The sequence below is a fragment of the Rhinolophus hipposideros genome, assembly GCF_964194185.1.
Source record: "Rhinolophus hipposideros genome assembly, chromosome: 9".
NCBI classification, from domain to species: Eukaryota; Metazoa; Chordata; class Mammalia; order Chiroptera; family Rhinolophidae; genus Rhinolophus; species Rhinolophus hipposideros.
In genome coordinates, this window is record NC_138055.1 from 57,554,718 (window position 1) to 57,626,806 (window position 72,089).

Sequence of the window (72,089 nt, forward strand, 5' to 3'; positions counted from 1 at the left end):
GAATTAGAAAGCTGTAAGATACACCTAACCATACCCATCATTTTATAATTTTGTTGCTGAATTTCAAAGTATATCATTACCAAGCTGTCAAGAGAATTGGACTTGGGGAACAATAACCTGCCCATAGCCAGTAACAAACCTGATTCAGAGACTTCATAATGTCTTTAATTTTTGAAAGATATTTTTTATCTTGTTCTCTTTTCATTAACGTGATATGGAACCCTATGGCCAAAATGCAGAAGGAGGCTGCACTGTCCCAAGTGACTCATCTAATCTCAAATATTCTGAAAAACTGAAGTTTTGGTTTTCTTTTTACCTGATGTGAAAGTGAGCTCAGAGGGCAGGCCCTTGGGTGAAGGCAGAAACCGCAGTATGATGGGACCAGGAAGTTGTTCCGGCCCCAGCATTCTCTCCTGTCACCTCTCCTGGTATTCCATTTGCATTTCTGTTGAGCCTTATTTTTTTTCCAGGCTTTCAGAGTCTTCTGTTAAAAGTACCCTATTAAAGGATCATTAGCTAGTCTGACAACAAGGCCCTAAGGGTATAGAACAGGAATAGGAAGAAAGGAGAATCTGAGGAAAATGATTGGGGAAGATAATGAACCCTACTCAACATCGTATTATGTCTTAGGCATCTTTCCTGGAACTTTTTCAAACATTTTCTTATACAAATCTTCCAACAACCCTGTAACTCAGGTACAGATGACGGAACTGGAGCTCAGAGATGTCCAGCGGTTTGCCCAAAGTCACACAGAGAGTTAATAGCAGGTAGAGAGACCAAAGACAAGCATAACCAAGCTATCTTCCCTGTGCACAGAGTAGAACTAAGGCCTATTTATATAATGAAAGATCCCCACATCCTCGCAATAAAAGGTAACAGCAATAGTTGCCCCCAAAGTCTTGGAGCATAAGGGGCATTTGAATGTTTGTTGAATTAGATAGTAATGATCTCATTTGAGTTTCTGTTAAAAAAAACAATGAAAATTCTGCTTGAATGGGACATAACATTATAGATTAAATACCTCCAGAAAGATGCAAAGCAATATTCTTCAAGTATAATAAATCTAAGCATAATTTACAAATTTAGCACTAGAAATGACTGCATCAAAACCTATGAATTAGCAACATGGGTTAGATATAGCAAGAAAATGACACTTAGGAGAAAGAAATCAATTTCCATTAGTCAAATTTCATAGATAAAAAGAATGAGTACACTAGATAACAAGTAAAAGTTAATGGAATTTTGAAGCAATTCAATAACTATTTAAAAACACTCAAGTTACACAGTGGCAAAATAATCATCATACGGTTTTTTTGGGAAAATAATCAAAAGCATAGTTTTTAGAATCTAGTGTTGATATCATGGAATTAAGCATAAATCAAACAATGAAAAATATTTAGTGAGCTCTAATTAAATACTCAACATTCCAGTTCTCTTTGACAACCACCCCCTCCTCCAAAAAGTATCAAGAGACATAAGCAGGCAATGCACAGGATGGCTGGGTGTTGTGAAGGACCCTTTTAAGAGTTCACAACTGGTGTGGAATAGATACATACACTTATGTCTCTAATTTCTAGTAGAGTGTAGTAAATGTTTTGAGAGTTTTAGACCTTGTGATATGGCAGGCTTGCGATGGGAGCGATTAATACAGAGGGTGCCAAAAAATTGTATACACATTTTAAGAAAGAAAAAACTGTATTAAAATTGTAATACAATGAATGACGCTAGCATTCTTTTGATTAACACCATCTTTTGAACGAATGTCATATTGCACATTGCTACCGTAATTCAATTCAACTTCGAAAAGTAATGCATAGAAAACATCTCTTAAAATGTGTACATTTCTTTGGCACCCCCAGTAATCACTGGTGCTGTTAGTTGTGTTATTTGAAGGAGAGAAGAGAGCCGAGGATATGACTCCATGTTCCTTCATGTCCCAACATCGTGGTTGGGACAAGGCTAACACACTTATCTACATTTAATAATGTAGATTTTTATTCAGTCAGACTTGTTCAGCCTGTGGGGAGACAGCCTCGAATCAAAAGCAAAACAACTCATTCTATGCTTTTCCCCATTTCTTCTCTTTGTGGCTTATTGAGGTTCTCCCAACATTATAGTATCTATTTCAATGTTTGTTTGTTTTTTACACAGTAGGCTTTTTTTTTTAAAAGAAAACTTATTTATTCAATACATATTTTTTTCAGACATTAGGTAAATACAAAAATGATAAATAATTTTTTCTCATCATATTGGCAAAAAGGATGCAAAGAAACAATTCTCTCATTCAATTTTAATGGAAACAATTTGATATAAAGATTTTAGAATTGCAATTTTTAAAATTTTAAAAACTTTAAAAATTATTGTTGACTATATTCCCTATGCTGTACTTTACATTCCTGGCACTATTTTGTAACTACCAATTTGTATTTCTTTATCCTTTCACCTTCTTTACCCAAACCCCCACCTCTTTTCCCACCTGTTCTCTCAGTCTGTTTCTGTTTTGTTTGTTCATTTATTTTGTTCTTTAAATGCCACACATAAGGAAAATCATATTGTATTTGTCTTTTGTTTGACTTACTTCATTTAGCATAATACCTTCTAGGTCCATCTATGTTGTCACGAATGGTAAGACTTCATGCTTTTCATGACTGAGTAATATTTCATTATATATATGTACCACCTCTTCTTTGTCCAAACGTCTATTGATGGGCACTTGGGTTGCTTGCATATCTTGGCTATTGTAAATAGTGCTGCAGTGAACACAGGGGTGCATATATCCTTTTGAATTGGTGTGTTGGATTTCTTTAGATAAATACCCAGAATTGGAATTGCTGGGTCATACGTAAGGTAGTTCTATTTTTAATTTTTTGAGGAACCTCCAAACTGTTTTCCATAGGACTGTGCCAATTTGCAATCCCAACAACAGTGCATGAAGGGTACCTTGTCTCTATATCCTCATCAACACTTTTGTTTGTTGATTTATTGATCAAAGTCATTCTGACAGGTGTGAGGTGTTGATTTATTGATCAAAGTCATTCTGACAGGTGTGAGGTGATATCTCACTGTGGTTTTAATTTGCATTTCTCTGATGATTAGTGATGTTGAGCATTTTTTCATGTGTCTATTGGCCATTTGTATGTCCTCTTTGGAAAAATGTCAATTCATGTCCTCTACCTATTTTTAATTGTATTGTTTGTTTCTTTGATGTTGAGTTATATGAGTTTTTAATAAATTTTGGATGTTAATCCCTTATTGGATGTATCATTGGTGAATATCTTCTTCTATTCATTGTCCTTTCATTTTGTTGATGGTTTCCTTTGCTGTGCAAAAACATTTTACTGGATCATAGGGTAGTTCTATCTTCAGATTCCTGAGATACCTCCATACTGTTTTCCATAGTGGCTGCACTAATCTGCAATCCCACCAACAGTGCACTAGCGTTCCCTTTTCTCCACATCCCCGCCAGCATTTGTTGTTTGTTGATTTATTGATGATAGCCATTTTGACTGGGGTGAGGTGGTATCTCATTGTGGTTTTTATTTGCATTTCTCTGATGGTTAGTGAGGTTGAACATTTCTTCATATGTCTTCTTGCCTTCTGTATGTCCTTTTTAGAAAAATGTCTCCTCAAGTCCTCTGCCCATTTTTTAATTGGGTTGTTTGTTTTTTTGGAGTTGAGTTGAGTAAGTTTTTTATAGATTTGTGATATTAATCCCTTATCAGATATATCATTGGCAAATATCTTTTCCCATTCAGTAGGATCCCTTTTTGTTTTATTGATGGTTTCCTTTGCTGTGAAAAAACAATCCCACATGTTTATTTTTTCTCTTACTTCCCTCGCGTGAGGGGATATATCAGTGAAAATCTTACTCCGGGTAATGTCCATGAAGTTTCTTCCTATATTTTCTTCAAGATATTTTATGGTTTCAGATCTTACATTTAAGTCTTTAAGCCATTTTGAATTTATTTTTGTATATGGTGTGAGGAGGTGGTCCAGCTTCATTTTCTTGCATGTGTCTCTCCAGGTTTCCCAACAGCACTTATTGAACAGACTGTCTTTACCCCATCATACATTCTTGCTTCCATTGTCGTAGATTAGATGGGCATATAGGCATGGATTTACTTCTGGACTCTCTATTCTGTTCCATTGATCTATGTGTCTATTTTTATGCCAGTACCATGCTGTTTTGATTACTGTAGCCTTGTAGCATAGTTTGAAATCAGGTATCGTTATACCTCCCACTTTGTTCTTATTTCTCAAGATTGCTGAGGCTATCCGGGGTCTTTTATGGTCCCATATAAATTTCAGGATTATATGTTCTATTTCTGTGAAAAACGTCGTTGGTAGTTTGATAGGAATTGCATTGAATATGTATATTGCCTTAGGCAGTATGGACATTTTAACTATTAATTCTTCCTATCCATGAACATGGAATGTGTTTCCATCTATTTATGTCTTCTTTCATTTCTTTCTTCAGTGTCGTATAATTTTCTGAGTACAGATCTTTTACATCTTTGGTTAGATTTATTCCCAGATATTTTATAGTCTTTGGAGCAATTGTAAATGGAATTGTTTTTTTAATTTCTCCTTCTGATATTTTATCATTGGTATATACAAATGCAACTGATTTCCGAATATTAATTTTATATCCTGCTACTTTACTAAATTCATCTATCAGTTCTAATAGTTTCTTGGTGGAGTCTTTAGGGTTCTCTCTATATAGTATCATATCATCTGCATATAGTGATAATTTTACTTCCTCCTTACCAATTTGGATGCCTTTTATTTCTTTCTCTTGTCTGATTGCTGTGGCTAGAACTTCCAGCACTATGTTGAATAGAAGTGGAGAAAGTGGTCAACCTTGTCTTGTTCCTGATCTTAGGGGGAATGGTTTTAGCTTTTCGCCATTGAGTATGATGTTAGATGTGGGTTTGTCATATATGGCCTTTATTATGTTAAGATATGATCCCTCTATTCCCACTTTCTTAAGGGTTTTTATCATAAAAGGTTGCTGTATTTTATCAAATGCTTTTTCTGCATCTATTGATATGATCATGTGATTTTTATTTTTCATTTTGTTAATGTGGTGTATCACATTAATTGATTTGCGGATGTTGAACCACCCCTGCATACCAGGGATGAATCCAAAACTCCAATTCAAAAATCTGTATGCACTCCTATGTTTATTGCAGCACTTTACACAATAGCCAAGATATGGAAACAACCGAAATGCCCATCGGTCGATGACTGGATTAAGAAGCTGTGGTACATTTATACAATGAAGTACTACGCAGCCATAAAGAAAAAAGAAATCTTATCATTTGCAACAACATGGATGGATCTAGAGAACATTATGTTAAGTGAAATAAGTCAGAAAGAGAAAGACAAGTACCATATGATCTCACTTATATGCGGAATCTAAAGAAAAGAATATGTGTATGAACTAATCAGAAACAGTTTTGGGGACACAAAAAACCGAGAGTTGTTAGATGGGTGGGGGGGAGGGGATGGGGATGGGGGGAAGGGTGAAGGGATTGGGGGGCGGCTGGTGACCACAGGATGACCTCAGGGTTTTTTGAGAATTACTTTGGGGAACTTATTCAATAGTGTTTGGGGATTTTGTTGGGTGTCCGATGGACATGTGTCCTGTTTGGGAGACCACCTCAGGGATGCTGTGGATGCCTGGTCATGGCATTGTACACCAGAGGCTGGACATTAATGAATGCCAACTATAATTTTATGTGTATAATGTGATGGCTCGGTGTGAGGTCGGGGTGGTGGTGGATGGGGGGAGGGGGGTTCACGGTGTGAGGGATGTAAAAATAAAATAAAATAAAATAAAACTAAAAAAAAAGAATTAGTTTGATGTAGTCCCGTTTGTTTATTTTTCTTTTGTTTCCCTTGCCTGAAGAGATATATCAGAAAAAAATATTACTAAGAGCAATGTCAGAGAGTTTCCTGCCTGTGTTTTCTTCCAGAAGTTATATGGTTTCAGGTCTTACATTTAAGTCTTTAATCCATTTTGAATTTATTCTTGTATATGGTGTAAGAAGGTAGCCTAGTTTCATTTTTTTTGTTGTTTTTTTACATGTATCTGTCCAGTTTCCCCAATACCATTTATTGAATCAAATGTCTTTACCCCATTGTATATTCCTGCCTCCTTTGTCATAGATTAATTGACAAATAGGTGTGGATTTCCGGCTCTCTGTTCTGTTCCATTGATATGTGTGTCTGTTTTTATGCCAGTGCCATGCTGTTTTGATTCCTATAGCCTTGTAATATAGTTTGATATCTGGTAGTATGATACATCCAACTAACTCTTCTTTCTTAGGATTTCTGTGGGTATTCTGGGTCTTTGGTGGTTCCATGTAAATTTTAGAATTATTTGTTCTAATTCTGTGAAAATGCCTTTGGTGTTTTGGTAGGGATTGCATTGAATCTATAGATTGCTTTGGGTAGTGTGGATATTTTTAACAATGTTAATTCTTCCTATCCATGAACACAGTATATACTTCCATTTATTTGTATTTTCTTCATTTTCTTTCTTCAGTGTCTTATAATTTTCTGAGTACAGGTCTTCTACTTCCTTGGTTAGATTTATTCCTAGGTATTTTACTTTATATTGATGCATTTGTAAATGGCATGTTTTTTTAAAAAAAAACTTCTCTCTCTGATAGTTCCTTATTTGTGTATAATAGTACAGCCAATTTCTGATAATTTTGTATCAGTTCTAATAAGTGATCGGTTCTGAATTCATTTATCAGTTCTAATAATTTTTTATGTGGAATCTTTAGGGCCCTCTCTTTATTGTATCATGTCATCAACAAATAATGACAGTTTTACTTCTTTTCCAATTTGGGTGCCTTTTCTTTTTCTTGTATGGTTGCTGTGGCTAGGAATTCCAATACTATGTTGAATAAAAGTGGTGAAAGTAGACATCTTTGTCTTTTTCCTAATTTTAAGGAAAACACTTTGAGATTTTCACCATTGAGTATGATGCCAGCTGTGGGTTTGTCATACATGGCCTTTATTATGTTGAGGTATGTTCCTTGTATTCCCACTTTGCTGACAGTTTTTATCATAAATAGATGCTGGATTTTGTCAAATGCTTTTTCTGCATCTATTGATATTGTCATATGATTTTTATCCTTCATTTTGTTTATGTATCACATTAATTGGTTTGGAGATATTGAATCAATCAGCCTTGCATCCCACGAATACATTTCACTTGATCATGGTGTATGATCTTTTTAATGTATTGCAGAATTTACTTTGCTAATATTTTGTTGAGAAGTTTTACATCGATATTCATTAGGAATATTGGGCTATAGTTTTCTTCTTTCTTCTTTTTTTTTTTTTTTGTAATGTCTTTGTCTTGTTTTGGAATCAAAGTAATGGTATCCTGATAAAGTGAGATTTTCTCTTCTTCAGTTTTTTGGAATAATTTGAGAAAGATAGGTGTTAATTCTTTGGTAAAATTCACCTGTGAAACCATCTGGTCTGGGACTTTTGTTTGTGGGGATTTTTTGATTACTGATTCGTTTTCATTAGTGGTCAGTTCAGATTTTCTGTTTCTTTTTGATTTAATTATGGAAGATTGTATTCTTCTAGGAATTTCTCCATTTCTTCCAGATTGTTCACTTTGTTGGCATATAATTTGTTCATTGTGTTTTCTTATAATCCTTTGTATTTCTGTGGTGTTAGTTGTCATTTCTACTCTTTCATTTCCGGTTTTATTTTTTGGGTCCTCTCTTTTTTTCTTGATGAGTCTGGTTAAATGTCTATCAGTTTTATTTATCATTTCAAAAAACCAGCTTTTGGTTTCACTAAACTTTTGTATCTTTTTTAAGATTCTAATTCTTTTATTTCCACTTGATCTTTATTATTTTCTTCCTTCAACTCCCTTTGGGTTCTGTTGTTCTTTTTCTAGTTCCTTTAGGAATAAGGTTAGATTGCTTATTTAAAAATTTTCTTGTTTCTTGAGGTAGGCCTGTAATTACTATGAATTTCCATTTTATCTATTGAATTTATTGAAATCTAAGAAATCAATAGATTTTGGGTCATTGTGTTTTTATTTTCATTTGTCTCAGTTATCTTTTGATTTCTTCCCTGATCTCATTGTTAACTCATTAATTATTTAGTAGCATGTTATTTAGCCTCCATGTACTTGTATGTTTTTCAGTTTTTTTCTTGTAATCAATTTCTTTATCTGTTCTTCAATTTTTTTTTTTTAAAGATGAACTCTTTTCTTTTTTTATTTTGTTTTTTAAATTGGGGAATATTGGGGAACAGTGTGTTTCTCCAGGTCCCATCAGCTCCAAGTTGTTGTCCTTCAATCTAACTGTGGAGGGTGCAGCTCAGTTCTAAATCCAGTCGCCATTTTCAATCTTTAGTTGCAGGGGGCACAGCCCACCATCCCCTGTGGGAATTGAACCAGCCACCTTGTTGCTGAAAGCTTGCACTCTAACCAACTGAGCCATCCAGCCGCCCCTCTGGAAGCTCAGCAGCAGCTCGTTGTCCTCAATCTAGTTGTGGAAGGCACAGCTCACTAGCTCATGTGGGAATCGAACCAGCAACCCTGTTGTTTGGAGCTCGTGCTCTAACCAACCGAGCCATCTGGCCACCCTTGTCTTTCAATTTTAAATGATAGCCTTGCTGGGTAGAGTAGTCTTGGTTGTAGGTCCTTGGTTTTCATCACTTTGACTACTTTGTGCTAATCACTTCTGGCCTGCAAAGTTTCTGTTGAGAATTCAGCTGACAATCTTATGGGAGCTCACTTGTAAGTAACTAGTTGCCTTTCTCTTGCTGCTTTTAGGATTCTCTCTTTGTCTTTAATCTTTGCCATTTTAATTATAATGTGTCTTGATGTGGACCTCTTTGTGTTCATTGTGTTTGGGACTCTTTGAGCTTCCTGGGCTTGTATGTCTATTTCCTCCACCAGGTTAGGAAAGTTTTCTATCACTATTTCTTCAAATACGTTTTCAATTTCTTACTCTCTTTCTTCTCCCGCTGGTACCCTAATGATGCAAATGTTGTTATGCTTGATTTTGTCCACAGGTCCCTTAAACTGTCCTCATATTTTAAAATTCTTTTTCCTTTTTGCTGTTTCAACTGGATGTTTCCTGTCTCCTTGTCTTCCAAATTGGTTTCTTGATCCTCTGCATCATCTAATCTGCAGTTGATTCCTTGTAGTATATTTTTCATTTCAGTTATTATATTCTTTATTTCTAACTTGTTCTTCTTTATGGTTTTATGCCCCCCTTTTTTAATGTTTCCTATCTTTTTATTGACGTTATCCCTGAGATAATTGAGCATCCTTATAACCAGTGTTTTGAAATCTGTATCTGGTAGATGCTGTCTCCATTTATTTAGTTCTTTTTCTGGAGTGTTTTCCTGTTCTTCCATTTGGGACATATTTCTCTTTCTTCTTATTTTTTTTGCTGTGTCTCATTTTTTGGCTGTGTTTGTTTCTATGTATTAGGTAGATCTGCTAAATCTCCCAGTCTTGGCAGAGTGGATTTATGTGGTAGGTGCCCTGTGGGGGCCAGTGGTATAGTCTCCCTGATCACCTGAGCTGGGTGTTCTAAGAATGACCCTTGTGTGCCCTGCTATAGTGCTAGAATCTTGATTGTTGTTGGCACATCAGTGGGTGGAATAGGCTCTCAGGTTGACTGGCTATAAGGCTTGACCATGATCACAGTGTATGAGCTGCTGTGTGGGGGCTGACCCCATGGAGCAGGATTTGCCCTAGCAGGCTCTGGTGACTGCTGAGATCACCTTTTGGATGTGCTGCTTGTCAAGCTAATTGGGTAGTGCTCTGTTGTGGTCTGAAGCTGGCCACCAGTTGTATTGGTTCCTGGGCCTCTTGGGAGGGGCTTTGGTGCATGGCAAGTTCAGCCACTGCCTGTGACTGGCCTGGTGGCCTGGGTTAAGTGGTAGATGCTATAAAGTGATCCAAAGTTGGTAGCTGCCCTTGCTGTTCTGGAGGCATATGGGAATGGCCACACTGTGAACTGAAGTTGACTGCCACAAGTCCTGGGTTTGGGTCTACTTAGCCAAAGGCACAGGGGACCTCAAGCCCTGCTGCCCCCCTGCCAGCTGTCCTTAAGACTCAGCAGATTCAGATTGGTGGCAGTGCCAAGCATGAGACCACTTAGTAATAAGTACATGGCACATTGAGGCCAGTTGCCACCTGCCTGGGGCCTGTGTACCTTTGAGTTTTTTTTTTTTTTAATTGGGGAATATTGGGGGATAGTGTGTTTTTCCAGGACTCATCAGCTCCAAGTCAAGTCATTGTTTTCAATCTAGTTGTGGAGGGCACAGCTCAGCTCCAAGTCAAGTTATTTTCAATATAGTTGTGGAGGTCGCAGCTCACTGGCTCATGTGGGAATCAAACCAGCAAACTTGGTGTTATAAGCACTGTGCTCTAATCAACTGAGCCAACCGGCCTCCCCACCTTTGAGATTTTTAAAGAAAGTTTGCAGCCTGTGCCAAGGCCAGCTGTCTACTGCTGAAAGAGCCTCTGGCAGTTTCCAAGTCAGGTAGGACAGAGTCTAAGGTAGTCATCAGAGTAGGGCAAGTGGTGTTTCCCAGGCTAATGCAGATTCAGATTTGGCTGTGTGGGAGGAGGGCTCAATACAAGAAAGATGGCGCCTGCCTGCTGGCTACAGTAGAGGGGGCTCAACACATGGACAGTCCCTCCAGCCCTCAGAAGCCCTACAGCTCAGTTTCTCCCTCTATGCTGATGGTACCCCCTGAGTCACTGTCCCTCCACTGGACCATAGGGTGAGTGAATGAGTCTGTGCGTGGGGTCTTTTAGAGGACGCTTGGGTTTCTAGCAGCCTTCTGTCTCACCTGGCTGAATGGAATCCCTGCTGATTTTCACAGCTAGATGTTGTGGAGGCTCCTTTTCCCAGCACTGGTGCTCCAGGTTGGGGAGCCAAGTGTAGGACCCCTTGCTCCTCAGGGAAGACCTCCACAGCTGAGATATCCCTCCCGATTATCAATCATCATACGTGGGTGTAGGGCCAACTTATTTTTCGTCTCCGCCCCTCCTACCAGTCTCCATGTGGCTTCTTTATATACTTAGTAATAGGAATTCTGCATGGCTAGTCTTCAGATGGTTCTCCAGGTTGATTTTTCTATAATTTAGTTGTAATTTTGATGTAGTCATGGGAGGAGGTGAGCACAGTGTTTACCTACTCTGCCCTCTTGACCGGAACTCCTCTCTATTTCAATTTTAATGGCAAAAGGCTGCAAGGATTTGCCTGGGGACCATAATGATTCTGATATGCTTATTCCTCTTTAAAGACATGACAGTAGTTGAATTTATACAAGATGTTTAAAATTGCTGTGGACAAAACCAGCTGTAACCGATCAGAAGAAAATAATACAATATAAGAATACTTGTAAATAAAGAAAACAGCACAAAACAATCCTCCATCAAACCTATAAAGAAACTCACACAGATACATTGATTAGCAGCATACAATATGCTGTTAAACTAGTTAAACATCACCAGTTAAAGTATTAATGAGTTGTTTCCCTTGTTGTGGTGCTATACTGTGTATGCTCTATATTCTCTTCCTGTCATCTGCATAGTCTTAATAGCAGAGTGAATCCAGACATCTGAGCTGGAGAAAAATCTCACCAGCAAGTTCTGAGAGGGTACATGAGGTCATTTGACCATATCGGCTTTTAGATAGTACACACATTCATTCAGTGAACTTTTACTGAGTGCCTACTCTGTGCCAGGCACAGTTACAGGCATTAGGGAGGCATTTGTGATAAGGCAGACAGAGCTGCTGCCCTAATGGAATTTACTGTTGGGTGGGGGAGTGGAGAGGATGGTACCAATAGCCAAGTGAGAGTTGTGTTATAGTTATATATACGACAAGTGCTTGATAAGGAAAATAGAATGGAAGCACAGAGGTGAGATATCGAACCCAGAAGTGATGTCCAATCTTTGTTCTAAAGAACAAGTAGGAGTTAGCCTGGTAGAGGGAAAGAATGAGGTGGGGGAGTGTTCCAGGCAGGGGACGAACATGCATAAAATAAATAGGCTACAGAGATCATGGCTTGATGAGGAAACGGTACAAAGTGGGGAGCCGCAGGAGGTAAGACTGGAAAGGTAAGTTGAACCAGAATCTGAAAGGCCCGTTTTGTTTTATTGAAATCTTCTTCTAGACCTCAGCTCAGGGAGGTGGGCAATTGATAATTGTTTTTCTGTTCTGTGATATATTTCTCATTATCCTACTGTACCACTGTGACAGGGACATAGCTGGGAATGAAGCTCAAGGTCTCTAGGCTGTATTCCCGATAGTCTAAATAAAGTAGCCATTTTTACTGGTCTTGAGAAACAGCTTGAAATTTGGATGGAGAGGAAGTGTGAACTGGGGGGTGTTATGTTTTGGTCTATGTAGTGAAAGGAGTAATTATCTATGCTTTTGGGGAGTGATGAGTTTGGAAATTTTCACTGAGAGTGGAATTATTGCCTAACTTTGTAGACAGCTGGGAAGGTTCGGAGATTGTATTTTTGGTTTCTCACTGCAAGTGATTTCTTTAGTCCCATCTTTTTGCTATTTGGTTCATGTGAGATTATAGAGTTTGCTCTGGGTGTATTTCCAAACTGACTTGGGGATATTGGCACTCAATGAGATAATTTTTTTCATAGCTATGAAGATGGTATGTGTGAGGGGAGGGACTCGTATGCCAGTATAGGAGACTCTAACTTGCTGGAAAGCCATGTGACTGTGGTGAAGCTTCTGATATGGACTCCATAGTGTAGAAGGGCAAACACAATTACCATCTTGGTCTGTAAGGTAATGAAAAAATATTGGTCTAGTTTATTCTATTGGTCTGGAGTTGTCTTCTTATGAGGGGTGAGAAGCAGCTTTTCTTGACTTGGGACGAGGTTGACGCTACTATTATATTAAAAGCATCTTTTTCCAAGGTGAATGACTGTCACTTAACCTGGTAGTAGGACTAGTTCTCCAATTCAAGAGGCTGAAGGACAGTAGGGCTTTCGGAAGCCATTTGAAAGACTTCCTAGTTTTGTAACAGCTTGGTAGAGGAGGTGATTAAGGATGGTAGAGGAGGTGATTAGGATGGTAGAGGAGGTGATTAAGGATGACGATTTTAGTAAGAAACCCTGGTTGTTATTCCTTCCCAATGTCAGGAAGTTGCTTGCTTACCCCATCTCCATTTTCCATTCTGCTTTTCACTGAGTTTTTTTTTTTTTTTTTTTTTTTTTGAGAGCGGCAATATGTCTAACTGAAAAAAAAAAATTTGTACATTTCCAGATTTTTCTTGTACCTAGGGAAGGTCATGGGAAAGAATTTTGGCCAGTGAGGCATAAACTGAAATGTGGGATTTCTAGAAATGCTTTTGTTTTCCTGCTACAGATGCTGTGCTTTCTGGGTTTTCCGTTCTCTCCTTCTCTCCATATCTAGGGAGAGAAGGACTTGGTATTTAGACACTGGAGCCAATGTTCCTCAAATCTTTGAGCTGCTGAATCAGTGATGGTCGCTGCTACCCTCAGACTTCTTGTTATTGATGATATCAAACTTTTATGTACTTAATTCACTGTAATAAGATCTCTTTAAGTTGCAGACAAACCTAATTCTTAAGTGACTCAAATGCTTTCAGGGATGAGGGAGACGATTGACAGAGGATCCGGCTTGGCCATAGGAGTCCTAGAGCATTCCCCTAGGACATGGCTCAGCAAACATTGTCGGCTGACCTAGGAAGCCTTTATTCAGGAAGCTGGCACAATGAGAGAGCATTACGCAGGCCAACTGTCACAATCTGTTCTCATGACCAAAATATGCCTTGAGCATTATCTCTTAGCCTGATTTTAACCTGGATGTATGTCCCCCTGAGAACTAGTTTTGTTTTAATTATGTCTGACAATTCCAGGTTTATTAAATAGTGATATCATGTCTGACAGACTTTACTTACTCTTTTTCTTGTTATAAGGGTCCCGATGGGAGAAGAGAGAGGCTGAATGAACTCATGCCTTTAAATCAAGCAATCAATCAATATTCAGTGCCTGCTATGTTCCATGCAGTCTGTTAAATGTTGGGGATATAGTGATAAACATGACAGAACTGCATCTGTCTTATCATCTAGACACAGAACACTATTGTTACCCTATTAAATGCCTGCTATTGACCAGGTACTGTATTAGGTGCACCATACACACTATCTTGTATAATCTTTATGACAAACCTGTGAGACAAATATTACTAGCCTTTTTATAAACATTTAAAATAAAAATGAATGTCAGCAATTTTTTAATAAACATGTTACTACTGCTGGTCATTGGAGGGAGTTGAAATTCTACCTGATTTCAAGGGTCATTATCCTAACCAAGTTGGAAATCACCAATAGTTCTGTTTCTGTTAGGAAAAATATAAAACCCACATGTAAGGTACATGGGAGGTACTTAGTGCATGTTGAATAGAATTAATTAATTCCAGAATCATAGGCTAGGGGTAGGAAGAAGTTCCAGGTTCCCATTACACCGAATGTTTGTTGAATGCCTATTATATTCCAGATGCATGGCAGGTGCATCTGATTCCTGCTCTTTGGGAGTTTATTACCTCATCAAACCTCTTTAATCAGAGCTAGAGGATTAGATATTATGTCATAGATAACATAACAGATCATACATGTACTAAGCATCATTTCAGAGCTGATGGTCATTGATGATTCCTAAAACACACCACAGATCCCCAAAGCAGGTGAAATCCATGGGTTGGCTTTAGACAAGAATGTGTGTCTGGGTCTCAGAGTCTTAGATGGTGATGCTCTTTAGGGCTTCAAAAGTGGTAATGGGCTGGATCCTTGACAAAGAACCTTAGACTGTAGTGAAGGAAAGGTGTATAATAATGCCAATAATAACAATATTATTTATTGGTTGTTTATTAAATGCCATATACTTAATAGTCATCTCATTTAATGCTTATTATTATAAGGACATTTTTACCCCCTTTTAGAGACAGAAAACCAGGTTTATGTAGGTTAAAGAGTTTGCCCCAAATCACACTGAGGCTAAGTGGTAGAGCTGATTAAAACCTAGATCTGCCTGACTTCACAGCTTATGCTTTTAACTGCTGCATTAGATTGCCCCTCTTATATTGATATTCTAACTCAGCAGGATAGCAAAGTGGATCTACCTGCAATATTTTAGGCTTTTCCTGTCTGGAAGTTGTGACCTAGAAAGCCATATTTATATATTTAAGAAAAATTTATTATATATCTACAGTGAGTCAAGTACTGAGCTAAGTACTAAGGTTGCACAGAGGAAAAGAAAGGAACATCCTCAGCTTTTAACTAGGTCATAGCATAGGGGAGACAGAGGTTGGAAAAATAGATGTGATTGAAACTGTTGTATTGGAGAGGCATATGTACTAAGTGCTATGCAAACCTTCTGCCTGAGAAGGCTTCCTGGAAGAGGTAATATTTGATGTGAATCCTGAAGGGATGGAGGTGAAGGTGCATACTGAGGGGAGGTGGATGGAATGAGGCTTCCTATGCACAGAGTCTGGCATGAAGGAAAATACCAGCGTGTTCAAGGTGGGAGGTGCATTGAGAGTGATGCGATGGGTGTCTATCCTCTATGTTGCCCACACTACAGCTCAGGTATCTTCTTGCTGGGTCATTTGAAGCAAAGGGCCATTTTGTTTTTGTAGCTTCTGCCAGTTTCTGCAGGAGATGTGAGCTAGCAGGCTAGGGTGGATGGAGAACAAGGCATTGGGGAACTTTAAAGATAGGCAAAGATGAGGACCAAGCGTTGAGTAAGGCCAAAGCAAGAACAAGTCAGCAGGACTGGTCATAACAACAGGGGAAGGCATCAGATGCCAAGGAAAGATATGTATTCCAGACCAGCTCAGGCTTGGTCATTAGACTGAGGCCAGACAAAGTCAGACAAAGCAAAATCTGGGTCAGTGACCCAGAAGAACATACAGGACTCTTACTGTCTAATATGGGATAACAAAAGTCTTTCCTGGCCAGTCCCATTTCTGAGGCACTTATTCTAGACTTTAAAGTGGTTTTAGGGTCTGTGCTACTCTCATAGAATGGGGTCTCCTCATTTTATATCTTCTTAGAGACTCTTGTATTACATGTCCTACAACACATTTAGTTTTAGGGCAAATTGGGGCCTAATTGGCTGGTTTGTCCTCTAGGCTGGGTGGAGACTCATTCTCAAATTATTAGAAACCTTTTAGAGAAAGCTTTCCAAGGCTAAATCCAGACACTATGTCCCCACTCTGTTCAGGGATTCTGATTCAGAGTCTTGGGACCACGGACACTAATTTGTGAGTCTGATGACAACCACAAAGTGACCTCCTGTGGCTATAGAATGGTTTTCCTCTAAGCACAGCTCACTGCCTGAATGGGAATTATATCTGTACCCTGGATCCCAGGAGATTCTGCTCTAATTGAGCTAATCCATTTAGTATGGCCAGCACAGCAGAGTCAAAGGCAAGGACTAAAGAATGTTGCCAGCTACACAGGCACAAATATACTCTTGTTTTCTTCGTGATTGGCTCATCTGAGAGTGTTGTTTTCCCTTAACTTTCCCACGTAGAAGCCTACCACCATGATGTTTTGATAATATGGGCCAGCCTTAACAAAACTTTACTACAAAAGTGGTATATGAAAGTGAGATTATACATTTCCTCTGATTCTTTGAAAATGAGGGAGGACATTCTTTTTTTTAATAGAGCTAAACTTATAAAAACCCAAATTAAAAAATCAGCTGTAAGGCCCTTTCTCCTACAGAGACTCTAGAGAACACTCTCCTTGGAAATGGCTTGTTATATCTTTATCTGCTTGTCATCTATCTTCTGTTTTACAGATAATCTCTGTAGGTGACTAAAAAAACCCTCCCAGCTTTTTTCTTTTTATGTAGACTATAACTGAGATAGTATTTCTTCTAGGTTTTCATCCTATTTTGAAGTGATTGTCATTCATCTCCAGATGTTTTTAGAGAATGTCTTTCTTTTTCCTGTTTTCCATTCTTTCAAGAAATATTTCCTCTTATTCCTGTATAATTTAATAATTTATATAATATCATTCCTTATACTTTCTTTTTCAAATTTAAGTATTTGCTATCTTTTTTCAAAATTTCTTTTCAATGCCTTTATAATGATATTGACATTTTAGAGGTAATTCACATTACTTTCTCTTATAACCTTTAAGTGTACAAAAATATTCAAGGACACGGGAAGTTCTTGTGGACTTTTTTTCTTTCTCTTTAAGGAGGGTGCAGCTCACAGCAGCCCATGTGGGGATCCAACCAGCAACCTTGGTGTTATTAGCACCATGCTGTAACCAACTTGAGGACTATTTTAAAATATGCTTTAACTTTCCTGATTTCTATTTAAGAGGTATTTAAAATATAATCTTCCAGTTTTCTAAAGTCTTAGACATGCTGATTCATCACTACTTAAGTAAAATGTTTACTTCTATTAGGAGCAAAACATTGAGCAATTTTTTTTTTCATTTTAAGGTATCCCTCCACTTCTGTTTTCATTCCAAGTCTATCTTAATCTATAATATTAAAGATACTATGTTAATGTTTATTGAAAAACAGTGTTGCATTTTTAAACTGTGGCTATATTGTTGTTCTTATAAGATGCTAATAGTTTTGGTGGAAAATTTCTGAAGAAAGCTTTCCCAGAGGGAGGTTTTATTAAATTTCATCAAACAGTTACTAAGTACAGACTATGTTCCTGGCTTTGAGTAAGAGAATCAAAGATGAGTAAGTCTCTATCTTTTTCCTCAGGCTGCTTATAAGAGATATAAAACTAGAGTGAGACAGGAGATATGAGAGGATATGGGATGAAAAATTAATTTCAATTGAGGAAGTCAAGGAAGGTGGCATTTTAAGGATTTAAGGTTGGTAGTGAAGGAGAGGAATGACATTCCAAGAAGAGAGAGCATAAGGTTGGGGTAGAATGGCCACCTGTGCAATATTGCTGAGTACAGGGGGTAATGGGAGATAAGTTTGGGAGGCCAAATGGGCCAGAGTCTGGGAGACCTTGGATATCACGTTAAAGAGATTGCATTTCAATCTGTTCTCAGTGAGGGACTGAAGAGAATTTTCTGTAGGACATTAGGAAAATGATCTGGTAATTCTGATTGTATTATAGAAAATGGATTAAAATGGAGGTTGAGACCAGAATCTGTGACATATCACATAAAAAAGCTATTGCAAAGAGAATGAGGTAGAGAAGTGACATATACTGATAGCCTACTGTCTTCCCAAAACAATGTTGAGTATTTTCAGACACATGTTGTGTTAATTACAAGAAGGTACATGTAGGGAGTCAGTTTGAACACAAACAGTCATGCCTAATGTGGCAGATTTCACCAATGTTTACTAACTTCCTTTTAGTTCTGTGTACACAGAGCATTAGGCTTCCCAACCCCTCATAGGTAGGCATGACTGTCATTTCCAGGTGGAAGCACTTAAGTGTTGGTGCATGAGTCCCCATGTTTTTTCTCTCAGATACAGTGATCATGGGAGTACATGGGATATGAAAAAGTCACAAAACCAAAATGGCCTATAATGCTGAGCTAGCACATGGAGGATAGTACCCTGACTCATCCTGACTTGCAGTGGAGTTTGAGCGCACAGAAATATGATATGCCACTTATTTTGGTGGTGTTTGTTACCATAACATAACCTAGACCAGGCCTATCTAATAACATTTTCAGCAATGATGAAAATGTTCTATATCTGTACTGTCCAATATAGTATCATCTAGCCACTCAGGGTTATTGAGTACTTGAAATGTGGCTCATGTGAATTTTACATTTTATTTAATTTTAACTATTTAAATGAAAGTGGGCATCTTGACTAATATTTTCAAAAAGTTCTTTAACTACTAGAGAAAACCTGCTTGTAGCCTGTCTAACTGGATTGAATATACTGGAGGTGTAAAAACCTTGAATCAAAATGAATTTTAAGGGGATTTCTGGTTATGAAGATGTAATGCTTGGAAAAATCCTAATGTGTTTGGAATTTTAAAATTATACTTTTGATAATTTTTACATAATGTAAATAATAACCCATGGGTCAAAGAAGAAATCATAATGCAAATTAGAAAATGTTCTGAACAATAACAGAAATAATTCACATTAAAATATGTACTATATTATCTTTACTATACTGAGTCATTTATTGAGGAAAAATTATAGCCAGCAATGCATAAATTAAAAAAGAATAAGTGCTGAAAATTGATGAAAAATAAATGCTGAAAACAGGCAAAATAAACCATCAAAATAAACCAAACAAAGTAGAAAGAAAGACAGCAGAAAGAAGGAAAATAATGTTTTACAACGGTATAAAGAACTATAGCTCCATACAGTAATATGAATGATAATACATTTTGTTTGCATAAAAAAGATGTAATGCTCTGTCTTTTATGAAAATTCAGGAAGATACTTCATTGAAGGAGCAATTGTTCAGTTTTAGAATCATATATGTAAAAAAGATAACATCTTTTTTAAGAAAACATACTATGTGCCTACTATACAACAGGTGCGATGTTAGGTGCTGAGGTTTCATTCCCTCATATATTTGCTCACTAAATTGTTGAGTGCCCACTATGTACTAGGCATATTGTCCCAAGGCTCTGGGGGTATAGCAGTGAAAAAAAACTGACAAGAATCTCTGCTATTATGGAGCTTACATTTTAACCATGCTGAGAGACTATAAACAAACACATAAGAATGATGTCAGAGTGTGATAAGTGTCATTAATAGTAGCAGCTGGCACTCATTGATCGCTTCTGCGTGCCAGGCACTGTTCTTACCATTTTGCATGTATTACATCATTTCATCCTCATAACAACCCTACAGAGTAGGAATTATTAGAATCACTATTGTATAATGAGGAAATGGAGACACAGATAGATTATGTATAAAGGGAAATTATACAAAATTTTTGTCCCCTGGGGATTTCCAGGATGGTGTATGGAGATAAAGAACCAATGCCACTTAGCGTGATGAATACTAGTAAGCAAAGGGTGCTAGATACCTATAGGACACAGGAGGGCAAAGCCAGGTCTACTTGGGAGAAGTCTGTAGGAAAGCTTCATAGAAGTGGTGGATGGAGCTAAGCCCTGAAGGAAGAATGGCTGTTTTTAAACTGACGAAGGAGGAGTGAGGCCAGACATTCCAATTAGAGGCAGTGCTATATACAAAGGCACAGGTCTGTGTGAGGAGAGGATAGAGGCCCAGCAGGAACCTGACTGTGGAGTGTGGTATGGTATGCTGTGCGTAAGGAGTCTGCCTCTATCAGGAAATCTTAGGCTGTGCTAAGGAAGGAAGGGGGAGAAAGCAGCAGCCATCTTCCTTTCCTACCAGATTAGGAACCAACAGTTCTTACTGATTGTTCTTAGTCACTACCTTCTAAGACACAGTTTATACTGTAAAGTGAGACTCCTGAAAAGAACTCTCGAACAAGGCTAGGAGAGAAAGAAGGCTGACCCATGTTGATTCCCAGGTACAGAAGACTCAGAAGGATCAGACAGACTGTTAGGGCTGAATTTATATCTCTGGGAACATCAGGTGCTGGTTGGAGGAAACTTTCTCTTCTTAGTAGTAGATTGAGACAGAGCATGTGTGAATATTTTGAATGCTGCTTTGAATAGTGACATTTTAAAAGCCTAGAAATGAGAGTGGCTTACAAAGTTTTGAAGGAAGGGGTTACTTTGGAAGTGGGAAAAATACCCAGAAAGGAAATAAGGGCTGGTGGTTCTAGGGCATCAAGAGGAGGAAGTCAGCCTGACTTGCTTGCTGGCAGGGCAGCCGTGGGCGGGGTCTCCACAGTTTTAATATAGATATTAAAAATATCGACTTCGTTGAATGGTCCTGATGATTAAATAGGAAAGCATGTTGTAAACTATTCAGTATCCTATTACTTTTTTTATCAAAAAGTCACATAATAAAATTGTGGTTTTTTTTTTTTTTTAAAGACATATAGTCTTGATTTGATTACAGAGCTCACTAGCACCATTCCATCTAGCGGCAAAAAAATAACTACTGGCTTCAGTGAAAGCTGCTAAATCAAACTCACTGTGGTAGGCTAAATAATGGCTCCCAAAGATATTCATGTCCTAATCCCTGGAACCCGTGAATAACGGCAAAATGGTGAATATAACCTTATGTGGCTAAAAAAAAATGTGATGAAGTTAAGGATTTTGAGGTAAAGAGATTATCCTGGTGGGCCCTAAACATAATCACATATCCTTATAGGAGGGAGCTAGAGGGAGATTTGACATAGAGGGAAATGTGGTATGATCGAAGCAAATAGAGATTTGAAGACGTTACTTGCTGACACTGAAGATGGAGGGAGAGGCCATGAGCCAAAAAGTGCAAAGAATGCAGATCTAGAAGTTGGAAAAGGCAAGGAAATAGGTTTTATCCTAGAGCCTCCTGAGGGAGCATGATCCTGCTAACACCTTGACTTTAGCCCAGTGAAACTGATTTTGGACTTCTGGCCCCCAGAACTGTAAGAGAATAAATTTGTGTTGTTTTAAACCACTGAGTTTGTCATAATTTGTTACAGCAGCCATAGGAAATTAACACATTCACTAAATACTTATTGAGGACGTATGATGTCTAAGATATTGTGTTGGTCTGGCTGGGGCTATAACAACAAATAAAAACAATCTTCTCCTTTTGACATGTACCCTTATGTAGAAGTAAAGCAAGAAATGCCAATAAAAGCAAAAATATCAGAGTTATGCGAGAAACCAACTATGCATTATGCTAGTTCAGTGGATCGGAAGATCCTGAGAGAGTTGATAGAACTGAGAAAACCCAGGTGAAAGAGGTGACAATTAAAATGAGGTTAAAGGCAAGTAAAAATAATGGCAGCAGGGGGAAGTGGGATGGATGGGGGAGGTGAGATAGGTAAATGGGGTTCTACCTGGCAGAGGGAAGAGAATGGGCACAGTCACGAAGAGGGCAAAATAAAAGACTTGTTTGAGGAATAAGGAACTGTCCATTTTTGTTGTAACACAAGTTACTTAGATTTGACTAGAAAGGAAAATCAGGACCATAAGATGGAAAGCTTTGAAGGCCAACCTAAAGGATTTATATTTTATACTAGGCAATGGAGCACCATTAAAAGTATTTGTATAGGGTAGTGACATGCATTAAGGCCTATTTATTTTATATTGAACATACCTGGTTAGTCATAGCTTTACGGGAGAAATTGTAAATATTATGTATTAAAAATAACTGTGGTAACTAAAATCATTTGTGAAAAATTTTTCTGCAGTGCAAAATTTTCTTATATGTGCTGATGAATCTAACTGTATTTTAAATTCTTAAAATGTGCTTCTGCAATCAGAAAATGAAGATGAAATAAACCTATTTAAAGGAAGACTTTTTTTCAGAATTAAAAATTAAGTTGTTGATATTGTACTGTAGGGGAAGAAAAATTTCCCCTACCCTTCTAGGTTCTTTTGGCTGGTATAATAATGAAATTGACATAAGACAGATTAACAGGAGAAAAATAAATTTAATTTTATATGTATGGGAGCCTCATATGGGCATGGGAGGCTCTCAGATAGTCAGGCAATTGAGGCTTGTATTCCATCCTGAGCAAAGGAAAAGGATGTAGGGCCTGGGGCTTCAAAGGAAAGGAATAGAATTCACAGGAAGATGGAAAGAGCAAATGTTTGATAAACAAATGTTTGCTATGCCACGCAGAGACAATGTGACAGAGAGAGGAATTTGAACAAACAGGTCCTGATGTGTTCCCCTAGCTTATCACACCTAACTCATACTCTTTCTAGTTGACTCTGGTGATAGTTCTTTTCCTAGACCAGGCCTACTATCTAAATTCTTTTAGTCAGTTACAGGGGAGGTAAAAATCTCCTCCTGAGTCTTTTGGGCCTTGATTGTCTTCAGCTCAAACTAAACCACATGCCAAAGTGACACATTTAAGGTGGCTTATTCCAGTACTTGGAAGAGAGAATCTAATTGAAGAGGTAATCCGTGATAAACAATATCTTCTCATGGATTGGGTAGCTATTCTCTGTCTGACAAATGTAAAAGTTTCTAATGTCATTAAGTTGTTAAAAATGATGTAACGAACACAAAGAAAAGACTGGCAGTTATACAGGTAGACTCAGAGAACTGATAGGAGGAAATAGAATTAAAACAAGCAGAAATGATTGGAGTTAAGCATGAGGAAGATCATCTTTGAGCACTGAAATGATGAAATAATGGGATGTGCTATTTCAGCAGATTTTACTTCTTTAAGACAAGAAACCTCCACCAGTTTTCCTCATGTAATTTGTTTGTAGTGGGCAAGAGTTAGCTCCAAAATCAAGGTCTAGTTTAGAAGAGAGTTCAGAGGAGACTGACTGAAGTTTGGTCATGGAGAACTCTGTCATTGTGTGTGTGTGTGTGCGCACGTGCATTTAGATCATTCCAAACACTATCAATGTCAAAATGATAGTCTTGGGTTTATAGCATCCTTAAAATAGACAGAATGACCAGCAATGGCTATGTATTACGTGACTGTAACAGAGACAAAATAACAGTGGGTTAAATAAGATAAGAGGTTAATTCTCTCCCATATAGTGTTGGGGGCCAGCTGGAGGCCAGGGCTGACAGGCAGGACAATTAGCAGTGTTTGCCACAGGCTGCAATGGTCATTAACACTCCACTTAAAGGAGATCATCTTTTGTGCTTTATCATCACTATAGTGTACAACGCATGCCTGGGATCCCTATTTTAATGATGGCACCACCTAAAATTAGTTTAAAAAAAACAAAAACAAACAGCAAATAAAGTAATGCACAGTGGCATCAATAAGTTTGCTTGCCACTGCTCATTATTTTTCTACCACACTAGATAAATTGTTCACTTATTAAATACATGGTGACAAGTTAATTAATGAAGCTCAACAAGACACAGGGCCAAATTAGCACTCTTAGGCTAAATGAGGTTCAGAAACACTAATTACTAGAATTTTCGAGTCGCAGTGAAACCACTGACATGTATAAACCTTTAAATAGCATTGTTAATCATATTACATGATACTTTTAAAACTATACTTTCTATCATAAGTAGAAAAAAATATGTGAAAAATTTCCTTTTTAAGGACAAAATTTGAATTTTGATAACAAAATAATTTATTTAGAAAATGCAAAATACACATTTCAAGATTAGTTATTCAAGATATAATTAAGGGTGTAGATACAATTTAAATCTTAAAAGTTTTATTTGGTTTTCAGGGTTTTATTTCTTTAAAGAACTTAAATTCCATCTATGACCAATGATTTCCAATCATTGGAATGCTCAGTGGACCATTAAAAAAAATAAGATTCAAGGGCTCTCTTCTTGGAGATTCTGATTTTGTGAGTCTGGGTGAATCTTAGGAACTTGTATTTTTAAAAAAGTTTACAGGTACTAGAAATCTCTGGTTTAGGTAATTTACTCAGGGACACAAGTTTATGTACAAACAGTGTCTGACATCTTTGAAATGTGAGATGATCTTACAGTGTTTTTAGATTTTCTTTGTATTAAAAATAATGTCAGATATTGCTACTATATTGGCAAAAGAGGCCCTATTTTTTAAAAATGACTTTTATAAACCTGATGGCTAAGTAGATCTCTTTAGAGAGAAGGTCTTAGCTTTTGATGGCAGCTGTACTTGTTTTTATTGGCTGTCATTTTCTCAAAATTCAACATTTTAAGAACTGTTAAATTAATTAAACCATGTCATTAGAATGATATGTCTCTAATGCTGTGGAGACCTGTGTAAACAAACCCAAATCTAAGCATGGAAACACCTCAAGTTTGTGAAATCATAATGCTAAGGACAACCAATCACAAACTGCCAACTAGGCTTTAAGCAATAGCCAATCAAATAATTCCTTCTTTACTTCCATACCTTCTCTATATAAAATCTTACCCCTGGCTCCTGTTGGCTGATTACTACAACCACTTTTATTTTGGCGCTGTCCAAATCAAATAGACTTTTGTTCAAATAAACTGTTAATATACCACAGTTTATCTTTTACCTAAAGTGGGCTTTGCCTGAGGAACCAGGAATAGTGTCACTAACTTTTTTGAAAATTGGTATTTCCAGTGCAGAAGATTTAATCTTTGTGACTGTGGTGCTGAGAAGTCAGTGCAGGATCCTGTCTCTACCACTGCCAATCATGGCAAAATCCAGCCTGGGCAGGTTTCAAAGTTCAGTGGACATTCCTAAACGAGTAAGAAGTGTCCCAAATGGTTTCCAGCTTTCTCTCCAGGGTAAGAGTTGCACCTGTTGCCATGGAGACCGATCTTTACCAGCTTGAACACATTTGCCATTTGACACAGGGGAATAAATCCGTGACCTGACTGTAGGTGCAGGATTGAAGGCTGATTCTCTTGGAGCATTATCATCAGTTTGCTCAACAACTCTGCTAAGTTCTTTCAACTGTGCCATGGCATTCATGAGAGCAGGACTCAAGAATGCCAGCAGTCTCAGTGAGGTCAGGGTGGCCTCAACTTGAGGGTTTACAGCCTTTGCAAACAGAAAGCACATTTCTTTGTTTCCTTTCAGAAATTGAGGAGTGATTCATTTTCAGTAAACAAAGAGAGGATTACTGGACCTGTTTACTAGTCTGGAATTCAGCTTCCTCTGAATTCAATTCCTTCAGTTCCAAGAAAGACATTGTGCATTTTAAACAGTTTTATTTCTTCTTTAATCCACTTTCTTTCTTCCTACATTGAAAAGATATATAATTTAGCCCTCACTCAAATCCAAATGAGATGACTTTCAAAGGCCATTCAGGCCCTAATGTTTGTCCTTTGCAAGAACCAGCAACTGTGATTCTGCAGAATTTCAATGAAGATACTGTTGGCAGCCAGAGATGTTTTCTGCTGTTGGAAAGAAAAGAAAATTTTACTTTACAAGTGCACTGTGCCACCCCTGACATTGACGGGTCCTACATTCTCTAGAGGGGGAAAAATGAAAATATCTTACCTGTCTGCACAATATCTTTTGGTGGTTATACAACAGTAAAATATTCAGCAATCCGATACATTTACTGATAAAACTGACAGACCAAGTAGAAACTGGTTAAGAATGTGTGCAGTTTATCGTGTTCCTACTTTCTTTAGATTAGCTTTCTATCATAACAAGGGCATTCAGTGGGGTTCATATGGTCTCAATTATAAAATCAACTCAAAGGTGTTAGCATTATACTGATTGCTTCAGCAAATATGAAATATTTTTAACTGTTGACAGAAGGTTCAGTGTCATTCTACTGAATTCTAGACTAAAACTATAAAAATATAATCACTTTCTCAGAGTTTCATCATTTGTATGGTCCCAGAAAATCATTATAACTTTCTAGAATTATCCCAAAATGGACCAAAGTGAGAAGTTTTTAAGTCAGTGGGAATTGCAGAGGCAGCTGATATTCACCTATCCACTTATTTATTAGAAATAGATCACAGATAGCCAATTTTTGACATGAATCTTCTCATTTTCAAAAGAACATTAGAAATAGCTCAGCTAATGTACCATAAAAGTTCAATTCATGTTTTGATAATGAACCTAAAAGGCATATTAACAAATGAAACTATTGCTTTATATGCCCAAAAGTGAAAGTTTTATTTTCTCATTTTTCCCCTCTGTGGTACATATAAATTCTCCTGATAGAAGCTAGGCACCAATTCAGAAAAGTTCTTTTTGACTAAATATTTTTAGTCACATATCACTTATTCAAGGCTATCTGTCTCCTGGAGTTCAGAAATATCTTTCATGGAGAAGGAAGCCTTTTACCTTAGAACTCTGGAATTTTAAACCACCGGTTTCATTAGACTAACAGGGTGAATGTGGGGATTAAAATTCTTTATTTTAAAATACAGGTATTTCCATTTATTGACAGAAGGTCCAATTTCATTTACTGAATAATGGAATAGCTCGGTAGCCGTGTAATAAAAATGGGGTTAGACATGCTTTTCCTTCTGCTTAGCAAGATCTCTGTGCTCTGAAAATAGTCACAAAGTGAGATGAGTTTTATTTCTCTTTATTTAGTTAGGATTAAGTATCTTGACTTTCTTTTATCACGTTTCAAATTGCATGCTTTGATTAATTTACCCATCTACCTTGGTTTCATATCTTAACCAGGGATATGAGTGTTAGTATAAATATCTCTATATTGGTATTTTAATCATTAGCATTTCTTGAGTTTTGGTAATGAATTGGAGATGTTTTGAAATTTTAGTTGTTTTAGGGAAAATGCATTTGATGACTCAGAAAGTTTGAGAGTTCAGACTTATTCTGATCTGGTATAGTTAAAGTTTAATCCAATTTCTCAGGCAACTTTTTCTATCATAATTGTGTTATTTCTCATTAACTAAAATTTACTACTCTGGTCACTTAATAAATGTAAAAATTGGAAAACCTTGAAAGGAAACCTACTTATAGGTAACTCTTTATACAATTTAATATTAAAATCAGGGCTATTTTTCCCAGTTTCTGGAAAGAATAATTAAACTTAATTTCCATTGTATTTGGGAAAAACAAGAAGCAAAATTGCATTTGGGGAAAGCAAGAATCTAAATGTTTTAACCCTAATAATCATCTGTCATTTTCACATGCTAGAAAATGTCGCTTCTTTTAGAACTCTCTAAAGGAAAATGATTTGAAAATATTCTTTGAGCTATTTGGTCCCAAGTTCCTTCCTGGTTGTCAGCTCAGAGAAACGATGGCCTAAATCTTAAAAGATAATACAGTTCACTGAATAGCATTTCTCACTGTGGGCCGTTTAGGAATCCCAGTAAATGATGATAAGCTTAAAGCAGTGGGAAGCAGAAATGTTGTATTTTTGAGCTAAAAGTTTCACGTTTTATGCGATATTTGTGTATAGTGATATAGGTGAATTACTGCTACGTATAACATACCACCAATAAAATAATCATCATCCTTTGATTTGCATGTTGCATTTGTTAAAGAAAAAAACCACAGACCCAAAATGGCATCATTCATGCTAAAAGCCCATGATACTGTGGACAAAAAAGGGATTCTATGGAAAGCAACCTCACCGGGTCATCTATCTGATCATAAATTCCTAACTGGGGAGGTCATGGGTAGTCATGCCAGGCTGGAACTTCTTTAGTAAAGGGCTTATCTTTGTCTTAAGCAAGCCCTGACAATTGTTTCTGTGCATTTAGGTTACCTTTGAAATGCCTCTTCAGACCCCTTCTCCTAAAGCTTGACTACCCTCAAGAGAGCACATAATCTTGTTAACTATCCTGTAATCCAATTCCTGCCTTGCTTTCTTCCACCTTTATGTAATCTTTCTTAGTTCCCTTCTTACTTTCAAATGCATAAAATCTGCAGACTGCCATTTTTTCCAAAGCATTTTCTCAGTCTGTTGAGATCTTGCTTCCAGGTGTATCTTCTGTAAGACTAAGGTGTGACTACCCACCATGACCTGTCCAGTTAGGAATTTATGATCAGGTCACCCTGGGATGTTGCTTTCAGTCCCTAATTATACATACCCGCTTTTTTAGTCCACAAAGATAGATATGTCCTATGTGAATTAAGTGACAATTCAAAATAATAGACCAATCAAAAAGTATGTAATGAGGACGTACTATATGCCAAGGATTGGGTAGGTCTGTGAGGCTACAAAGGTGAATAACATAAGGTCTCTGTCCCAAGAGAATCTGGCCTTTGAACTCAGGCAAACCTGTCTTCAAATTCAGGCTCTGTAATTTACTAGCCACGAGACATGGGAATGTTAATTACCCTCTTGATCCTCAGTTTTTTAACTCTGGAAAAAAAGGATGGGAGAAATCCTGAGTTCTGCATTTGGAATCAGATTTGCATATGATTATCTTAGAAATGATAGTTGCATATATACATGGATCTGTTTCTGGACTTTCTATTTTTTAGAAAATACAGTTTATCTGTATTTGCTCCAAAATTGCACTGTCTTAATCATTATAACTTTATAATAAGAATTTACGTCTAGTAGGGTGGACTTTCCAACTCACTCTTCAACAGTCTTTGGCTTTTCTTGGCCCTTTGCTTTTTCTTATAAATTTTAAAATCAGTTTTTCAATATTTGTATCAGGATTTTATTTGGACTTACAGGACAATCTAGAACATCTGGCATTTTTGTTATTGAGTCTTACTATCCATGAACATGGCCTATTAGTTTATTTAGATCTTTAATATTTGTAATAAAAATATAAATCTCATACCTCTTTTTCTATATTTATTCATAGGATCTTTAAGAGCTTTTGTTGCTTTTGGAACTGGTATTATTTAAATTATGTTTTTAAACAGTTGCTGGTATATAAAAATGTCATTGATTTTAGTACATTGATCTAATAATTTAGCTACTTTGCTAAACGCTCATATTCTTCTTAAAGCATTTTTTGAAGGTTTTCTATGTAGGAAATCATATCAGTTGTGAAGAATGCTGATTTTGAATCTTTCTTTTGAATCCTTATACATTTAGTTTCTTTTTCTTGTGCTAATTAGAATCCCTAATACAATGTTGTGTAGAAGCAAGTATAGTGGGCATCCTTGTCTTTATTTTAACAGATTGCTTCTAACATGTCCATAATTGAAATAATGTTTTCTCTGGGTCATTGTGTAGATTTTTAAAACTTAGATTAATGGAATTTGATTTTCTAATGCTAGATCACTTTTGCATACCTAGATCAAATTTTCTATTGTTTTATTTAGAAGTTTTGCATTTATTTTCATGAGTTACATTGGCCTGTGATTTCATTTATTTTGTTTGCTCCTTATCTGGTTTTGGTATCAGTGTTATAATTGTCTAATGGAATATGATGGAGTATTCATTCTTCTTCTATTTTCTGGGAGAATTTGTTGAAATTTGAAATGTTCAGTTCCTTGGAGGTTGGTTTTATTTGTGACTAAATTGTCCAGGGTTAGGGTTTTCTTTGTGGGAGATTTGAAACCATTGCTTCAATTTCTTTAATAGTTATAGGACAATTCAATTTTATTTCTTGTCAGTTTGGTGTGGATGAAAAAGGGGCTGTATAATAAATCTGACTAGTCCAGTGACCAAACGTAATCTTACAGGGTGATCTGATCATAAATTTCTAACTGGCAGGTCATGGTGGGTAGTCATGCCCCAGGCATATAACTTTTTAGCAAAAGTTTTATCTTTGCCTTAACCAAGCCCTGTCTATTTTTGCACATCAAGGTTAAAACATCTTTGAAATACTTCTTTTTAGACCCCTCAGAAGTGTAACCACCCTCAAGAGAGCTTGTATTCTTGTTAACTATCCTGTAATCCAATCCCTGTCTTGCTTTCTCCAACCTTCAGGTAATGTTCCTTATGTTCTTTCCTTAATTTCAAATGTGTAAAAGAAACTGTAAAACTATCATTCTCCAGAGCATTTTTCTCAGTCTGTTGAGATTTTACTTTCAGGTGTATCCTCTGGCTCAAATAAACTCTGATAAACTCTCATGTAAATTTTTTACAGGTTTGGACATTCTTTCATTGACGTTGAGTACAGTATGTTTTTTCTAGGAATTTGTTCATTTTGTATAAGTTTTCAAGTTTACTGGTATAAAATTGTTTATAGAATTCCCTTATTTTCCTTAAAAATGTCTTCTATATCTGTACTTTGTCCCACTTATCCCTTCCAATGTTACAGATAAAGAGGGTCCTTATCTTGGCACAGGAAAAATTCAAGCATGAGCCAGAAAATAAAGCAAAAGTTTACTGAATAATGATCTATTTGATAGGCAGAGCAGATGTTGCTTCCATGATAAACAGCTCTGATTCTCTCTGTGGCTGTGGTTTTTATAGGTTAAGTTTTTTAGTATGGGAATAAAGGGGAGGAATATTCCTATTAGTTCCCAGAAGGGGTGGGTTTTTCCAGGAATTGGGATATACCTTTCTGTTGTCCTTATATGGTCTTCTCCAGAGGTGTTATGGCGCTGGTGGGAGTGTTATGTGTATTATAATGACCATCAAATGTGGTTGGAGGTTAGTTGGAGGTGAATTTTGTCCCCATCTTGGTTTTGGCCAGTTCTGGCTGGTCTCCTTTCATGTTGATTTACTGTTTTTTTTTTGTCTTTTTTGGAGGCCCTGCCCCACCCTACCTCACTAATACTGTTTATTTATGCATTTTCTCTTTTGTCCCAATTTTACCTGAGACTTGCCTGTTTTATTAATCTTTTCAAAGAGCAAACTTTTGATGTTATTGTTTCTCTCAGTTATAAGTATTTTTATTTAATTAACTTCTGCTTTATCACCTTTGCTTGTCTTTCTTTTGGTTTGTTTTATTGTTCTTTTAATAACTTCTTAACTAGATACCTAAATCACAGGTCAGTCTTCTGTAGTATGTGAACATAACCATCACTATATCAAAACTGCATTCCAGTTTTACTTTATAGTATTTTCATTATTCAGTTCTAAGAATTTAAAATTTCTGTTATGATTTCTCCTTAAACCTGTGAAATTATTTACAATGTGTTTTTAAATGTCCCACTCTATGTGTACATACTGTTATTAATTTCTAACTTAACTGCAGTATGGTCAGAGAACATGCTTTATATGATATTGTTGGGCAGGAGAAAATTATCCCCTTCAATCCTTGGTTCTTATGGCTGGTCAAATAATTGAAATGACATAAGGCAGACTAACAAGAGAAAATCAAATGTAGTACACATGCATGTACTACATTCACATATGGGGAATTCACATAAACATTAAGAATTCCAAAGACAGTAAGGCAAAATGAGGTATATATGCCATTCTGGACTAGGATGAAGAAATGGGGTCTGGAACTTTAAAGGGAAGTAAGGGAACTCACAGAGACATGAAAAGAGTTAATGTTAAACATTTTCTGGGCCATCTAGAGACAATGGGTCACAGAGTGGACTTTCATCAAACAGGCCTTGCTACACTCTCTGCCACACCTAGTTCATATTACACTATGGTTATCTACAGTGATAGTTCTTCCAGGAACAGGCCTTCTGTCTTAAATTCTTTTAGGTGGTTTTGGAGAAGGTCAAAGTTTCTTCCTGAATCTTTCGTTTCTCAAAAATAACATAATCCTTATGACAGAGAAACACATTTTTGTTTGGCAAATTTTGCATCCCTACAGTTAGTTCTGCATCTTCTTCAAGATGCTCAGTAAACACTTATTGTATGAAAGAAAAAAATTCTCAATAAACTCCATTGAGCACATTAAAGAATTCTTTCCTCTCATTCGCCATTGAATGTATGTTTAGTTTGTTTGTTGGATTCTAGATATGTTTTCCTTTCCAGGATATATTTCCCCTTCTAATAACACTTCTATTATCTTTGGAGAAGTATTTCTTTTCCATCACCTGCAGTACTAGTTGGACTCCAGGCAAGATATCTTGCTTTACCAAGGGAAGGAAGGGTACATAAAGCAAAGTATAAAAAGCAATGTCTCTCACCTTAGAATTTATATTTTGAGTAGATGATGAAAAATGGTTAGGACTGAATAATCATATCAATGTCTCCCTGATTATTCCATTTTGTAAGTCCTATTCCCCAGATCACTGGAAATATCCTGGTTCTTGTTATTTCTAGAATGTGGTTGTTCAGATTTTCCTTTGATTTGATAAGCCCTTGAGGGGAGCAGAGTTTGCCACCCCAAAATGTGCCTCTTTGGGGATATTGATTATTTTATGCTCATTAATTTTAAGAACATTTACATTTATAAAGGAAATCTCCATTTGTAAGGGTATTTCCCTCACTGTACTAGGAAGACAAGGATATCTAAATCTCTAGAAACTCTTATTAGTAGAGAAGACAATAAGTTAAATCTGCATAACATCTTACTCTTATTTACTGTGCATTTCCTGGTTACCTCCCAAACTGACTCCCCACCTCCAACATCTTTTTTATCTCTAGCTGAAGGTGATTTTTAAGGTGAAAGCTTCCACCATTTTGGTGAGTTACCCAGTTCCCCTGGGTTTCTCCCATGTATACAAGTTGTATATATGTTATTAAACTTTAATTTGTTTTAATCCTGCTAACATGTCCCATGTCAATTTGATTATCAGATGAAACAGAAGAAACTAGAAGAGTAGAGGAAGATTTTTTTCTCCCTGACATATTTCATTTTTTTCTAATCAATTCCTTTTTGGCCTTAAGTTGATGTTTATTATATGCATCCAAATATATTGATATAAACTTTTATTATCTTACCAATTAGCAGTACTAACCTAAAAGTCTAATAATGTAGAAAATATTAAAATGTGATATACTCATAAATATTTTATTTGATCACTATATATATGTAATACTCACTTGCTAATATTTTGATTTAAGGTCAAGGCCAATTATTTAAGCATAGTTTTGTTTACTTTTGGAATACCCATGCCCATAATGCATGTCCTGTGATTTCCAATTCCAATTTCTTTACTGATATTTGTGAAACAAATTGAGAACAGAATTCTTCTAGATTTTTATAAAAATTTCCTGATCATTTATAATTATCTTATTAGATTTAATCCAACAGGACTTTTTTAAAATTAAAGTTTATTGGGGTGATAGTTGTTAATAAAGTTACATAGGTTTCAGGTGTGCAATTCTGTAATACATCATCTATATATCACATTGTGTGCTCATCACCCAGAGTCAATTCTCCTTCCATCTCATATATTTGATCTCTTTTACCCGCATCAAACAGGATTTTTTGAGGGGTTCTTTACTAAGTCTCTCTCAACTTTCTACTTAATTTTTATATAAACAAAATCTCTCTTTTCCCATTAACATTTCATAAATTTGCCAAATGTTTAATTAAATTGTACAAATACAATAACAAACAATTGGCAAAACAGCTTTGGGAACAAATACTTGCACTACTTGTAAGCACAGCACTCAATTGGTGGGGAAAATGCAATAGGTATATGAGAGACAAGCTGCCAGCTGAGAACATTAAATTTATTCTTGGTATCTATCACAGAAGAAAGATCTTTAGTTAATCCCTGGTTAAATGGATGCCATTAAAGAGCACTTATATTGAACTCATATTTAATGTTAGAGTTTCTCAAGAAAGTGCCATTTTTGGGGTTTCTTATTACATAATGCCTCATCTTGATTTTCCTAATTAGAAAATAATGGTGGAGGTGTTAGCTAACACTATGTTGGCAATCATGTTGCAATATATAATTGAATCATATCAACATGTTGTACACCTTAAATTTATGCAATGTTATATGTCAGCTATAACTCAATAAACCTTGATTTGAAAAAAGGAGATAATGGATTACTTGGGAATGAGATAATATTTCTTTTGGAACCATACTGAACTAGTAGTTAAAGGAATATAGTTGTGGTTCAACAAACATGTAGTTGGCACTTCTAATGTGATTGGTTGGCTTTGTTGCTAAATGCAGGGGAAACACAGATGAATCAGAAGTAGTTTGGGTCTACGTGAAACTCACAATATAGAAAGGTAAGTAGTCATTTAAGCACCCAAGCATAATGTGACATTAGAAGATCAGACATAGCTTGAGGCCATGAGTTGCCCACAAGTTAGTTGTTTAGGGACAGGACACAGACACATGAAACTAGGTAGATGATAGTCCAAGGCAGTTGTTGATTCAGTGCCAGAGTGATGGCAGAAGCTAGTAGGTGCTCCAGCAGGGAGGGATCTGGGATGCTTATTGCAGGTCTCAGGGCACTGACCCTGAAGGGCATTCAGTTATTCATTCATCATTTATCTAAGTTTTACTGTGTACTACTTTGTGCCAGGTAGTGTTACAGACATTAGGGTTTTAAGGGTGAACAAGACAGGCAAGTTTTCCATCTTCAGAGAACTTAGTTGGGAATGTGTGAACGTGTGCGACAGACAGTAAATGTATGAACATATAAGTGAGCAAACATATATGCAACTAAGAAAGAAAACCAGGATAATGAGCGGTACTAATGATTGGGAAAGGCTGCTCTATGGAGATGAAATCTCAGCTGAGTGGAGAGAGGGAGTCAGTGATCTGAAGGTCTGGGGAAGGGTGTTTCAGGTGGAAGGATCATCTATTGCCAAGTGTCCCCAAACAAGACTAATCTTGGCATGTTTGGGGTCAGAAAGACAGTAATAACTTTCAGGAGGCGGTTGGTTTCCATTTCTACAGGAGTGATATAGAGAATTAGCAAGTTTCTCCTGCTGTGTATAACTACAGGGCAACTATGGCCTTTTCCAAACTCCTTTGGGGAGCTCTGATTTTGGGCAGTCACATTACTGTGTGAAGCTGAATTTACAACATTAGAATTCAATTTATCAAGCCTCTGAGAGGCTGCTTCAGGTAGACACTCTTTTTCTTCCCCCATTCCTCAGGCGGTGCTTTGATCCAAGCCAATTTTCAGAATAATGTAGAGGAAACTGCAAACTCAAATAGGAAACTTCGACTTGATCATTTTATTTTTCCATTTTATAGCTTTCCCTTCTGTCCAGGCTCTGTCTGACAAGCCAAGGTTTTTTGGCAAATCAGCTGAAAAATAAACTTAAACAGATGAATATGATTATAGGGATCCAGCCTACCAGGTTTTCTCTATTAAAGAACTTGTTTAGACAAAACCTATTTTCTCATTTCTACAATTGACAAAAACTGTAGGAAAATCACTCATGTTTGAAACCAAATTATAATAAAGTGCTATAATGTACTGCTGGCTTCAGCAAAGGAAAAATAAACAAACAAACCACAAGCAACACCGTGTTGCTGAAAATGATAGGTCAGAAGTTTATTTAAAAAGGAGAAAATGTAAAATATCAGGCACAGATTGATTCCAAAAGTTGATAATAAATGTGAAACACTCCTAAAAGCTTTGTAAAGAACACTATGTCATGATTTTTGAATCTTGACTTTGTGATTGGGTCAATATATCAACAAACAATAGTTTGGGGGGAAAAAACAGATTGATTTCTCAATGGTAGTGAGACCAAACTACATTTTTAAATTCACATGTTCATCTTGAACTGGAGGACTGATCTAGGTATTAATGTTATAGCTTGGTTAAAGAAAGGCAAATAAAAAAAATGTCATTAGAAGTTTTCTTAGCAAATATGGAACCCATGAACAGTGGATAGAGTTGATAATTTGGAAAGACTTAATAAAAACTATATTCAGGTTAACCATGTGTTTCTGAGTCCCCGAGATAGCCCTACTTCACACCTGTTGTCCCAATATAATTATTAACTGCAGTTCCCTTTCACACTCAAATGTGTCTCCCTAGCTAGAGTAAATCCTGAAAATAATATTTCTCCCAGGATGGAATCTATCTATTTAGCAACTGTGATTTTCATTGTAATTTCAGTATCTGTGTCACCGAGGGATTCTAGTACTGCTCCCCACACAAGAACGCAGGACATGGTGAGGCCAAAAAGGAACACCCACGGAGCCACTTTTTTATGTGAGGTCGAGAGCCTGGAAACTGCTCTCTGGGGCTCTGTCCCCACACTCCACCCCTACAGGGTATCGCCTCGCAATCTATGCCACAAGCGTCTTCCGCGAGGGGCCCTGTGCGAGGATCCTGGAGGTGAATGCAATATCAGACACAGCCAGGGCTCTCTGGGCACAGCCAGGGTTTCCTCAGGGCACCACCAGTACTTCTGGGCACAGCCAGACTTCCTGGGCTTCTTAGGGTACCACCAGTCTTCCTGGACTCAGCCCGGGCTCTCAGGGCACCACCACACTCTATGGGCACAGCCAGACATCCTGGACTCAGCCAAGGCTCTCAGGGCACTGCCACTCTCTCTGTGCCTCTCGGGGTACATGCTGGAACAACAGCGGCTTACATTCAAAGTGCTTACATATTCTCGATGGTGGCCAGTCAAGACACAAAAGCAAACATCCGCCAGTTCCACTACATAGTGGTATGTTCCCAAACAGTCAAGTGGTCCATTAAATTAGGGATGGAAGGCAATTCCCCATAGTCCATAGTCATTTGCCAGGGCTGTCCTTGACCTCACCCTCATCTTCCAAGGAGGACTCAGCAAGTGTTTCCTCCTGGGACAAGTTCCGCATGCAGGCTGAGTCAGCAAGCACTTCCCAGCCCACAGGGCTGCAACAACCTTTGCTTTCTCCTGCCTTGGCTGGTTGGAGAACCATCCACGTCTTCCCACCCCTCCACGGGGGTCCAGCTCTCTGACAGCTGCTCCTCCTGGTTTTCCTCAGTCTCACACACAAACTGCTCCACCACACTTTGGAGAGCTTTGGCCAGCACCGTATCCTGCCGACTACGCCATGTGTCGCACAGGGAGTCATCAGGCGGGGTCTCTGGTCCCGCTCCCCACACAAGAACGCAGGACATGGTGAGGCCTAAAAGGAACACCCACGGAGCCATAAGTAGGGGAGTCATATCACTATATTCTCACCGGCATCATCTGCCTCTCTGCAATCCGCTCTTGTTAACCCCCATTTCTTTGCTAGCCTAGCCATGGCAGTTATATTAGTGCCCAATGGTTATAGCTGATGGCCAACTAGCCACGCTGATGGCCAGCCAATCACAGTTGATGGCCATTTATGACCTGAGCCAGCACTTTTCTATGTGAGGTCGAGAGCCTGGAAACTGCTCTCTGGGGCTCTGTCCCCACAATCTGCTTCATCCATTCATTTAAATATTTCAAAAAAGTACAATTCCAGATATGTTGCCAGTCACTGAAATTACAAAAAATAATAAGAAACAATTATACTCCTCAAGGGGCTCAGAATACATAAGGATCAGTGTAGGATGGACATAAATTGTTTTTTTCAATTCAGTGCAATGGGCATTAGTGAGAACACACAATGCAAAAGCACTGGCTAAGTTCCAAGCCAAGACAAGTGAGGAATACAAGGTCTGTATCTCTCAGGAGTCATTTTGGTTGATCTGCTTGTTTTCATCTATTAACCTGAGGATTAAAAGCCTCCAGTGGCTCAATGGCTTCCCATTTCACTTGGAATAAAATTTGAGTTCCTTATGATCTCAAAGCCCTGATCTGGCCCCTGCCTATCTCCATAACCTTGTTCCACACTACTCTCCCTCTATTCACTAAGCTCCAGATACACCAGCCTTTCTTCTGTTCTTGCATGGCCCAATCTTGTCCCTACCTCAGGGTCTTCACACTTGTCATTCTGTCTACATATATACCCCTTCTTCCATCGTCGTGTCATTGGTTTCTCTTTATCATTTGTGTCTGGCTCAAATGTGACCTCTTTCTAGAGGCTTACCCTGATCACATTACCTCCCCACCCTCTGTCCCATTTTACTTTGGTTTATTTTCTTCATAACCTTTATCATCCACTGAAAGTATATATTTTGAAGTGTGTGTTGCTTTTTTGGGCTATCTTCTCATGATAAAATGTAAGCAGACTCTTGTATGTCTTGGTCACCCCCAAATCCTTGTACTGAGAGCAGTGCCTTGTACACATTAGGTGCTTAATAAATAATTTTCAATGAATGAACAGCAACCTTTACAACTCTTCCCTTGGGTTTATGCTAATTTCTCACTATTCAGTAAACATTCGTAAGAGACTTTTGCCTTTGTCCTTTCACATGATACGTTTTTTTTTTTTTTTTGCATTCAGAGCCCTTGAACCTCTTATTTGTGGTCTATTCTTTTGATACAAGAGTCATTTTATGTAGCCTGAACCAATACACCAATGTTGACTTTGAAACTCACACATGTACAGAACTCCTTGGGTTGTTGCCTTCTGTGCCTCCCTGCTCTAATAAAATACAAACTTGAGGAGATTTTTGGTTATTTCTCTTGCCTCCTTTCATATCTGGGGAATGAATACCAATCCATTTCAGTCTAGTGGGGCCAGTGAGAAATCCATGGCCTGAACTCGGCAGAGGTGGGGCTATGCTTTGGATTAGAAGATGATACTTGTAGTCCAATATAAACAGAATATAAACTTTGAGTGTTTATTTCTCTAATGGTGACAGTTTTCTGTTCCCTTTGAAAGCAAGGCTGTTGATGTAAATGAGAGATGCCTCATTTGTCTTCAGTTCAAAATCAGTTGGTCAATGAGGAAATCAAACTTGCAATATTGGCTGCATTACCTTCATACTTCAACCAAAGAAAATGACCAGCCAGAACAACTACACAGAACTATCTGTAGGCTTTGCTATCCATTTACATAAAATAATCTTATACTTACCATATAATCAACAATTCAGTTCCTCAATGGAATGATGTGGAACTGACTAGGTGTGATGATTATGGTGCCAATACAGATAGTGTCTTGAATGACAGTTATTTGCCTTCTCATATGTTCTCTCAACAGTGCTATGAGACAGGCAAAAGTGAATTAATCTATTTCCAAGATGAGCTTGAAGAATTGAAGGCCATAGGGCCAGAAAGTGGCAAAGAAAGAGCTCATCTCAGATCTTCTGAGGCAAGTCTGTTGTAGCTCCATTACATTACCTTTCTCCCTCCTTATACCCTGTATTATATTTGACTTATGCATATTCCTTTATTTTTAACTAACCACTTTTTTTGTGGATGGGACCAATACATCAAATTTTACTTTGTGTCTCATTATATTCATCATTTATGCAGTCTACTGACAGTCAATCACATTTGAAATAAATGCAAGGATTGCTAGTTGTGTCTTCAGAGTAGCAGATATCAACATGGGATTGATGTGTGAGAGATTTTATTTGGTGAAATGCCCAAGAAGAATAAAGGATGGAGGAGGAGGAGTAGACAGGTCTGATACTTGTGAAGCAGAGAAAGGGGGAAAGATTGGGTAGCAAGAGCCTCAGACCACAGCGCAGTTCTGAGAAACTTTTGGCCATGTCAGTGGGGAGTCCTTGAACCAAGTCCCTGCACCCTTTAGAGCAGGGGTTGGCAAATGATGGCCCATGGGACAAATCTGGCCTGCTACCTGGTATTGTAAATAAAATTAAATTGGAATACAGTCACACTCATTCATTTACATATTGTCTGGCTGCTTTCATGGTAAAATGGCAGAGTTGAATAGTTGCAACAGAGAACATACGTATGGCTGAAAAGTCTAAAATATTTGTGTTCTGACTCTTTACAGAGAAAAGTTTACTGACCCTTGCTTTAGAGTAATGCCATGTTAGGCAGTAGCGACTCATTCTAGTACCCCCACCATGTGCATTTATTGGCTGAGAATAGCCCTAAGAAAATGTGGTCTTGCTACAGATGCTGCCTCAGGTGACCTCAAAGTGTGGCAACTGTAGGTTTTTAATGAGGTATGTTCCTCATAGCAGGTTCTCTTAAAGGAAGATTTATGTGGGGCATTTCTGTGGCTGCCACAGAAAGAGATCTTAAGTAGCTATTGATGAAATATTTTGGTTGGAAATGGGATTGCCAAACCATTATATTTGACATGCAAATACAAAGGCTGTGGATACAAATTCTAAAGTATTTATTATCTGGTCTTTTTCCAAAAAATGTTTGCCAATCCCTGGTCTAAATAAAAAGTATTGTTTATATCACCAGGGAGGTGTTTTTTTCCTTACAAATGGGGGAATTTAAAAGTCTGTTCTATAAAGTAGTTTATTTTAAGACTGCATAACAAGAATTATTTTCCTAGGACTTGACTTGATCAACACTGTCTTTTTTTTATTTTTATTTTTATTTTATTAGTTTCAGGTGTACAAGACAAGGTAATACTTAGACGTTCATCATTTATATCCCTCACACTGTGAACCCCCTTTCCCCCATCCACTATCCCTCTGACCTCACACCGAGCCATCACATTATATATATAAAATTATAGTTGGCATTCATTAATGTTTAGCTTCTGGTGTACAGTGCCATGATCAGGCATCCACAGTATCCCTGAGGTGGTCTCCCATATAGGACACCTGTCCATCGGATACCCAACAAAATCTTTACAACATTATTGAATACGTTTCCCAAATTAATTTTCAAAAAAACCCTGAGGCCATCTTGTGGTTACCAGCTGCTTCCTAATCCCTTCACCTTTCCCCTTATCCCCACCCCCCACCCCCGCCCATCTAACAACTCTCGGTTTTTTCTTTTTGTCCCCAAAACTGTTTCTGATTACTTAATTCACTTATTCTTTTCTTTAGATTCTGCATATAAGTGAGATCATATGGTACTTGTCTTTCTCTTTCTGACTTATTTCACTTAACATAATGTTCTCTAGATTCATCCATGTTGTTGCAAATGATAAGATTTTTTTCTTCTTTATGGCTGCGTAATACTCCATTGTATAAATGTACCACAGCTTCTTAATCCAGTCATCTACCGATGGGCATTTCGGTTGTTTCCATGTCTTAGCTATTGTGTATAGTGCTGCAATAAACATAGTAGTGCATACTGATTTTTGAATTGGAGTTTTGGATTTCTCCGGGTAGATACCTAGGAGTGGAATTACTGGATCAGAGGGTAGTTCCATTTTCAGATTTCTGAGATACCTCCATACTGTTTTCCATAGTGGCTGCACTAATCTGCAATCCCACCAACAGTGCACTAGTGTTCCCTTTCCTCCACATCCGTGCCAGCATTTGTTGTTTGTTGATTTATTGATGATAGCCATTTTGACTGGAGTGAGGTGGTATCTCATTGTGGTACAGAAGGCAAGAAGACATATGAAGAAATGCTCAACCTCACTATTCATCAGAGAAATGCAAATAAAAACCACGATCAACTCTGTCTTAGTTGATAAAGCTGAGTTGCTCAAGGAGGCTCAGTGTAGCGTTGGAAAGAACACTGGATGGACCTTGTCTAGTATCGGCTATTTTACCTCTGTGACCTCAGTATGTCGTGTTACTTCTGGGCTTCAGCAGTCACATTTGTAAAACATGAGATTTAGACTAGAAGACGTAATTCCTTCTACTTCTGAATGCCACAAGAGTGTAACACAGACAAGTTCTTATCAAAGAGGTGGGCCTGAGCCAGCTGCTGGGCCTTTGGTAGATTAACTGGGGGAAGAAGATCCAGAGAGGATTTGGAAGTATTCTGTACTCCTGGTGGGAAAAACTGTGGCAAGGAAAGGTTTGAAATCTTCTAGTAACACAAATTGTTCCCTCTTTATTTCAGAATAAGCAAAGTTCTGTTTACATGATCATGTGGTCTATTGAGTAAAGCAGACTATGGCAACACAGTCTTCCAGAGCCTGGCTGGTGGTTGTAGTAGGGCCCTGGTGCTGGAACATAGAGGACAAGCTTCGCTTCCTGCTTACAAGATCTGCTCCATCCCAGTGGAGGGCACAGTGAGAGGAACATGTGCTACTTACCCGTGTGTGTGTGCGTGCGTATAAATATGTGCATTTTCGTGGGTGGGGAGGAGTTAAACACCAAGACAGCTCTGGGGATACCACCGCCTATGTGAAACCCAGACACTGAAAGTTTGTACATGTGTAATAAATATTTTGTTTGAGCTTCTGATATAGCTCTGTGGTAACAGTATTAGTATCATATCCCAGATAATCCCAGGAGGGCTGGAAGGGTTTCCTAGGAAGGAGAATAATCTGTCCAGTAATATTACATACAGGGTTGCTAGACTTAGAAAATAAAAATACAGAATGCCCAGTTAACTTTGAATTCGGACAAATAATGAATAATACGTTAGTAGATGTATGTCCATCACAATATTTGTGTTGTATCTGGCAACACTAATTGAATGAAACCCATTTCCTGGAAGACTTAATGAATAGAGTAGATTTTGGTGCTATGTAAGAGTTGAAAAAAATGGGGGGACCCCAGAACAGGGGTAGCTGTTGTCATTCTAACGTCTGTCTTTACCATTTTTTTCATTCTCCCGAAAAGTATATGATATATTTTTAAAAGTAATAAAGTAAGAAGTAAGGCTTAATTCTACCCTTAGAATAATCAGAGTTGATTTGAGGAACCTACTGGAACTTTAAGTCCAACTGTAATTACAGAGCTTCCCCAGACCCATTTCAAACATTGTGATAATTGAGTTTTTTGAGTCATACTGAGAGTGAGATAGAAAGCTAGATTATGGCTGGGTTAAGAATGTATTTTATCATTTTACTGGAACACTGTCCTGGAAATATAAATATCTCTTTTTGGACTTTTTCTGAATCCCTTTGAACTCACAAAGTGCAGCTGATTCAAAGCAACAGTGAGGAATGTCACCCCTAGACCCTTACTTAGCCAGTAAATAGAAATAGCTAATACTGTCATTAGGAGGAGCTTGGGGTTCTAGAATGCTTTTCTTTACCCCTTAAAGAAGGCAAAAATGAAAAAGTGGAAAAACTTTCCATTATTAGCAGAATAACATTATAAACTTTTTTTTAAACACCTTTCTCTGTTATTGTTCTTTGTAAGTTTGTGCTTATGCTAGCGTAATTTTGACAAGCCTCAAAATATCTCTAGCTATAATTGTAGGATTCCTCCTTTAAGAAAAAATATTTGGAATTACAATCGGTAGTAGAGAGTTGTGAGACCTAAAGAATTATCATGAACATGTTATCAAAAATAGACCAATTTAACTGAGTTTCATCACTTAAGTTGCACAGAGATGTTAACTAGAAAGTTAACCTTCACAAGATTAGAAGCTTCTGGCAAATTTCCTAAACACTATGAAAACTTTAGTGATCTTTAGCCCCCTTTTTCACACAATATTTCTCTTCTTTTCATCCAATAACTCTTGTCCCAAGGCACAGGCTTCCTTTTTCCATTTCCCTGTCCCTTAATTGCATGCAATTAGCCTCATAATTGACCCACACTGTGCTTAGCATGAGGACTCAGATTTCTTATTTATTATCTCATGTTGCTTTTAAATAATCATATCTTCAACTCATCCTACCATCTTCTCAACTTAAAACCTGTTTGGTTTTTTAGATAACGTTCAGGACATGTCTGTCTGTTTTGTAGTGTTATTCTTGCTCTCTTCCAGTCTCTCATGGGCTGTATTTATTATCTGTTGCTGTGTAACAAATGACTCCAAACTTAGTGGAATACAACTGTTTTTTTTTTTGTTTGTTTGTTGTTATTCTCATTGATTTTCTGGGTCAGGAATTCAGTCAGGACACAATAATCATATATAAAAAGAAGGAATAATTTCAACTGCATGTAACATAAACCCATCTACTGTGGTTTAAACAAATAAGGACTGACTTGTTTTAGAAATAAAAAAAGTGGAGGTAGGTAAATCTTAGCACTGATCTTGCAGTTTATGAAATTTTTTTGACCTTTGCTTTGTGCTTATTGTCTTATGACCACAAAATGGCTTCTGCCACTTCAGACATCAGGCCTGCATTTCAACAACCTTATCAGTCTTAGCTTTAGGCCATCTTCTTAGTTTATCTCAAGTTGACTTGCATAAAGCATTATAATTTAATAATGTACTCATAAGTCACTGATGCTCTGCCTCTGTGTTTTCTGTTCACATAAGAAGACAAAGATTTAATCCTTGCTTTTCATGAACTGTCCCTCTGGCATCCCTAATGATGGCTGTCCAGCTTACCACTTTCAGGGTAGAGAATTCACCACTTCTAAAGAGACTACTAATAATTTTGGTCCACTCCAATTATTAGATAATCTCTTCTTGTATTGAATCAAAATTTGCCTCATTGTAACTTCCATACATCAGTCTTACTTTTTTCCTCTAAGATAATATAATCAACCCTAGTCTCTGTTATTTATGTGGTTCCTTTAAATATTTGAGGACAGTTGTACAATTTCTCCTTAGTTGTTTTTTCTCCTTAGTTTCTATTTCTGCCAACTAAACAGACTTATTTCCTTCAACTTATTTTTGAAAAAACATAATTTCTATACCTGTGATTGTGCTGGACATTCTTTTATAGACATAACTACTAGCTCCCATGCCCCTCCTCCCTGAGATCAATGACTATGCCTCTCGTTTACCACTGTATCATTGGTGTCTAACATCATTTCTGGGAGAATAATAGGTATATTGTAGGCAATAAATATGTATTGAATTCATGAAATTAGAAAGTATGGTACCTGGAAATAATTTACAGTGGTTATTGATGGACAATGTCAATATTCTTTCTTAAGCTTTCTTATGCTTCCAAAATTGCTTACAGTGGGAATACATTGCCTTTATAATCTGAAAAGGAAAACAACAACAATACAACTTTATCTTTTAGCATGTTGTAAAGGACTGGATATGATATTTCAGGTATAATTGACTGATGCAGACCCTTGTGAAATTATACTTTCTTTTTATGGGTGCTGTAGTACTTTTATTGTAGCCTAATGTTGCATTTACCTTTTCCAGTATAACTCATTTAAAACATTTCTTTTGTATCTATTTTGTGCAAACCACCCTAACATGTCATGTACAGCTTGCTCTGCTGCTGTCTTGAATTGAGCTTATAGTTGCCATACCTCTAGTTATTTTTCATGTGAGGGAATGAGACAGTTAGGAGAAGGCAATTATCCTTTTTGGTCAAGTTATCCTTATCCTGTGTTTGATGTTTGGATTAAGTTTTTAATTTGATGCACAGATTTTCACATTTTTTTCTGTTACATTTGTTCATGATCATTTCTGTTCATCACTCTAGCTTGAGGCACATTTTTGAAATCCTTGTTCCATAATTAAACATATTAGCTATCTCTTAAAACTTTCTGGCTTTCTGGATTTCAATATAGACCATTTTCATGTATAATATTGCTGTATAATATTCCTCCACCTACCTACTAGATTCAAAAGTGTGGTACTTAAAATGTGGGAAGAAAATATTATGTGACCTAAAATACTTCTGCAAAGTGTTGGTGGATTGAAAGTAATATTAATGATGCAAGCCTGTGCATAAACAAAGAAAATGTCACAGTAACACTTCTACTCTTTATATGACCTGTTTGACAGCCACATTAGGAGAAAAAACATAATGGTTTGGTTAGATCTGACCTTCAGTGACATTGCTTTCATTAAAAATTCTTGCTTATAGAGGCTTTCACTTCTGGGACGATGAAGTAGATATATTTTTCCCTCTTCTTACTATTAAGTACAACTAAAACTCCTGGACATTACATATAAAATAAAGATAAGACAGAAAGATTGAGGAAAGAAGATAGACTGGTTAAGGAAATTGAGACCCATGGAAGGACACTGTAGTGAGTTCCCTGGGTTTTCTTTTTGCCTCATACATCCCTGACTTGGAGCTGTAAAAGCTGGTAACCTGGAATTGTGAATGGGTGCAGACCAAAAAAGGGCCCCAATAAAAAAGCCTGTACTCTCCTGTCAAAAAATCAGAAGAGGGGCAGCCTATCAAGACAGAAAACTTTTAGACAATAACTGTTTTATTTCAGCCAAACACCACAGAAAAAACTGTGGCCTTACCTCTACCCATGCAAGCAAAGGCTGAGTGGACAGCCTAAATTTCCGCCTTCATGAGGCTGTAACAAGGTACCAAATGTTCATCAGATGGTGTCAGAGAAAGCTGACTAGGGAGCTTGGACTTCCACCTTACCTGGCAGTACTGAGGTGCCACTTGTCCTCCCCATTGATGTGTCAGAGGAGAACTGGTGGGGTGTCAGCAGTATCACCACTGCACACTGGTATCAAAGCCACCTACCTGCTTCCCCATGGTGTGAGTAAATCACATGGAAAGCAATAAGGAGGTGCTCTGACTTTGCCCAACCAGTGAGATATCAACGTAGGCTTAGTGGAGAGCCATAACTTGCACCTCTGACCAGCAGAAACAAGGGCCACCCCTCCAACCCCTTCATGGGAAATGAAGGCCTAGTGAGGAACCTGGATTTCTATCCTCACCTAGCAGTAATGAGGCAGCACATTTCATTCTCTCCCATGGTGAAACAGTGTCAGAGAAAGTTAAAAAATAAAACAAACAGAAGGTATAAATAAGATCCAAAGTCTATAACATAATACATAACAGCAGGTTTCACTCATCACACCAAAAACCAGGAGGGTCTCTAACTGAATGAAGAAAGACAATCAATACATGGCAACACCAAGATGACAGAGATGTGAGAATTACTTGACAAAGATTTTAAAGCAGCCATCATAAAAATGCTTCAGCCTACAATTATGAATACACTTGAAACACACACAAAAGAAAGTCTCAGCAGAGAAAAAAAAGTCTCAGCAAAGAAACAGAAAATGTAAAGAAGAAGTAAATGAAACTTCTAGAACTGAAAAATACCATAACTGAAATAAAAAACCTCAATGATGGGATCAAAGAGAAATGGGGAAGACCAAGGAAAGAATCAGTAAACTTCAAGATAGAATGATATAAATAATTACCCAATCTGAACAACAGAGAGAAAACAGACTTAAAAAACCAAAGGGAGCCTCAAAGACATGTGGGACTATAACAAAATATCTAACATTCATATCATTATAGTCCTGGAAAGAAGAAAGAAAGAGGGCAGGCTGAAAAAGTACTCCAAGTAGTAGTAGCTGAAAACTTCTCAACTTTGACAAAAGACATATACCTATAGATTCAAGAAACTGAGTAAGTTTTAAACAGGAGAAACTCTTAAAAAAAAAAAATCACACCCTCACTCTTCATAGTCAAACTTCTGAATTCTAAAGACAAAGAAAAATATCTTGAAAACAATGAGAGAGAAATGACACCTTATCTATAGTGGAAAGTCAATTCAAATGACAGAGAATCTCTAATCAGAAAGGAGGTAAAAAGGAAGTGGCACAAGATTTATCAGAGGCTGAGAAAAAAAAAACTGTCAACCCAGAATTCTATACCCAGTGAAAATATATTTCAGGAATAAAGCAGAAATCAAAACATCTCAGATGAAACAAAACTAACAAAATTTGGTACCATTAGACCTTTACTATTTAAAATGAGAGCAAGTAGATTTTTTCATTAAATTATGAAATAATTTTTTCATTAAATAATTGAAATTATATGAAAATATAAAGTTGTGAAATTATATGAAATATTTACCTTTATCTTATGCATTTTAATTATATATTTTTGTATATGTTATATAATAATTATATATTAATGTAGTTTATGTATATAAATAATTTAATAATAAATATATACCAGGTAGTATTCTCAAAATATTTACTGAGAAAAACTTGTACAATAGCAATAGTTTGGAGGTGACAGTGCTAATTTACACTCTTTAGGTAGATTTAGTAAGCTATGACTCTAGCTCATATTTTCATTTGTCCACAGGATAAAATGTATCACCTTGTTATGTACCTGGTTGATATATAAATACAATAGGCTGAGGTTTTTCCCAATCTTCTGCTCTTACAATTGTCTTGTGGCGAGCCAGCCGCCACGAGTCGGACAGTACCTAAAGGGGGGAGTGGGAATGAAAAAAGAGACACACACACAAATGATGATGCGGCCGGTCTTCAGTGATGCTGAAGCGCCTGATTTAATCACCTTCACCAATATATACCCTATGGGTACGTGCAGTTTAACAATCACATGGGTGCATTACCTCACAGAAAATAAATTTTTAACTTTTACACAGAAACTACAGAATCATCACAAAGTTCTCCAGACATAATTATCATATGAAAGAGACTACCAAATGTCCTGATAGCCACCAGTTATCTGTGTCCGGGAAACCGGCCAGTCCCACCTCATTCCTCAGCAACTTGCAAACACTCTCAAGGTTCTTTGCAGAGATAATGCCTTAGGAGCCGAAACAAGTTAACTATATACTAGCCAGCTCACAAGATTCCTGAGAAACAAGAAATCATGGCTCCCCACATTGTCTCCAAAAAAAGGAAATGAAATTTGTTTGGCTGAATTTCTCCTTAGGGAATCCTGGCTTCCAGTAAACACAAACTACCCTATTGGTAACTCATTCTCGAATTTGACTCTGCACAGTAGTGGGTAATAGATTTTTTTTTTGTTTAATTGGATTATATTTGCATGCCTTTCTTCTGGCACTTCTATCAGTTTCATGTTATCTGAAAGATAGATGGATAGCATTAATTCTGTAGCTAAGGTACAAACCCTTCCACTACTTTCTCATCCTTCTTATGGACCTAGAAATCTGACGTCATTCAAGGTCAACCTAGTGTTCTCCTAATGTCATCTCACTTCTTCCTTACTGTCAAAATTAGTTCATGTCTTCATCATTCTTTACTGGGCTATTGCAACTGTTTCCATTCTTTTCCACTTCTAATCCATTCTCTAGAGTGCAAATCCTTCACTGACTCCCTCTCATCTTTAGCATAAATTAAATCTCTTTAGTGTGATATACTATTAATGACTGTCATTGATTATTGTTTACAGTGAGCCAGACACTGTTCTAGAACTCATTCATATTAATTTATTGTAGTAATCCTATGAGGTAATTTCTATTATTATCTCTATTTTTTGGGTGAAAAAGAAGAGGCACAGAGAAGTTAAAATACTTGCCCAAGGTCACACTACTGGTAAATGTCTGAACTCAAATTTGAACTCAGAAGAAGAACTTCAGATAGCAGACCCTTAACCACTGTGCATATTGCCTCTAAAAGCCATTTATGATCTGATTTCTGTTTTCCTAATTTTCTGGCTCTAGGAGTATTTGCCCAAGCCAACTTATTGAATAATCAAGACAAAAACTGTCAGAGACATTCAGCTGGGTCTAGAACAGTTTTCTACAATGGCTAAGGCAAGGGTTCAGGGGGAGGTAAGATATAAATCTATAAAAAAAAGAAAAGATAAAAGTGGAAAACCATTCCAGTCATAGATGAATATTGAGCATCTGAAATGTAATTTCTGTTTTCCTAATTTTCTGGCTCTAGGAGTATTTGCCCAAGCCAACTTATTGAATAATCAAGACAAAAACTGTCAGAGACATTCAGCTGGGTCTAGAACAGTTTTCTACAATGGCTAAGGCAAGGGTTCAGGGGGAGGTAAGATATAAATCTATAAAAAAAAGAAAAGATAAAAGTGGAAAACCATTCCAGTCATAGATGAATATTGAGCATCTGAAATGTAAATTTGATCTCGAGACTTTCATTCCCATATGCCAGGATCAGAGGATCAAGTCCTTCTCTTTGACTCTATTTCAAGGTTAGTTCTTTATTTCCAACATTTTTCTTCCAAAGTCTTGACTTAAAAAAATGGAAGAAGATCTTCCCCCCTTTTAAAATTTTCCTTCCTTCCTTCCTTCGTTCTTTCCTTCCTTCCTTCCTTCCTTCTTTCCTTCCTTCCTTCCTTCTTTCCTTCCTTCCTTCCTTCCTTCCTTCCTTCCTTCCTTCCTTCCTTCCTTCCTTCCTTCCTTCCTTCCTTCCTTCCTTTTTCCCTTCCTTTCTTTCTTGTCTAATTGTTGTGTCTGGGACTTCCAGTAGTATGTTGAATAAAAGTGGTGAAAGTGGACATCCTTGTCTTGTTCCAGATTTTAAGGAGAATGCTTTTAGTTTTTCCCATTGAGTATGATATTAGCTGTGGGTTTGTCGTATATGGCCTGAGATATGTTCCTTTTATTCTCATTTTGCTGAGAGTTTTTAATCATAAATGGACGCTGTATTTCATCAAATGCTTTTTTTGCATCAATTAATATGACATATGATTTTTATTTTTCATTTTATTTATGTGGTGTATCACGTTAATTGTTTTATAGATATTGAACCAACTTTGCATACCAGGAATGACTGCTACTTGGTTGTGTCGTATGATCTTTTTAATGTATTGCTCAATTTGGTTTGCTAATATTTTGTTGAGGATTTTTGCCTCTGTGTTCTTCAAGGATATCAGCCTATATATATGTATTTTTTTGTGGAATGTCTTTGGTTTTGGATTCAGGATAATGTTGGCCTTATAAAATGAGTATGAGAGGCTTCCCTTCTCCTCTTGGATTTTTTGGAATAGTTTGAGGAGAACAGATGTTAATTCTTTTTTCAATGTTTGGTAAAATTTACCCATGAAGCCATCTGGTCCAGAACTTTTGTTTGTTGGGAGCTTGTAGATTACCGATTCGATTTCATTGGTAGTCCGTCTGTTCACATTTTCTGTTTCATCTTCATTCAGCCTTGGAAGATTGTATACTTCTAGGAATTTATCCATTTCTTTCAGATTGTCCAATTTGTTGCCATTAGTTGCTCATGGCATTTTCTTACAAATTTTTTGTATTTCTGTGGTATCCATTGTCACTTCTCTTTCATTTCTGATTTTATTTATGGGGGTTCTCTCTCTTTTTTTATTGATGAGTCTGGTTTAATGTTTGTCAATTTTTTTTTTTTTTGAGGAATATTGGGAAACAGTGTTTCTCCAGGGCCCATCAGCTCCAAGTCGTCCTTCAATCTACTTGTGGAGGGCGCCGTTCAGCTCCAAGTCCAGTTGCTGTTTTCAATCTTAGTTGCAGGGGGAATTGAACCGGCAACCTTGTTGTTAAGCGCTCACGCTCAACTGAGCAATCTGGCTGCCCCTCCGGCAACTCAGTGGCATCTCGTTGTCTTCAATCTAGTTGTGGAGGGTGCAGTTTACTGGCCCATGTGGGAATCAAACAGACAACCGTGTTGTTCAGAGCTCGTGCTCTAACCCACTGGGCCATCCGGACGCCCCGTTTATCTTTTCAAAGAACGAGGTCTTGGTTTCATTGATCTTTTGTATTGATTTTAAGCTTCTGTTTCATTTATTTTCACTCTGGTCTTTATTATTTCCTTCCTTGTACTCACTTTGGGCTTTGTTTGCTAGTCTTTTTCCAGTTCCTTTAGCTGTAAAGTTAGACTGTTTATTTAAAATTTTTCTTTTTTCTGTGGTAAGCCTATAATTGCTATGAATTTCTGTCTTAGGACTGCTTTGCTGTGTCCCATAGATTTTGGGTCATTGTGTTTTCATTTTTATTTGTTTCAAGGTATCTTTTGATTTATTCCTTGATCTCATTGTTGACCCATTCATTATTTAGTAGTATGCTATTTAGTCTACATGTGTTTGTGTGTTTTTCAGGTTTTTTTTTTTGTAATTGATTTCTAGTTTTATACCATTGTGGTCAGAGAAGACAGTTGATACAATTTCATTCTTCTTAAATTTATTGAGACTTGTTTTGTGGCCTGACATGTGGTCTATCTTTGAAAATGTTTCATGTGCACTTGAAAAGAATGTATATTCTACTGCTTTGGGGTGAAATGCTCTAAAAATATCAATTAAATCCATGTGGTCTAGTGTGTCTTTTAAGGCCTCTGTTTTTTTTGTTGATATTCTATCTGAAGAGCTGCTCATTGGTGTCAGTGGGGTGTTAAAATCCTCTACTATGATTGTATTACTGTCAATCTCTGCCTTTATGTTAGCCAATATTTGTTTTATATATTTAGGTGCTCCTATGTTGGGTGCATAGATGTTTACTAGGGTGATGTCCTCTTGTTGGATTGATCTCTTTATCTTTATGTAATGTCCTTGTTTGTCTCTTATAGTTTTCATTTTAAAATCATTTTGTCTGGTGTAAGTATTGCTACCCCAGCTTTTTTCTCATTTCTATTAGTGTGAAATATCTTTTGCCATCCCTTTACTTTCAGTCTCTGTGTGTCTTTTGATCTGAGGTGAGTCTCTTGTAGACAATATATGCATGGATCTTGTTTTCTTGTCCATTCAGCTATCTTATGTCTTTTGATTGGAGCATTTAATCCATTTACATTTAAAGTGATTATTGATACATGCATAGTTTTTGCCATTTTCATACTCATACATTTGGTCTTCTTGTTTGTTTTCGCTTTCTTCTTCTTAAAGAAGTTCTTATAACATTTCTTGTAATACTGGCTTGGTGGTAGTAAATTCCTTTAGCTTTTTCTTGTCTGGAAAGCTCTCCCTCTGTCCTTCAATTTTAAATGATAGCCCTGCTGGGTAGAGTAATCTTGGTTGTAGATCCTTGTTTTTCATTACTTTGAATATTTCCTGCCACTCCCTTCTGGAGAGTTTCTATTGAGAAATCAGCTAACGGGCTTTTGGGAGTTCCTTGTAAGTAACTAGATGTCTTTCTGTTGCTTTTAGGATTCTCTCTTTGTCTTTAAATTTTGCCATTTTAATTATGATGTGTCTTGGTGTGGGCCTGTTTGAATTCATCTTGTTTGGGACACTCTGTACTTCCTGATCTTGCATGTCCATATCCTTTGCCAGGTTAGAGAAGTTTTCAGTCATTATTTCTTCAAATAGGTTCTCAATCCCTGTTCCCTCTCTTCTCCTTTTGGTACTCCTATTATGTGAATGTTGTTACACTTGATGTTGTCCCAAAGGTCCCTTAAACTATCTTCTTTTTTCATTCTTTTTTCTTTTTGTTGTTCCAATTGGGTGTATTCTGCTACCTTATTTTCTAAATCACTTATTCAGTCCTCTGCTTCATCTAATCTGTGGTTGATTCCTTCTAGTGCATTCTTTATTTCAGTTATTATATTCAGTTATTATATTCTTCACTTCTGACTGGTTCTTTTTTATGGTTTCTATGTCCTTCTTTATACTTACTATCTCTTTGTTGAAGTTCTCACTAACTTTCTTAAACATTCTTATAACCAGAGTTTTAAACTGGATCTGGTAGGTTGATTGTCTCCATTTTATTTAGCTCTTTTTCTGGAGTTTTCTCCTCTTCTTTTATTTGGGACATGTTTCTTTGTTTCCTCATTCTGGCTGCCTCTCTCTGTTTGCTTTTATATATTAGGTAGATCTCTTATGTCTCTCAGTCTTTCCTGGGTGACCTTATGCAGCATGTGTCCTGTGTGGTCCAGTGGCACTATCCCCCTGATCTTTTGTGCAGAAGTGTCCCTTGAGTGTGTTCTCCTGTTGTAGTTGAGCCTTGATTGTTTTTGGCATGTCTATTGGTGGAATTGACTCCCAGCCTTACTGACTGTGAGAATTGGCTACTCCCATAGTATATGAGCTGCTATGTGTGGGTTGACCCCTCAGATGGGGATTCGCCCCTGAGACAACCCTTTGGGTGTGCTACTTGTGGGGCTGACCAGGTAGTACTCTGGTGTGGTCTGAAGCTGGCCTTTGGGTGTGTTTTGTCTTGTGTCTCTTGGGAGGGGCTTCTGTGCAGGCCATTTTCAGCTTTGCCTGTGAAGGCTACCTGGTAGGAGCCACAACAAAGCTATATGTAGTTTGTTGCTGCCTGTGCTGTACCTGGAGGCATGTGGGGGCAGCCTCTCTGTGAACTGAGGCTGGCTCCCACCAGTATTTGGCATGGGGTAACTTAGCAAAAGCCCCAGGGCCCTGCTAGGCCTTTTGCTACTTTCCAGCTGCCCATAAGGCTCAGCCATTGAAAGAGCCTCCTTAGGTGCATGGGCCAAGCTGGTTAACCCAGTGTTGACAGTGTACCTGGTAATGCAGAAACTAGCTGGGTGGGGTGGGATCCCATGGAGTCATGAGGCATGGCTGGTGGTTTTCACAAAGTTAATGCAGGTTCAGCTGCTGGGTCAGTGTTGGCCCGTGACCACTTCACAAAATGCCCTGAGAACACTGCAGCCAGCCACTGCTCTCCTCAGGTTTTCAGGTCCCTGAGAGCCACCCAACATTGGTTGTAGCATGAGTTGTGCCTGACTGCCTGCTACTGAAAGTTCCCCAGGCTGCCTTGGGCTGTCTGCTGCTATAAAAGGCTTTCACAGCTTGTGGGGTGGAGCTGGCCACTCAAGAACCAAGAGTGCCTGGAGTGATGCAGCACTAGCTGGGCAAGGCAGGGACCCAAGGCATCATCAAGATGATGCATGCAAGTGAACTTACCAGAACAATGGCATCTCAGATTGGGCCCTTTGGGGGAGGAGTCACATAGAAAATATGGCACCCTCCTGTAGGCTACATGTGAGGCAGACACCACACAGAGACAGTGGTGGTTTCCCTCCAGCCCTCACTCCCAGGCCACACAACTCAGTCTTTCCCTGTATGTCTCTGGCACCTCTTGAGTTGCTGACCCTTCACTGGAACAAAAGTATGTGTTTGCAAGTGAGTGAGTCTATGCGTGGGCCCTTTAAAAGGATACTAGGTTTTCATCTGCCTTTCATCTCACCCGGACAGATGGATAGAGTCCTCATTACTTTTCACTGCCAGATGTGGGGACTCCTCTTCCTGGCACAGGAAGGAGCATGGCAGGGGGAGCCATGGGCAGGGGGACCCCAGTGTTGGGCTGGGACCCCTTCCTCTTCAGGGGGGACCTCTGCCACTGAGGTGTCCCTCTCAATGTTCAACAACTACCTGTGGGTTTGGGGTCAGCCCATTTCGCATCTCTGCTCCTTCAGCCAGTCTCGACGTGGCCTCTTCTTGGTATCCTTAGTTATGGGGGTTCTGTTTAGCTAGTCTTCAGATAATTCTTGAGGTTGATTATTCTATTATTTAGTTGTAATTTTGATGTCATCCTGGCAGGCAGCAGGCATAGTGTTTACCCAACTTGCCATCTTATCAGTGATTTCATTTTTCTTATCATGTTATTAAAAATAGATGATGAGGAAAAGACTGCATTGTGAAAAGTTCCCACAGTGTTTTATACTAATTAGGCTTTTATTTTCCTTCTGACCAATTGTTATAGAATGAATGTTTGTATCCCCTAACTTCCAAATTCATATGATGAAATCCTAATTCCCAATATGATGGTATTAGGAGGTGGGGCATTTGGGAGGTGCTTAGGTCATGAGGATGAAGCCCTCATAAATGGGATTAGTGCTCATATAAAAGAGACCTTAGAGATTCTCTCTCCCTCCTTACCATATGAGGACACAGCAAGAAAATGGCTATCTGGAATCCAGAAGGGAATCCTCACCAGAACCTGGCCATGCTGGCACCCTGATTTCAAACTTCCAGCTCTACAGTCCATGGTATTCTGTTATAAGCCTGAACTGGGTAAGACACCAATCATTCCTGTTAGCCAGAAAAAAAAAGTAGATTGGTTCCCACAGAAACTATGGCATGGATAAGTTCAAATTTTATTCACAATTGCAATGAGTGGTACTGTTAGCTATTGTAGTAGGTTGAATCATGTCCCCCCAAATTCATGTCCACTTAGAACTTCAGAAAGTGACCTTTTTTTTGAAAATAAGACTGCTGTCGATGAAATTAGTTAAGGATCTTGAGATGAAATCATCCTGGATTTTGGGTGGGCCCTCAATCCAATGACTTGAGGAAAGGAGAGGACAGAGATACACACAGGGAAGAAGACTCCATGAAAGTGGAGGTGGAGATTGGAGTTATGCTGCAACCAAGCATTCCTGACCAAGGAATGTCAGGAGTCACAAGAAACTGCAAGAGAAGGAAGGATTCTTCCCCAGAGCTTTCAGAGGGAGCATGGCCCTGCGGAAACCTTGATTTTGGACATCTGGTCTCCAGAACTGTGAGAGAATAAATTCCTTTGGTGTTAAGTAACCAAATTTGTGGTAATTTATAACATCAGCTTTGGAAAATTAATAGAGGTGGAGTAATGACATGGTAACTTTTCAGATTTCAGATGTTCAGTGATTACTGGTGCCCAGAGAACCAGGACCAGAATAAGAAGGTTCCTGAGACTTCTGGGGAACCCACCCACTAAGAAAGCTGTTTTTGTTACGTTTATTACCAATCAGAAAGTTGCCTTGTTTTGATATAAGGAATCTGACACTCAAGGTCAGCCCAAACAATGGTCTAATTGTCCACCATATAAATCTGAAACTTTGGCCACAATGTAGCTCATCTGTCAACCCATGACCACTGATATTCTCTTTTCATGTAAACCTGTCTTTGTCCCTTCCTCTCAGAGGCATTTAAATGGCATTGGAGTGGGGAGAGAACATGATCCTTGGGGAGGGAGTTCATATAATAGGAGCCCCTGTGGACACCATTAATTTATACAAAGTTGTTTATTGAGAGGTTATTGTATGAAAGGCACTGGGACAGGCACTGGAGAGGGCTGACTTCTGGCTTGATGTGCTTTTTAGGTTTTCTGTCTAGGTCCATGTGAGTGATTGCCAAACATTACGAGGTTGCCTCTTCTCTATGTGAGACACCTCTTTGTGCAAAGTGATGCCTAGGACTTTGGCAATGGCCTGATACTATCTCTCTGTGATCCCAACAAACTCTGTTCTTACTCTGATCTTTTGACTACTCTTTGTGGCCTCAGGGTGGATGTGGCTGGTTTGTCCCCTTGGCTTACAGTTTTCTATTCTCATGTCACCACTTTCAGTGCAGGGAATTCAGAGTTCTGAACCTTTGGTGAATCTTACCAATTCCCTATTCAGTGTCTAGGTCAGACATGCTCCCATCTTCTCTGGTATCCTCTCTATGGTACCCAGATTCTCTCATTCTGACAAGCATGTCCCAGAATTCTAAACTCCATCACATTAGTGCATACTTTAGGATTTTCTTTCTTGGCTGTCACTCTCAAGGATATTTCTAACTCTGGCAAACATGCAGACACTTGTTATTGAGAAACAAGTGTGCCAAGAATTAGAAACCACAGCAATATGGGAAACAAAGCAGATAAACAACTTAATTAGATACATAGAAGGAAAGAGGAAAAATGGAGGTACTCATGGTCTAGGAGGGCAAATTCATAGTAGGGAAATGGTGAATGTGAAAAAAATGGTTCATTATTAGAAGAAGAATCTCAGTTGAGAAAGTCTTGTTGGCACTGGGAGGGGGCTTAGATACCGCAGGACTGGGTGAACCCAAATCCAGGGATAATACAGGGATGTTCAACCATTCAGTTTGGATCTTTTTCACAGGCCATTCAGAGTCACGTTTCATTTGTGGGGAGTGGGACTTGGGTCTAGCCCAGTGTCTACCCACTGTCAGGTCCTTAAAGAAGTAGTGGGAGAAGGAGTTGATCAGTGTTCTGAAGGGCAGTGTGGATGATCAGGCAGCCTCATCCTCAGACCTCATGATGGCATCAGAAACTCAAGGCTAACCTTTGCCCAGTAATTGTATGTTATTTCAGAGTCAATTGACTCTTGGTGCTACCTTTGTTTCAACCTAATGGAAAGCCCACTATTGATTGAGATCATAAAACTCTCAGCCTGACATTTAAAGTCCTCCATAATTTGACCTTTCCCTTTATTTTTTCAGGTTTAATTCTCAGTATGTGCCTCTATATACCTGTCTTCACAGTTACAATCATTTTTTCACCCTTTTCCAAATGTGGCCTTCAATCAACTGATGCTAAGCCATTGCTCAAACTATTACCTTTACTCAGAATGCCTTCTCTTACTTATGCCTGCTGAAGTGCTACACATTCTTTATGTATCAGCTTAAATCCCCCCTTCTCCCAGATTCTCCCAGTAGGGCTTAATGCCCCCCTATTCCAAACTTTCATAATGCTTTGAACATCTGTTATATAATATATCCCTTTTTGTCTTGTGGTGAAGTTGTTTTATGTAAGTTTATGTTTTCCTGTCCAGAGTGGAAGTCCCATTTTTATTTTGTTAAATGCTTATAACTCCATTATACCTAGGACAGTGCTTTTCGTATAGAAGCATTCGATAAAGTATGTTGAATTGAACTCTCTAAAGTTGAGGTAAATTGCAAATGTGATTGCTTATCGAGTATAGAAGATTGAACGGATTTTCAGCATTTAAAATACTGTCTGGTTTTTATTAACACCTGGTACAATTTCCCCTAAGTCTTCAGATTCTTTTTCTTGGCTCTACCCCACTTCTTTAATACAACCCTGAACCTGTCTTTGGCTTTAGCCCTGCCTTCAATCTTTGGAGGGCCCAAGGCACAGCCTTCATTGGATCCTGCTGAGCTTGTGCTGACAACAGCCTGGATCATTTAGCAGCCCAGAAACGTATCTCCAACCTCTCTACAACCACTCCTGGGAATCCTGTTCCCTCTTTCTCCTCTCTGTTATTACTGTTAGGCCTTTCCTTTCAAGATGATTTCTCTCTCTCTCTCTCTCTCTCTCTCTCTCTCTCTCTCTCTCTCTCTCTCTCTCTCTCTCTCTCTCTCTCTACTTCTGATCAATGTACCCTACAGCACAAAAACCAGGGTTGTATTATGGTTAAAAATGTGGATTTTGGAGTTCTAATGTCTGCGGTTGAATTTCAGCTCTACCACCTACTATGTATTATCTTGGGACAGATGCTTAATACTGCCAAAGTAACTATCAATTGAAAAAATGAAGGTAATAACATTTTAATTGATAGAGTTCTCCTGAGGATTAAATGCAAACACTTAGTAGAGTCTGGCACACAGTTACTGAAAACAATGGCTGTGCTACCATTCTTTGTCTCTTTTTCTACATATTTTGTTAAAAGTGTTTTTGGTACTTTTATTTGTGTAATATTATACCTTTTAAATATAATTTACCTTCTCCCTCTTCAGTGTCCCCAAGCAGAGACACTTAATATATATTTGCAAGGTAAAGGCAACTCCCATCTTCCTCTGGGTGATCACTATCCTTTTTCTCCCCAATATTACTAATGTCTGAGGGCTCTCATTTACTTTCACCTGGAAACTGATATCCTCACTGTAGAGGAATTGTCTTCATTTTACACTAACTCCTATGGAGAAAGTTTTTTTTTTATTATAGTCTTCTGCAGTAGAAAAGGGCAGAGATATAAATTAGGCATCAAGAACAAACCTGTTCTCAAAGCACACCAAAACAAACAAATCATAAGCCTGTAACACACTTAGGTTAGTAAAGACAAGCCTCCAGACTTAAATCCTCTTGTGTTTAAAAAGCTTCACTAATGTTAAATGAGTAACTCTCATAGCAGTTCTTTCAAATAGCCCTTAGACACACGTTCTCTCTCAATTTTTGGATCCAAGGCAATATTGGAGACTCACTGGCCAGCCTGTTTTCTCGTTCCTGATTTATGCATCTTATCTCCAAATAAGGCCTGAAGCAATGTAGGAGGTAATCAATAGAAAGGGTTGGCCGGTATTCAATAGAGGAAGGAAAGTCTAATGAACAAAATATAGGACTGGGAGCCAGGCCAGATATGAATTCCAGTCTTCTCTTAGTCTTGTAAGCTGAAGCCTAGCTAAATGATTTCACTCCCAGAACCCATTCCTAAATGAACTGCATCCTTCTCCCCAGATCCTACTGTGTTCTAAGCCTACTGCTTACTCACAGGGACAAATGGTTGACAAGATCAAGAGAAAAAGGCATGTAACAGCAGCATAAGCTGCATGAAGGCAGAACCTGTGTTTTCCACCATTGTTTATTTGTGGGGTATGTGTGTGTGTGTATGCAAGTGCTTACGTGCACATTTGTGTGCATTCTCTCCCTTGGTCTGTCCATTTATTGATTCTGTTTCTGACCTTTAACACTCCAACAGTCATTTAATCAATCTCTATATACTGAGTACCACACTCTATGGGGAACTGTGCTGGTGACCAGGAATTCATATAAAATATAAGAAGAGAAATATATATAAGAAGAATCTCACCCTCAATTTTTAATGATCTATTAACCAAGAAGGTTTATCTTTATTTCATTTTACGCTTTTTTTATTTTGGACATTTTCAGGCATGAAAAAAGAAAAGGGGGAAACATGAAATATCTCACTGTACTTATTACCCAGTGTCAAAAATAAACCAATGGCCAATCTCGTTTCACATTTCCCTTTATCCTCACCGCACACATACACACTAGATGATTGTGAAGCTGATCCTAGGCTTCATGCAGTTCGGGCAGGACAGTATGATTTCCTCAGACAGAGAATGAAGGAGAACGCCTGTCTTCCCAATGTTCCTTCTGTTGGTGCCTTAGCGGCAGCCCTTTCTCTCCATCAACTGTTGGATTTTGGCCATTGCAGAGGGCTGCTGAAAGGACCTCAGTCAGAGCAAACCCCCAGAAGAGCCCGCTTTTCCCGATGCTTTTGTTTTCAGAGAACCCCACACCTCTAGCAAATTATGAGTAGAGTTCCATGACATCAAGTTTGGGTGTGGAGTGGGACAGGGCTACCGGGTGCGCTGCCCTGCAGTGTATGTGTATATGAGCCCATGAGAGCTGCTCTGCATGGCCCTCTGTCTGTGCTTTATCCTGAACTCCCTTCCAGCAACCTCACAGGCCCCTTGGGCCCAAGCTTCACTGAAAGTCTCAGGTCCATCCCAACCTGGATGCTGGGCCATTGTCATTGTGAGCTTTATTCTTGCTCTGTCATTAGGAGTGTACATCTCGGTTTTTATTTAGCTAATCGGTTCAATTTTTATGAGTGGATTATAAAACCACAGGGCAGAACTTTGACATCTTCATTTGGTTTCATAGCTCTGTGTAGACAGTACTTAATAAATAATAGAGACAATACTGCTCAATTGATAAAAATAGGTCTCACTACACAGAAAACATTTGAGAACCATGAGAATTAAGTTACAGTTTATTCCATACATTGTAATTCAACTATACTTCAGAAAGTTTAGCTGTGGGAAATTGCTAGAACTATAAAAGCAAGAACTCACCCCTTTTCCCTTACCAGTTTTGAGGAACATATACAATAAACTAAAAATAAAATCAAAACAAGGGACAAATTAAGCTCACATGTTTGCTGAAGGAAAAACAAAACAAACCACCAAAGGTATAATTTAGGAGAAACAAAAACATGTTGGAGAGTATACAAATTTTGGAAATTGTTTCCAGGTGCTACAAGTGAGATTAAAAGCTATTTCTAGCTATTAACCCACAAGAGTTGTTTTACCTGTTAGCAAGATGTTTGGGTATCCACACACCATTGTGTAAATCGCAGTTGCCCTTCTGTGAAGACTCTCAAATACCCTGGTGCATATCTTTTCAGTGCTCTGTTTCTTAGCTAGGGGTCAACATTCCTCTGGGAACTACCCAAATTTGAATACGTGTCCTAGAAACTCAGATCTTCCAGCCTCCCCAAACTTAATCAAGCTTGCGTGACCTCTGTCCTTTGCTATCCTTTGCTTTTTACCTATGATCCTTGTTAATCTATCAAACAGCAACCCCATCTAGGTGCTCTGAGACGTCTAATCATAGCTTCTTCCTGGCTTTACCTGCACCTCATTACCATAGTCACACGTATAATGGTTTATTAGGCCCTTCATGTCTCTCTGTTCAGCATGTGACTTTTAATGGAACAACCCAATTTGTCTCAATGGCTGTTCCACTGTGGTCATTTCAAATTTACAGGTCACTTTTTACATATTTGTGAGTGTAAAGGGCACCAAAATAAATTTGAGCCCATTAATTCCATTGCTCTTGTATACCCAACCTTATGTGAATAATTTCCATTATATATTAGGTTTATAGGATTAGACAAGATGTGTTCTATCTTGTCTTCCCACCTTGTGTAATGGGCATTGAATTTTAGCCTCTGTTTTATGAGATGTTCCTTGGTGGCTATTTATTTTCTCTCCCTGCAATGCTTAACAGGAAGAACCATTAACATCAAGACAGAATGCTTCTCATATTGCATCATCCCGCACCCCATGGGTTTTGTTCTGTTCAAAACATGAAGCCTTAGCCTTGGACTCCTCCCATCATATATGAAAATACTAGCTAACATTTTTATAGTGCTTATTATTTATCAGACATTCACTTAATCTTCACAAGATCCAATGAGGAAAATACTGTACATTTCCCTCATTATATTCATGAGAAACTTGAGTGACAAGGAGGTCGATTAACTAGCCCAACATCACATGGCTCATAAGTGCTGAAGTCATAATTCAGATCAGCAGGCCCGGCACTAGCAACTAAGCTCCTGACTCGGCAGGACCCTTAATCCGATGTGGTTTGATGGGGTTTATGCAGTCGTGTGAGGACCAGATGTCTATGAGGCTGTCATATAAGGCTCAGATATAAAGTGTGATGCACTGATAAAGTTTGCACCTTGCATTGTAGAACATGAACCAGGGTGCTTCATGCAGATGCCAAGGGGATGGGGAGTTTTAAATTTCTCATAATCTCTATCAAGCTCTGCATCTTCTAACCTATACCAAATAAATATGCAACCCAAGGAAAAAGAATGTGCCTGCTATACAATGTACCATCAAAAGAATTTCTAGTATTTTAACAGATGGGTGCCCAAGGCCCTCCTTCATAGAAATTCCAGAGCCCCCTCTGTTTGGTTTACAACAGTTTCAAAGGTTACAGATGGTCTCATTGCTGCAAAAATATCTTGTAGTTCTTTGAAACTTGAAACCTGGCCACTTCTTAGTGCATTCTTGATTAGTGGTTTCTTGAAACTCACGTAAAAATCAGCTTCTAAAAGGCATCTTTCATTAATGTTGAATTTAGGCACTTGCTTATTTCTTCATTTGTAGAACAAATTTTTAACTTCTGAGGAAAACTTCTAATAATGTCTAGGGTGATTTCCTTTGTGGAAAGTTCAAAGCCAAAGCAGGTAGCAGCAGCATTAGACTACAATAATGAAAAAATCCACAAAATTCATCATTCCTTCAACAAACACACTGGCATTCATCCAAGAAAAGGGAAACTTTTCTTAGAAGAGAGTTTCATATCACAACTTATGTTTACCTCGATTAATGGCTTCTTTGGGAAACCCAAAGCAAAAAAGATTATTAGCAGAACGCTCTTACTTTCTTCGCCAGTTGCAAGCGACAGGCTGAATTCTCCAGGTATGGAGATTGAATTTTCAGAGTGGGCTTTCTGGGGCCTGAGATTATTTGCTTTCAAATATCCAAATTTTTTGATTCATGCATTATTTATGAACTATCATATTTCATACAACTCTCAGGGACCTGGTAAATCTCCAACTAAATGATTGACTCCATATCATGTTAAGTATAACAATTAATATGTCTGCTTTATAGTTCTAAATAAAAATGCTCTTTCTGTGTAATTTGTACTTGGAGATGTAGAAAGATATTTTCAGTTGTACAGAAAAGAGAATGCTTGTGTGTGTACACACATACACGCACACACATAGCTAACTTCTTACATGCTTTTATGGTGGAGCCACAGTCTAAGAACTGAAAAGGGTAAACCAAGCGATCGACTGGCTCAGTTTACTACAGTGGAGGCCACTTTCTTTTCCTCGTTGCTAGCATTACTAGCATATCAAATGTATTACTAGCATATCAAAACACTGTACAATTATTGTTAAAGATACCTAGAGGGAAACAAATGAGCCCAATTACAATTTATCATTTTCCCTTTATCAGCGAATAGCATATGGTATATTAGCATTCATAAAAAGAGTAGCAGTCATTAGTGAAATGAACCAATAATAAAGTTGAGAGCAGAAACGTTCACACACCCACTCTACTGAAGTTGTTGGTTCGTGTTGGCCAGTGCATTGATAGCTACACGCGTTATAAAACCACACCTGAGATCTGTTTTTTTCTATGAAAACCAAGTTGACAAGAAAATCCTAAAATATATTAAAACTTAATAACTATAAGAGTTTCATTCACTTGGAAAAAGATAATTGATAACATCAATCCAAATGGAAAAAATTATGTCCACATTGCATATTTCCTGTAGAGATCATAATTCTGTAACTATCATGAAGGAGGCACAGATAAAAATATCACAGTCTCTGGGCTCCAGGAAAATGCACATTCTAATTAATCACGGTGATCAATTAGAATCATTCTCTGTTGACTGGAGGTCTTCACATAGGACCTTGCCTCTGAACAGAAGTGACTCCATGGTATCGCTAAGGAAGTTTTATTCCCTTATTATAGTGGATACAATATTATTTTCATTGGAATTTTATCACCAAGGCACAGGCTTGCTGGGCATTTGCTTGACAATGCACTCTGCTTTCTTAGACCCCAGGGGTCAGAGTTCTGCCCTCTAATATTTTATATTTGGACTGCCCCTGGTTCTTGGGGAGTTTTATTCTGCCTTTGGTGGGAAGAATAACTTCCTATTTGGGGTCTAACAACAAAAAATGAATCACCCATTGGCAGAAATATAGATTTCAGGACACTTCCATTTCAAAGTTATTAAGTCTCTAATCCAACTTCCTCAAGTCCTGGAGACTCAGTATCCATCGTTTTAACTATTTCACCTTCATCATCACGTATGCTGTGCAAGGATCTGTGACTGCTTCTTAAATAGCTTAAGCTATAATTCTGTTGAGTATATTTCCATCCAACTAGGTCTGTCCATTCACAATGCTGTACTTTTGTGAGATGAAGATGATCCTGATTGATTATGAAAAATTCTCAAATCTGAATAGCCATAGATGCTTGAACAGGTGTTTCCGCAGAAGTAAAACTCTTGTGAATCTATAATAAATATATATAAGCTTTTATATATGTTTGCTTATAATAATATACATCCCTAACAGTCCCCCAAACATAAGTGAGTTCAGTTTAAATTGGCAAATTTAGTACAAAAGAATAGCTAGGAAATGTATGGAAAATATAAACTGATTGAACTGAATTCATTTTAAAACATGGGATCCTATTAAGAATGGTTTTAGAAAAGCTTTCTTTTCCTCTTTAAACCATATTATTCAGACATGCTAGTTCACCATTCTGGAAAGTTACAAAAACTCAGGGGTTTAAATGAAAAAAATGAGAAGTTGTATTAAAGGCAACTTTTCTTTTCTTTTCTGTAATCCATGAATAAAAAGCGAACATTTCCAAGCTTAGGTGCCAAACATTTGTCTGGATTTCTGGCCTAGTAGAAGTCAAATCATTGATTCATAGTCCACAACTTCTTTAGTTTTGATTCATAAATCTTAAATTTCTCTAATTGCTGGTGGGTAAAGATAGCTTTAGAGAGCCATTTCCTTAATGATGGAAAACTTCCTGATAAATTAGGTGTCAAACTTGGTGAAAGTTCTTTTATTATCATGGAAGGTAGGTAGGGAATTTAAATAAATGTGTTCAGGGAGAAGTAAAAAAAAATTTCACATACACTCTAGATTGTTAGGATTGATTTTTGAGCTAAAGCCATTCTTGAAAGGACAAGTGTACTTGAGAGTAAGCTTTATTTTATTTTTAAATCTCAAAACCAGAAGCAGCTTACATGAAAACACTACAGACTCCTTGGTGAATAGACTCAATGAGAGGGACCTGAAATTTTTGTGAGAAAGTAGCCAATGGTAAAGTATCATTGGCCTATTTGCTTCACATTTACTCAATACTTAAACAGCCACAGTTTGTTACTGCTTTGAGTGCAAAAGGTCTGATTTCCCCAAAGGAAATAAAACAGGCAAAATGGATAACAGAGGAAAATGCAGGGATTCTCCATTGCTATTTTCTGATATTGTAAAAATCCTTTGATGTCTATAAAGGACTCATTGGCTAGAAACTACTTCCCAAGGGAATAAAAAGGCCACAGTGCAACATACATCAGAATTCTGTGAGGGCCCCAGGAGTGCCCCTCAATTTGTACTTTTGTGTTTTCAACATTTCTTGGTATTGACCAGGTTGTTTTTATTTGCTGCCACCATAACGGGCCCCTCCTGGTCAGACTCCCTCTTTTTTCCAGCTCTTGTGATTGAATTTTTCTTTCATCAGAAATTCTCATTCCAGAATTTACTTCCTGGTTCTTGCTTTCTACCTTCATCTTCACTCATGCTTTCACTTTTGTACTGGCCTAAAGCCCATTTATTTTTGACTCCCCACACCCTTCCCCCTTCCCAGTTACTGGGAAGTACACAGCACTCTAATGTGAAGGAAGATGAGATGCAATGTCCTGAGTGGGGAGGAAAATTAAAGAAATCTTTTTCATTATTTTTAAAACACAAAGAGAAAACACAAAGAGAAACACACAATATTCCCTTATATCGACAGACTCTTAAACATCTCAAGAAATATTTATATTTTTCTCCTAAGCAAGATTCCCTTCTAAGAATTAACGTAAGGTGCTTTGACAAAGTGGTATCTTGACTTGTGCATATATTAGTTGAAAAACTATAATAGGGCATAATACCAAATTATAATAAGAACAGTGTCAAACTTTGATATTAAAATGAGCTGTGAGGGAAGTCCTCACTCCATTTTTAGCTTATTGAAGGCAGAGTTCTTGTTCTCTAATTCATAGATATTTATGTTCCTATTAGGAAAAAAATGTTCTAATTGTTTTAAATTTAACAGAATTTGTTTTCAAGGAGCATATGCTTTCTTTGGAGAGTTAAGATATAGGCTTAATTATAAATGTATTGTAAATTATAAAACATAAATGAAATATAAGATTTAAATAAAATGCAATTAATACAGAATTTAACATCCCATATTCAAGATTTATTTTTTTTTTCATAAGGTCAAGTGACAAGTAGCACCTCATTTCATCTCCTCCCATTTAGTCATAAAATCAAGCCACTAATTTTTATTTTAGATTTTTTGGAGTGTAACGATTAAACTATATATGAAGTGCTTATTACTGACTTTTAAAATTTGAGTTAATGAGTTAAGTTAATGCACTTGTTTTTCAAATTTGGAATTTTGATGATTGTTTTAGGGGGAGAATGAGTAACACATAGATATAAAATCAAGAACCATATATATTACATAATTATTTTAATAACTCTCATTATGTTATTATACTTTTATTATGTAATTATAATAGGGAGATATTAGATACCGCTTATGACTGTATGGTTTCCAGGCAAGACCTAAGGAAGTCAGGTTCAGGAGTTGTAAATAAGAAACGAAAATCAAAAGGGCGCTATAGTACATGAGTGTGACTGGCCAGGAAGATGACGTTATTGTAATCCCAAAAGTGAAGAAGTAGAACAAGATTGTCAAGGTTCTTGGCAACAAATTGATTTTGCGACCCCAAAGGAGAATGAAAGAAAGATTGAGATATGTCAGCAGAATACAAGGGGACCTCAAGGGAAAACCACCATTGATGTCATAGGAGGCATCTGCTCATTTCACTGCACATTATTTTGTGCACCTGCCATGGATAATAATAATGAAAATGAACTCATTTAGGAAATGACTCTCTTTATCTTTGCATGGACAGGCTGCAAAAGTTCATCCAAAGAACAATATTTTAAATAAGTACTTAAAAATTACAACATTGTTAGATCTAAGAATAGCTTATCTACCAAACAAGTTCGCCTTTGAATAAAACCAAAATATTTTCTAAACGAAAAATTGGTATAACCAGCTCATTTTTAGAGTATACCTTGCTATATCTTTTTTCCTTTTTGAAAAAGTAAAGATCTTTTAAAGTAATAAGTAATAGGTTAGATGATATTTTGATTTGTCCTCTTCCCTACCTTCCCAATTCCTAGGAAATGTGAAAGACTTTTTATGCAGTAATTCTAATATCTATTCATTTTAACTTATGTCAAATGTATTCATAACTCTGCAGCACAAAATAGCATATAAATTACAAAGGAAATAGTGTGCCTTATCACTTATATTCTTATCTCCAAATTCTGACTATCAGCACATGTTTAAATGTAGAATTTAAAACAGAACAGGACTGTAAGATCACCTCACCCTATGCTTCTTATTTTATAGATGAAGAAACAAGCTCGAGAGTGACCTGTCCAAGGTCACAGGCATTGTGAATAGAGCCTTGACTGAAGGCTTTGACTGTCAGCTCAATACTTTTTTTAAATTAAAGTTTATTAAAGACAATTGTTAGTAAAGTTACATAGATTTCAGGTGTGCAATTCTGTAATACATCATCTATATATTACATTGTGTGTTCACCACCCTGAGTCATTTCTCTTCCATCACCATATATTGGATCCCCTTTACCCTCATCTACCACCCCCTTCTCCCTTCCCCTCTGGTAACCACTAAACTATTGTCTGTGTCTATGAGTTTTTGTTTCTTCATTTGTTTGTCTTGTTTTTTTGTTGTTTTCAGTTTTATATACCACATATCAGGGACATCATATGGTTCTTCACTTTTTCTGTCTGACTTATTTCTTTAAGGAGGGCACAGCTCACAGTGGTCCATGAGGGGATTGAACCAGCAACCTTTGTGCTACCAGTACCATGCTCTAACCAATTGAGCTAACCTGCCACCACTCAGTACTTTCTTTATATCACATATCCTCTTAGGCTAAACCATAGAAGAGAAAACTTCCCCAGATGTCATGCAAAGTAAAATTATTTTCTCAGTTATTTTTCTTTGGACATAACGTATTTATAATCTACATTAGAGGCCTAATATAAAATGGTGCTAGCAAAGATGTTAATATACTCTAGTGCTTTAAGCATTGTTCTTCCTGCCAATATGCAAGAGCATACCAATTGCTTAGAAAGGAAATTCTACCTTTAATCATACAAAGGTGCCCTCACAGTCGGCCATTAGGAAGTCATGTCTTATGGCCCTGTGGGGCATAATCACAGACCCTAGAGTTGGAAGAGGCACCTGAGAGCATCTTATCTAACTTCACATTTTTATATGAATAAAACGTGCCTCAGAGATGCTAAGTGAGTGGCAGAGGTGAACTGTGCTGACCTCTCCATTCTCTTGTTTAAACTTTCCCTTTTGAAGAAGAGCCCGCATTTATGAATAGCTATTCAAGGTCAAGGGCATATATAGCAATAAAACAAAACAAATTTTCTACCCACATGAGAAACAAACCAATTTCTAGTTTTCATAAGCAGTGTCAAACTTTTATTAAGTCTTATCACAAGACACAGGTACAAGTTGAAAATATAAAGAGATTCAAGAAGGGTTCAAATAATGCTTGAATATCAGCTTCATAGGATATGTTAGACATGTTTTGAGGTCTTGCAACACAAAAGTATTTTGATAAAATGCAATGGTTAGGAGTACAGGCACTAACCCAGACTGTCTGAATTAAAATGCTGGCTCTGCCACTTTTCTAGTAGTGTGAATTTAGTTTCTCTGATTCAAAACAGGGATAAAGGTACTCCCAATCTCAGAGTGGCTGTAAGGATTAGATGAGTTAACAATATATGCAAAGGGCTTAATATCACGCGTAACATCTAAGCATTCAATAAGTGGTAGTTATTACCATTCTTGATGCCAAGGAAGGTAATTAAGTACTCTCCCAAGATATCTTCCAGGAAAATAATGTGATTTAGTAGCATGAATGTTTGGTTTCTGAAGTTGTCAAGTTGTAGCTTCTCTATTTTCTAGTTATGTGTTAGGCAAGTCATTCACTTGTCTGAGATTTTTATCCCTTGGGTGAACATGTTGGTAATTAATATTGCCTTTCCTGTGGACTCATGTGGGGAGTTGTGAAAAATCAAGTGAATTGATGAGTATGCATATGCTTTCCGAAGAGCAAAGGTATTGACAAGTGGCCACTATTATTTTTATTTTCTTCTGCTGCCTCTCTGCTAAGAGGTACCACATGCCTGGACAAGAGTTCTAACTCAGTGTGAGAATTGAAGAATACTACATACCCAACATTTCCTTGTAGACTTACAACAGCTATAAAGGGTGGGGGTGTGGAGATATGGTTAATCAGCGACATGTATCAAATGCTTACTCTCTATAAGACACTCTGGACAAAAGAAATTGCACATAAATTCTAAGGTCTCTGAAATTAAAGCAAAAGTTTTACTTAAAGGTGCTATTCAAGAATGTTGCACGATAGGGGCTGGCCTGGTGGCTCAGGCGGTTAAAGCTCCATGCTCCTAACTCCAAAGGCTGCTAGTTCGATTCCCACATGGGCCAGTGGGCTCTCAACCACAGGGTTGCGGGTTCAACTCCTCAAGTCCCCCAAGGGATGGTGGGCTTCGTCCCCTGCAACTAAGATTGAACACAGTACCTGAGTTGAGCTGCTTTCCGGATGGCTCAGTTGGTTGGAGCACAGGTTCTCAACCACAAGGTTGCCGGTTCGATTCCTCAAGTCCTGCAAGAGATGATGGGCTGTGCCCTCTGCAACTAGAAATGGCAACTGGACCTGGAGCTGAGCTGTGCCCTCTACCTCTACAGCTAAGACTGAAAGGACAACAACTTGAAGCTGAACGACACCCTCCACAACTAAGATTGAAAGGACAACAACTTGACTTGGAAAAAGTCCTGGAAGTACACACTGTTCCTCAATAAAAGTCTTGTTCCTCTTCCCCAATAAAAAATCTTAAAAAAAAAAAAATGTTGCATGATAAAGTGTACCAACTCTGACTGTGATTTCCAAATATTGTGTTGTAGGACACAGTCTCCAAGATGGCTGCTATCACTTCCTCCACACATCATTAGATGGTGTCCAATTCCCCTCCCCTTGAATGTAGTAGAAGTGACTGCTACATTCTGAAGCTCACTCGTAAGAAAGATTTCAGATTCTGTTTGGACTTCTTAGCATACTCACTCTTGGGAGACTCCCCCTCAGAACTAACATTCAGAGGCCACATTAAGAGCCATACTGACAGCTCCAGCTGTGCTCCAACCTAATAGCCAACAGCAGTTGTCAGGCACGTGAGTGAGCACCTTGGACATTCAGCCCAGTCAAGCCTTCTCTTGACTCCAGTCCCAATGGCTGACTGCAACTGCATGAGAGATTCAAATTGAGAACTGCCCCAGCTGAGCCCAGAGAACATACAGAAGCTGGGAGATGATAATAAATTATTGTTTTAAGCCACTAAGTTTTAGGGTAGTTTCATTTGCAGCAAGAGATATCTGAAACACACACTTTTTCCCCCCTGAGGTAATTTGTAAATTGTGAAAACTGGCAATAAATGGTTAATAAAAAGTCTGTGAGCACATTTCAAGTTAGATTTACCTGGTAGCTAAAAAACATTTGGATATAGAAATGTTTCACTCTTGTTTAAAATAATAATAATAAAAATACTATCGTGTTGAGAACCTGTTGACTGTCTGTCACTTACTGAGTGCTTTTTATGCTTACTTCAGAGGTTGGGCTTAGAACCAGAATTATTTTAAAATCCTATTTCTTCTCATTATACCACACAGTCCATTATAAGTGTTATCTCCTTCAGACCAAAAAGGATCAGTCATGAGGAATTTTACACTTTCCAGGTAGGAAACCCTATAAGAAAAGACTGTGGTGTATACTGGATTTTTTTGGTAGTTGGCACAGAATACAATGCAAAGTAGATGCTTCATAAGTGGCCATTAACCTAGATACTTCCTTATTACCTAACTGGTTTTTCTCTAAATGTACCATGCATTTCTTCACCATTTTACTCTCAGATATTATCTAGCCAGTTTGAGGTATTTTATTCCTCAAGACTTGGTCATCAAAATTTAATTACCATACTCCCAATTCAAATTCAACTTAAAAGTCAATAAAATTCCTATTTTCTCCTTTAAATATTTTAAATGATAATACAGGACTGGTAAGAGCCCCCCTTACTCTTGGACCTCTCCTGTTGCCACATTGCTCCTTATTCACTCTACTTTGACCACACTGGTCTCCCTGCTAGTCCTCTAAATTGTTAGGCATGCTTCTGCCTCAGAGCTTCTGGTCAGAGATTGTCTC